We start from the raw sequence: 72,089 nt of genomic DNA, 5'->3' as shown, positions 1-72,089 counted from the left end.
CAGGGGCTTCGGTCTCTACTACACTGAGAGTGCATTCAGGGGCTGCGGTCTCTACTGCACTGAGTGTGCACTCAGGGGGCTGCGGTCTCTACTGCACTGAGCATGCATTCAGGGGCTTCGGTCTCTACTGCACTGAGCGTGCACTCAGGGGGCTGCGGTCTCTACTGCACTGAGCGTGCACTCAGGGGACTGCAGTCTCTACTGCACTGAGCGTGCACTCAGGGGGCTGCGGTCTCTACTGCACTGAGCGTGCACTCAGGGGGCTGCGGTCTCTACTGCACTGAGCATGCACTCAGGGGGCTGCGGTCTCTACAGCACTGAGCGTGCACTCAGGGGCTGCGGTCTCTACTGCACTGAGCATGCATTCAGGGGCTGCGGTCTCTACTGCACTGAGAGTGCATTCAGGGGCTGCGGTCTCTACTGCACTGAGTTTGCACTCAGGGGGCTGCGGTCTCTACTGCACTGAGCGTGCACTCAGGGGGCTGCGGTCTCTACTGCACTGAGTGTGCACTCAGGGGGCTGCGGTCTCTACTGCACTGAGCATGCACTCAGGGGGCTGCGGTCTCTACAGCACTGAGCGTGCACTCAGGGGCTGCGGTCTCTACTGCACTGAGCATGCATTCAGGGGCTGCGGTCTCTACTGCACTGAGAGTGCATTCAGGGGCTGCGGTCTCTACTGCACTGAGTTTGCACTCAGGGGGCTGCGGTCTCTACTGCACTGAGCATGCATTCAGGGGCTTCGGTCTCTACTGCACTGAGCGTGCACTCAGGGGGCTGCGGTCTCTACTGCACTGAGAATGCACTCAGGGGGCTGTGGTCTCTACTGCACTGAGCGTGCACTCAGGGGGGTGCGGTCTCTACTGCACTGAGCATGCATTCAGGGGCTGCAGTCTCTACTGCACTGAGCATGCATACAGGGGCTGCGGTCTCTACGGCACTGAGCGTGCATTCAGGGGCTGCGGTCTCTACTGCACTGAGTGTGCACTCAGGGGGCTGCGGTCTCTACTGCACTGAGCGTGCACTCAGGGGACTGCGGTCTCTACTGCACTGAGCGTGCACTCAGGGGGCTGCGGTCTCTACTACACTGAGCATGCATACAGGGGCTGCGGTCTCTCTGGCACTGAGCGTGCACTCAGGGGCTGCGGTCTCTACTGCACTGAGCATGCATTCAGGGGGCTGCGGTCTCTACTACACTGAGCATGCATACAGGGGCTGCGGTCTCTCTGGCACTGAGCGTGCACTCAGGGGCTGCGGTCTCTACTGCTCTGAGCATGCACTCAGGGGGCTGCGGTCTCTACTGCACTGAGCGTGCCCTCAGGGGCTGCGGTCTCTACTGCACTGAGCGTGCACTCAGGGGGCTGCGGTCTCTACTGCACTGAGCGTGCCCTCAGGGGCTGCGGTCTCTACTGCACTGAGCGTGCACTCAGGGGGCTGCGGCATCCAACCAGCAGCTGGATCCAAAGCACAGCTGTTGCAATCCAGAATGCAGATTTTGGAGGCAATGCCACTCACTGGCATGGCGGTGCCCAACCCCATATTCAGCAACTACATCTTCAAGGAAATCCCAGTCGCCAGTGACCGATAAAAGAGGCCCGAGTGGAGTAGAGGCCACAGCAATCAACCAATATGGACTTGAGATTTTTTTATTTTTATTGTAACACTATGGGTGATTGTTTGGTAGGAAGTGGCAGGACAGAAACTGGTATATCTTGAACGGAACACGTCTATGGAGAATTTAAAATGAAGCCGAAAGTGTCACAATCCACACCTCGGGCAAATAAATGAATATTGTGTTGACCTGGGCTAACTTCCAGTAGTTCACTCAGCGTGGGCTGGAGAGAGCCGCGCCATGAGGCAAGTGCATGAATAAACAGGGCCGGACTGGGAGCCAAAACCAGCCTTGGCAAAGTGCTCGGGCCCCCCTTCCCCGGGAAAGGGGTGGGTGGAGGGGGGGGTGGGGGTTGGAGGTGCCGCTGAGCTCTTTGCCGGGCCGGTTATCTTTTTTTTTTTTAAGTTCAAGTTTATTGATACCAAACAGAAAATACAAAGTGATATGCATTAAGAGAAAAAATAATACAAGAAATACTGTAATACTCAACCGGGGCTGGTTTTCTGACGATTTTGTTACAGGGATGATTTTGAAGCTATGCTGCAAAAACGGCCCTGTAACAAAAACAGTCCCCAGGGGCCCAAAAGCGGCCCCAACCCATGCGGCGCACGGGGGATTGCCAGGTGCCTACTATGGCCAGTCCGGGCCTGTAAATAAATGAAATTGCCACTCCGCTATTAACAAACCGCCTTCCATCATATTCCCGGAGTGAAAACCTGTCAAAGTGCTGCAGCCATGGAGCCCAAGGATGCCCTCTGAGCCACCGGAAGAAGCCTGCACGGTGCACAACAGGGGTAAGTGTCATTCTGGGCCGAAGGTGGGGCTGGGGTGGAGAGAATTAGCGAGACGCTGGCATAGATACAACTCGAAGTGGGTCAGGTGCCAAGGAGCTGCTCGGACCCCTCGCTGCGCGTGGCAGTCTGCGCTCCAGAGGCACCAGCGTCCCTTTCTGAAGACAGCCACGCATCCGACCTTTCATGCAGACCTGCGCCCGATCCCACCCGCTCCACACCGCAACAGCTCGAGCTCAGCATCAGCCAATCTTACAACCTCACTCATAAATGCCTGCTTGAGGACAGGCCGGAGACTCGCCTTTTGTGCCTGCAGCGACTCGAATGCCTCCTCAATGCGGCCTCTGCCCAGCTGCCCAAGAGTCGGAGTTCCCCGTCCAACGGGCCCCAGCAGCAGGTCTTGAAGTTTACCAGCCTGCCTTGCCCCCACCTCACCCCCCAGCTCGCCCTGAGCCGCAATTATTCAAATCCAATGAGCAGACACCTTTTGATGAAAGCAGGCATCAACTGCTGACATCACTAAACGTGATGCAGTCATCCTGCCTGGACGTGGGTGGGCCGTTCTCTGGAGATGAACCAGGCTGGAATCTAAACCGAAGGAGAATAGGACGGGTTCGTATGCATTTCAGTTCTTTATTTATTTTGAAGGTTAAAAACCATCATAAAAATACATATTAATTCATGACCACATAAAAACATACTGAACATCATAATTTTGTAACAAAAAAAGACAAGTTAAAAATAGTTTTTTGTAGTTAATATATACAGAGTGTAGGCCTGACAGGGGGCCGCAAATGTCCTTTAGTTTCATCCACCAATGTCAACCCCTTGTATTTCTTAGTTTCATCACAATTTTTAGAAAACTCATAATAGCAAACAAAGTACGCATTTCAGTTGCTCTTTGCAAGAATAATTATGCAGATTTTGCATGGATAATATTTGAGTCCTTTAAAATGTCCACCAGAAATCTTTGATGCGGTATTTTATAAAAAGGACACAGTAATACAAAATGAAGGGTGTCCTGCGGAGACCTATTGTCGCAGCCGCAGGCACCCTTCTGCTCAATTGTTTGCGTAAATCCAGACGGGTAGGCTAAAATATTATGCAACAGATTGAGCCTAAAACGAGTCATTAAAAACCTCTCATGTTGGCTATACATTAAAAAGAGATACGGTTCCATGCCCACTTCATTACACACAAGCGAATGAGCAATTACCGAGGGTTTAATAGAATCAAGTTCCATCCTCCTACAATCATATTTTTCCAGTAGTTGCTTTTGTACATAATGTCTGCTATAGATGTCCACATTTGAGGGGTTCAAAAATAACCTTTGCTGGTCAATAACCCCTAATGTTTCTTTAATGTATTTCAGCCAGGGGATTTGGAGCCATCTATCTTTCCGCAGACAATCCTGGATGATCTGTCTGGATAATTCCGCATTGGGGTTTGACCAAATTTTAAGCCAGGCCAGTATGGGTCTCAGTCTGATCATGTCGGCTATGTATGGGGTGCCCAGCTCTTTGTGTGTTATTGCTGCTGGGATGCTCAGGGGGAGCTTTAACAGTTTTTTAAAAAAATTGTCTTCCTCTCCTTGTATCTGTTGTGCATCCCTGAAACCCCACACCTCCGCTCCATAGATGGCCTTCGAGATGCTGACCGACCTATACAATGTCATCACCTGCTCAGGGGACCAGCGTCCCATTCGTCGGGCAAAGTTTAATATGGCCCCGTTTGCTGAGACTAGTCTCCTAGACCTCTCCTCAATCAAAGGGGCAAACTTGATCTTTTCGTCAAATAGGAGACCCAAGTACGGGAAAGTGGTGACAGTGTCCAAGACATGTTCCCCTAATTTGAACACAAATTTCTTATGTGGTTTATTCCCAACTACCATAATGAAAGATTTTGTCAGGTTGACGGAGAGGTCCAAATTCCTCATAAAATCAGCAAAACCTTTAATTAGGAGCTGGAGACCGACTGCTGTTCGCGCGAGGAGGACCGCGTCATCTGCGTACAAAAGTACCGGCAGATGACGCGAACCTACCTTTGGGCAGTCAGTCCCCAGTGCTATTAGGGCACTCTCCAGGCCGTTTATGTAGAGGGAGAACAAGAACGGCGCCAGGATACACCCCTGCCTCACCCCGCCAGAGCACGTGAAGGGATCGGTACTCACCCCCCTGCGCTATAGCAGACCTTGGCAGTGGTGTTCCAGTGCAGCTCCCTAAGATGTTAATGAGGTCTGGGTCAATTCCCAAGTTATACATGAGTGTCCATAGTTTGGCTCTATTAACGTTATCGAAAGCGGCTGCTAAGTCCATGGATCCCATGTACATGGTCCCATCCGTCGTCTTGGTGTATTTAGCCGTGAGGAGGTATAGGTTGAGGCATTGGTCACTAGTTGACCTGCCTGTTCTAAACCCGTACTGGGTATCCACCAGGATGTTATGAGGGTCAGTCCATTCTATTAAGCGGTTGAGGAGCGCCCTCCCGAGTACTTTAGCAGAAACATCAATCAGCGAGATTGGTCTATAACACTGCGGGCTGTCCCTACAGCCTTTCCTATATATCGGGACAATTACCGCAGTGGACCACGATCTCGGGAGGCCCGATTTAATTGCTGCATTAAGTACTCTCGTAACTATTGGTGCCCATAAATCAGTGTTACTTAGAAATAGATCTGGCGGGGTACCATCCGGGCCGGGGGCTTTGTTTCGCGTTAGCCCTAGGATTATTTTTAGAACTTCCTCCAAAGATAATTCTAGTTGTTCTGCCCTGGGCCCCGTCCATATTCCATCTCCAAAGTCTACCTCCTGCTGGTTATACAAAGATTTAAAATGGTTAATCCATTGTTCTGGTAGTATGTTGGAGCTAATGACTGGGGAACTTGAGTCATGGAAACATGGTCTATTTATGATTCTCCAAAACTGGGCATAGTCCCTGTTTTCTCCTGCCTCCCTCAGGTCTGCCAAAACTTCTTTTTGAAGAGCACTCTTTCTTCTCTTTACCTGGGTTTTATAGTTATGTCTGCATCGGGCAATTTCAATCCTGTCCCTCGGGGCCTTTTTTAAACTCTGCTTTAGTTCTCTTAGAGCCCTTGAGCAGTTGGTATCGAACCATCTTGGGGAAGATACTTGTTTAACAGGCTTCTTAGTTTTCAATAACCCTTCTACTATTTTAGTTAAAGATTCGAAAGCCACAACCACTCCTCTGCCCTCTGATGAGAGACCTAAGCAGGTCTCTATATGATCTTTCCCCACTAACTTTGAGTAAAAATCTTGCGGGTTGATCATTGTCCACCTTATGCGTCTCCCTTGGTCTCTTGCTTGGATTTGGGTTTCAGTGGCCACCCCTGTGTTTTTCCCTGATAAGTCTTTATAGTTAATTTCTAGTGAAAGGGGATTATGATCACTGAAGGGGCTCCACTCTGTTCTTGTTCTTAGGATCTGCTCTCTAGAGCAGGCAGAGATCATTATAAAATCTATTATAGACCCACCACCTCTCCCTTTAAATGTGGGTATAGGGGTCTCCCCTGCTTTAAGTGCAGCTAAATCCATAACATGGGTGAGCGCAAAGTTATCTAAGAGCTTCATCAGGACTGTGCCCTCTTTATTGTGTACAAAATGGGGACCCTTTTCTAATGGGCAGGCGGACCAGTCAGCAGATATAGGAAATAGCTTAGGGCATAGGTGGCAATTAAAGTCCCCCATCAACAGGACAGTTGGTTCAGGCCCCTTCAACCTTAAATCCAATTCCTCATTTAATCTACTCTCCAGCTCTAATAGTATGGGAAAATTCCCATCAACCGGCCAAGAGTTATAAAAATTTAGAAATAGTAGTCTCTCCCCCTGGTACTGTAATGAAACTGCTTGTAAAGTGTCTGACGCCCAGTCCGACTGTGACCAGGTACCCTTTAGATCTAAATCTACGTATATTGCTAGGCCTCCTTTTGCTCTCCCAGAATTCGTCCCTTGGGCAGGTCTAAAAAAGCACTTATAGCCCTCCAATTGACAAGGGTCCGAATCTCGCGCCCATGTTTCTTGGAGAGCTATAACATGAAAGCGCCTTGTGAATTCTTTCCACTCCTTACTTTTGAGTTTGGCTTCCAGGCCTGCTATATTCCAGGATAACACGGTCAATCCCGCCCTATTCTCTTTCCCTCTCGCTATGATAGATTCATTTACTCTAACCTCACCCACTGTTGGTGGATCTGTGATGTTTTCACTTTTCTCCCCCTGGTTCGAGAGTTCTTCTGACCTCAAGATTTGTATATTCCCAGCACTCCCGCATTTACCCCCTATTTCTGAGCGTGAACATTCACTGGTCACTGTGAATGTTACAAAATTATTTTCTAACGGGATGAGTCAATCATTATCCTCAAGTGACTGTAAGGGGGCAAATCTGTTTCTCCACTGAGAGTAATCTCGTGGAGGAAAGAACTGGTCGGGATGGCCTACAGGTCTTGGTCTTTGTATGCGTTGTGGTCTTCCAGGGGTCCACCCACCATCATCATCAGCACGATTGGTGTTCCAGCTCCTTGGGTAAAAATACCCGTGTGGGAGTGCACAAATTGTGCTAGTTTGATTCCTATTAGGATTCTTCAGGGTATAATCAACCAGTCTAGTGTCCCTAAAATGTGCAACTATACAGTCCCCTCTAATGTCTTTTTTCCTCCCACCAAGCCAATTTACTCGTCTTACGTGCACTATCTCTCCTCTGTCCCCATTATTTAAGGGTCTGTGTATATTCAGCCACTTGGAGATTTTAGCGTGTAGTTGAGAGTGTGATTCTCTCTCTGTAGGCCTAATTTCTGGCACCCCTGCAAAAACTATTACAAATGGGCTGGCCTCTGGAGGGAGATCTATGTGTGGGGCGGGGCTGTTTGTAGTATAGAAGGGATCGGAATCTGTATAACATGGGTCATAATTCCAATCCCTCTGGGGGCGGTCTTCCTGTCTCCATTGCATTAGTGGTTGTAAAGGGGGTTTATCCATATTTTTGGGGTTCGTACTTTGAGTGTGTCCCCCTCTTGATTTGTCATTGGGGCCCCCCTCTTTGGTTTTGGGAAGTTTTTGGTGCCTCGTGGATCTGGGCAATTGTGTGTTGAGTGTGACTAACACAGTTGTTATTTGGTAATCTGTTTTTATTTACATTGTCATTAGTAACCACCTCATTTGGTTGAATTGAATCAGTAGGGGGTTTTGTGAGTGTGTGTTCTAATGCCTTACTTTGTTTGGAGAGCTCACACATAATTTTGTCCACCTTACTTATTATTGGCTTTAGCTGTGCCGCAATAAAGGATTCTAGTTGTTTTTTAAGGTCACCTAAGACTGCCTCAACCCATCCTGGTGGAGTTGTTTCTGTTTGGGTATTATTTTCTACTAATATAAACTCTTGCCTGCTTGTTGAGCGACTGCCTCTTACGGGTGCTTTCCTTTGTCTCTGTGGCCCCTTGGTCCTCCCCTGTCGCTTCATTTTTTTCTGATGGATCGTTTTGTTACACCCAGAGATTTCTGGCCCCGGGGATTGTGCACAAGGGACATCCTCAATATCATTATTTGAGTGGGTCACGTTTCCAATCGTATTTGGGCTATCTGCAATTGGTGCGTCTCTAGAGGGTGTTAGAGTAATTGCATTAAGGTTAGGTGAGGAGGATAAACTCCGTTCCATTCGTTCTAGTTCCCCCGAAACCTTTTTTAACATTAAATCAATTGCGGTAGGTTTGTTCCCTTTTGGAAGGGCACACTCCTTCGTTGCCACTCGCGTTTGCTTAGGGGTCTCTCTATTGTGAGTTATTGTGATTGGACATTTTATCCTTTTGGGTCTCCAGCTTAGTCACTCTTATACCCACAGGAACAGGTTTAGTTATACTGCATTAATTGGTAATCCCACAATTGACCTGTGACAAAACCAACTTAGTTCTCTGGCAACCCTATTCTTCCAGCCATTAAATTAGTCTAGGTGTTTTAAAAAGGGCTTCGACAGGTGTTACTTAGTCCAGAACCTCGATGTGCAATACCTGAGTCAGTTGTTGGAAGTCCGATAGGGCCAAGGGGAGTGGCCCGTCCTGTCCCTCGTCGTCCCCGGACGGCCACAGACGGCCCGCCCTCTGCCCGGGCTCCGCCCGTCGTCGCCCGCGCGCGTCCCGCGAGGCGGGAGGAAGGGCTCGCTGATGTACGCCTCCCGGCGGAAGCGGAAGCCCAGCTGACAGGCGGCGTCCCCGTGAAGCAGGGGACACTGGGGATTGTAGTTTCTCCTCCTGCCCTGCCCCTCTCGGCGGCCGCGAGTGGTCAGCGGCGGCAGGGGCTAGCAGGGGTGAGTTGAAGCCAGGAAATGCAGGAATGGCAAGGTGTTGGCAAGGTGTTGGCCCCAAACGCTGGTAACGGTGGTTCCCGCTCTGCCGAAGGAAGGGCTCGCTGATGTACGCCTCCCGGCGGAAGCGGAAGCCCAGCTGACAGGCGGCGTCCCTGCGAAGCAGGGGACGCTGAGGATTGTAGTTTCTCCTCCTGCCCTGCCCCTCTCGGCGGCCGCGAGTGGTCAGCGGCGGCGGGGGCTAGCAGGGGTGAGTTGAAGCCAGGAAATGCAGGAATGGCAAGGTGTTGGCAAGGTGTTGGCCCCAAACGCTGGTAACGGTGGTACGTGTGCATTTATTCTTAATAATTACTGGGCCCAGGGAAGCAAACTTTAATAGACCCGGCCCTGAAAAATAAGTGCGGGTGCTAAGCATCGGAAAGCACCGCACAAATTAAGCACTGACATGGACTCACCTGTAGATAATGACTATCATGGACTCACCTGTAGATAAAGACCACCACTGACTCACCTGTAGATAAAGACTACCATGGACTCACCTGTAGATAAAGCCCACCATGGACTTACCTGTAAATAAAGACAGCCACGGACTCACTTGTGGATAAAGACCGCCACTGACTCACCTGTGGTTGGACTTGACGTAAAGCCCCCTGAGAACCGACTCCATCTTTTGTAGGCCTGACTCCATCTTAGCTAAGGGAGGTCTCCATCTTCTTATTCTTAAGCACTGGAAGTCGCCATCTTTTACGATTTATGGAAAATCATTGTCATGTCCGCCATTAAACGCAGATTTCATCTGGCATCATCTTACTAAGAACTATGACAGTGTCAAGCCGTCCAATTGATGACATGGATACAACACTTGATGCGACATTCGTCTGGGTCAAATGTCGACATTCCACCAGGTCAAGGTTAAACAAGAACACATACAGATACAGACCCAAAATGATATAGTCTGAAGTGATGTCCTTCTGCCTTATATGTCCATAAGGAAACCTCTGAAAGGCACACCTTGATGCAATGTCAGACATTCCTAAACTTATGTCAGACATTCCAATTTCTGATAAGATTTAGAATATTAGGACGGCCTCTTGACCCCGTGTCAGGAGGGGACCTTCGCCCCGAGTATTGACAGACTCTGCCAGAGACGCTCCCCCCACTGCCAGCGGACTTCACATGTCACAGATGCTTCATCTCGCCTGAAGCCCCGAGTCCGGAGGAAGATCTAATGACTGCTGCCGGGCGTGTTTACCCTTCGCGGGAACAGTCTTCACTCCTCTGCTGATTAAGACAGCCTTTGCTGTCAGTAAGGTGTGCAGTATAAGCATGGGCGAATTTTGCAAATCTCGCGTTCGCGAATTTTGCGGATTTGCGAACTCGCAATCCGCAAAATCCGCGAATTCTTTTTTTTTTGTGTTTGCGCGGGTTTCTGCCAGTTCGCGAGGGTTTTGTACAATGTCGCAAATTGCGAACTTACCTGTCGGGTCGCAAGTTTCGCGAACTTGTTGTTTCTACGTGTCCAGCCTGTTTGGGACACTCTTCTTCATCACTGCCACTCTCTGTCACCACTGCCACTCTATGACTACTCATGCCACCCTCTGGCCCACCCATGCCACCCTCTGTTTCATCACAGCACCCTCTGGTTGTCCAGTCAGTGTACATTATTGTGGCAACGCAAGCACACCTTCCCTGCCTCAAGTGACCTGAATTAATTTGGGGCTGATTAATGTGTCACAGAATATTTTTTTAGCTGGCACCTGCTTCCTTAGTGCTTCCTGATTAGTGATCTTTTGCACTTGCTAAGTGCTTTCATTGTTGCAAAATTAGTTACAACACCTGCCCTGCCCCAACTGATAATAATGAATTAGGGGCTGATTAATGGATTTGAACTTCCAGCCTGGCTCCTGCTTGTCTCCCTTAGCTGTAATTCAGGACCTTTGTGGTATATGTGTAACTATTCTGAGGTTCAGAGCAGGGTCACATAATAGTTGCAACTGGCAACTGAACTCTGGAGGGGCCCCTCAGGAAGCACTATAGGAAATGGCTACTAATGATGAGCCTGAACTTTTGAACCTGGTAAGTAGTTTCAGTTTTGCTAAGATCGTATTTCTGCAATTTTGCACTTATTCGCGGGGCGCGAAGTTGTACTGGGAAGCCGCGAACTCACGCGAACAGTGCGAGCAAAATCCGCTGCTCGCGGATTTGCGGATTTTGCGGGAGATTCGCGAATCTCGCGGATTGCGAATTTACCGAAAATCCGCAAAATCCGCGAGCGAAACGGATTTTCCGCCCATGCTTAGTGCAGTACATCCCTTTCCCCTAGGAACCTCCGTACTGCTAGTTGCTCTGCCTTCCATGCTCTGTTAGTGTAGCGCAGAGAAGTCGGCACCAGGTTGTTAGGTGCTAGATAACATTTTAAAACATGCTAGAAATGTAATTTTTGTCATTTATAACGTGCCTTCTTGCTGATTTCTAATATTCTGTGTAGTTGTTTTAGCTGGACCGAGACACAGGTTGTTCCTGTAGTGATGAATGCTCTCGCTCAAAGGTGCTCGTTCATCTCAGTACAGTGTTTCTGTGATACTGTGAAGAGTGAACGTAAGGTTCGTCGCTATTTCCACGGTGCCCCGATCTCTTCATGGGATCATTCGAAACACATACGCAATGTCTCTATCAATTACACACGGAATTGTGTTTTGGGGGGCTATGATGATTTGTCCTTCACTTTAATCGCTGGCGCATTGAACCAGGTTCACCCATGTCACCTGCAGGTGGGAAAGCACAGTTTATAGAGTTACGCCAAAGTTGTAACTTACGCAGCAGACTCACCTGCATATAAATACCGTCATGGACTCACCTGTACATACAGACCACCACGCACTCATCTGTAGATAAAGCCCACCATGGACTCACTTGGAGATAACGACCACCATGGACTCACCTGTAGATAAAGAATGCCACAGACTCACCTGTAGATACAGACCACCACGCACTCACCTGCAGATACAGACCACCATGGACTCACCTGTAGATACAGACCACCATGGACTCACCTGTAGGTACAGACCACCACACACTCAACTGTAGATAAAGCCCACCATGGACTCAACTGTAGATACAGACCACCATGGACTCACCTGTAGGTACAGACCACCACACACTCATCAGTAGATAAAGCCCACCATGGACTCACTTGGAGATAACGACCACCATGGACTCACCTGTAGATAAAGAACGCCACAGACTCACCTGTAGATACAGATCACCACGCACTCACCTGAAGATACAGACCACCACGCACTCACCTGTAGATACAGACCACCATGCACTCACCTGTAGATACAGACCACCACACACTCAACTGTAGATAAAGCCCACCATGGACTCACCTGTAGATACAGACCACCATGGACTCACCTGTAGGTACAGACCACCACACACTCATCTGTAGATAAAGCCCACCATGGACTCACTTGGAGATAACGACCACCATGGACTCAACTATAGATAAAGAACGCCACAGACTCACCTGTAGATACAGATCACCATGGACTCACCTGTAGATACAGACCACCACGCACTCATCTGTAGATAAAGCCCGCCATGGACTCACTTGGAGATAACGACCACCATGGACTCACTTGTAGATAAAGAACGCCACAGACTCACCTGTAGATACAGACCACCATGCACTCACCTGAAGATACAGACCACCACGCACTCACCTGTAGATACAGACCACCATGGACTCACCTGTAGGTACAGACCACCACACACTCAACTGTAGATAAAGCCCACCAAGGACTCACCTGTAGATACAGACCACCATGGACTCACCTGTAGGTACAGACCACCACGCACTCATCTGTAGATAAAGTCCACCATGGACTCACTTGGAGATAACGACCACCATGGACTCACCTGTAGATAAAGAACGCCACAGACTCACCTGTAGATACAGATCACCACGCACTCACCTGCAGATACAGACCACCACACACTCACCTGTAGATACAGACCACCATGGACTCACCTGTAGATACAGACCACCACACACTCAACTGTAGATAAAGCCCACCATGGACTCACCTGTAGATACAGACCACCATGGACTCACCTGTAGGTACAGACCACCACACACTCATCTGTAGATAAAGCCCACCATGGACTCACTTGGAGATAACGACCACCATGGACTCACCTGTAGATAAAGAACGCCTCAGACTCACCTGTAGATACAGATCACCATGAACTCACCTGTAGATACAGACCACCACACACTCACCTGTAGATACGGACCACCATGGACTCACCTGTAGATACAGACCACCACACACTCAACTGTAGATAAAGCCCACCATGGACTCACCTGTAGATAAAGAACGCCGCAGACTCACCTGTAGATACAGATCACCATAGACTCACCTGCAGATACAGACCACCATGGACTCACCTGTAGGTAAAGCCCACCATGGACTTACCTGTACAAACAGACAACCATTGACTTACCTGTACTTAAAGAAAGCCACAGACTCACCTGTAGATAAAGAACGCCACAGACTCACCTGTAGATACAGATCACCATAGACTCACCTGTAGATACAGACCACCATGGACTCACCTGTAGGTAAAGCCCACCATGGACTTACCTGTAGAAACAGACCACCATTGACTTACCTGTACTTAAAGAACGCCACAGACTCACCTGTAAATATAGATCACCATGGACTTACCTGTAGGTAAAGAATGCCACAGACTCACCTGTAAATATAGACCACCATGGACTCACCTATAGATAAAGAATGCCACAGACTCACCTGTAGATACAGATCACCATGGACTCACCTGTAGATACAGACCACCACGCACTCACCTGTAGATACAGACCACCATGGACTCACCTGTAGATAAAGCCCACCATGGACTTACCTGTAGATAAAGAACGCCACAGACTCACCTGTAAATATAGACCACCGTGGACTCACCTGTAGATAAAGAACGCCACAGACTCACCTGTAAATATAGATCACCATGGACTCACCTATAGATAAAGAACGCCACAGACTCACCTTTAAATATATATCACCATGGACTTACCTGTAGATAAAGAACACCACAGACTCACCTGTAAATATAGATCACCATGGACTTACCTGTAGGTAAAGAATGCCACAGACTCACCTGTAAATATAGATCACCATGGACTCACCTGTAGATAAACCCCACCATGAAATTACCCATAGATAAAGAACGCCACAAACTCACCTGCAAATATAGATCACCATGGACTTACCTGTAGATAAAGAACGCCACAGACTCACCTGTAAATATAGATCACAATGGACTTACCTGTAGGTAAAGAATGCCACAGACTCACTTGTAAATATAGATCACCATGGACTCACCTGTAGATAAACCCCACCATGGAATTACCCATAGATAAAGAACGCCACAGACTCGCCTGCAAATATAGATGACCATGGACTTACCTGTAGATAAAGAACGCCACAGACTCACCTGTAAATATAGATCACTATGGACTTACCTGTAGAAACAGACCACCATGGACTTACCTGTAGATAAAGAATGCCACAGACTCACCTGCAAATATAGATCACCATGGACTTACCTGTAGATAAAGAACGCCACAGACTCACCTGTAAATATAGATCACCATGGACTTACCTGTAGAAACAGACTACCATGGAATTACCTGTAGATAAAGAACGCCATAGACTCACCTGTAAATATAGATCACCATGGACTTACCTGTAGACACAGACCACCAGGGACTCACCTGTAGATAAAGATAGCCACAGATTCACCTGTAGAATCAGACCACCATAGCTCACCTGTAGAGACAGACCACCATGGGCTCACCTGTAGATACAAACCACCATGGGCTCACCTGTAGATACAGACCACCATGGGCTCACCTGTAGATAAGGTGAGAGGGGGATGCTGGGGAAGCCATGGAACAGAGAGCGCTCATGTGTGGCTGAAAGGAGGGGCCATGTTGTGTAGTGAGGACTGAGCCTTGTTTGCGCACATTGCTATGTTAGCAGAGGCTTATTAGAAGTTTAAACACCATTTACCTTTTGCTGCCTTTGCAGACAACACTGCATATAACTGTTGATGTAAGTTAGGCTGCGTGAATACTTCACATGACAAAGGCTTGTTTTCGGCATCCCTAGACTTACATCGCGATCCTAGTCTGCACAGTGAGTGCTAGAGCCTCCAAGGTTATCATAACAAGGTAGCTGTTGTTCGGGCTGATCTGCTCACGTTTTAGCCATAACATACATGCAGCCGCAGCAAACCTGATTCTAGCGCCTTTACTATTGCACTGTAAGCATGATTTCAGGCACTTGGAAGATCCCGTTTTCCAGAGAGACAGAGAGCTTTAGCAGATCCTGATGTGATACATTCCTGCTGATCTTGGAGGTATGGGGTCCCCCGCACAAGCCTAAGAGACCTTCTATATTTTATAAAACATAGGGGCATATTATCAAGAAAGGGCCTTACATTATCGGCGCTTTTATTGGCAGGAAACTGCAGATAAAGCGGAGATAATGGGCTTGATCATATGCTCTATGGAATTCAAATCGAAGCCCATGTTACATGTCTTTACATCTAACATGGGCTTCGATTGGAATTCATAGAGCATATTATCAAGCCCATTATCGCCGCTTTATCGGCAGTTTCCTGCCGTTAAAAGTGGCGATAATGTAAGGCCCTTTCTTGATAATATGCCCCATAGTTCCTAGGTAGAAAAGGGTGATATACTAGGCTCTATAAGTCCTTTTTTCACCATCATTGTAATGTGATTTCTCCTTTTGTGTTTTATGGAATAGTAACAATGCTGTTCATGACTACCTGTGTTAGCAAAGCTACTGCATCTTAGAGCTCGTTGTTAAAATAAATATTTCAACCTTACCGTGTTTCCTTTTTATCTCCTGTTGTGGATTAGTATGAGAGTATAACGAAAGAGTGTTCTTGCTTCCCACCATTCCTGAGCTAGTCCTAAGTCGCATGGTCTGGGTTGTCTAATCATTGGTTCCTTTGCTATAGGACGAAGAGCTAATGTGACACTGATGCTAGCTGGTTAGGGTTTCTAGGCACTGAGGTGAGTTTTCTGGGTCCTGGGTCTCTGTGCACAGTTCTGTGTCTGAGCAGAATCCCTGCGACACTAGCTCAGGTGAGCCGGGAGCGAAGTGAGTTGTAATCTTGAAACAGTGACGTGCCTGCTCTGGTCATGGAAGATCATCCTTGGGGACCCTCGGGACCTCCCAGTTCATGGTCCCAGTCACTGCAGCTCTGTAGGTTCCACAGGCCTGTGCGGAGTAGATTAAGGTGCCAGTACTAGAAGCCAGGGGGCAGAGTAGACACAGGTTCCATTACAAGATGGCAGATACTGGTACGATACAGCAGGTTCCAGAGTAAGCACAGGCACTAGGAGGCAGGTGTCACTACTAGAAGGCCAGCGGCACTACCTTCAGCCCTGTGCTAGAGTAGACACATGTAGACATCAGTAGAACTGTACTAGAAGGCAGGCATCAGTACTAGAAGGCAGATGTCAGTACTCAGTCAGTACCAGTACTTGCAGCCCGGTGCTAAAGCAGATGCAGGTTTCAGAGCACAACAAGGATGCCTTATAAATCGGCCACTGAAGAAACCCCGGAAGAGCACTTCACGCTGCTGGAAGAAGGGATGCACCCAAAGTGATCTACCTTTCATCGTGTGGGACTAGCATCTCATCTCCATCACCAGACCTTGACATCAAACCCAGCAGCTGGCAGCTGATTGATAGTTGTAGGCCACCAGCCTTTTTACGTTGATCCCAGTTTGGGGAGGCAGCAGACTTGCCCCCATCAAAAACAATGACTCCTGTGGCCCTCACTTCCACAAAAGAGTCCAATGGTTGTGCTTAGAGGACTGGATCTTCCTGAGGGTTGGGGTAATGTAGAACCTCAACAAGGAGGGAGGGTCATGTTAGACAGGTGTCAGCACTAGAAGACAGGTGTCAGTACTAAACGGCAGGTGTCAGCATTAGAAGGCAGGTGTCAGCACTAGAAGACAGGTGTCAACACTAGAAGACAGGTGTCAGTACTAAACGGCAGGTGTCAGCATTAGAAGGCAGGTGTCAGCACTAGAAGGCAGGTTTCAGCACTAGGAGGCAGGTGCCAGTGCTAGAAAGCAGGTGTCAGTACTAGAGGGCAGAAGACAGGTGTCAATACAATAAAACAAGTGCTAGTACTAGAAGGAAGGTGTAAGGGCTGGAAGGCAGGTGTCAGCATTAGAAGGGAGAAGGCATGTGTCAGCACTGGAAGGAAGGTGTCAGCACTGGAAGGCAGGAATCAGCACTGGAAGGCAGGTATCAGTGCTGGAAGGCAGGTGTCAGCGCTGGAAGGCAGGTGTCAGCGCTGGAAGGCAGGTGTCAGCACTAGAAGGCAGGTGTCAGCACTGTAAGGCAGGTGTCAGCACTGGAAGGCATATGTCAGTACTAGAAACAGGTGTCAGCACTAGAAGGCAGGTGCCAGCACTGGAAGGCAGGTGTCAGCACTGGAAGGCATGTGTCAGTACTGGAAGGCAGGTGTCTGCACTGGAAGGCAGGTGTCAGCACTGGAAGGCAGGTGTTTGCACTGGAAGGCAGGGACTTTAGAGATGCCTGCCCGCCAGCCCACATCCCTGACTGCACTGCACTTCTCCCACCCAACACCCCCTCCAAAACCAGGCCAAGGCAGCTAGGATCCATCTGCCCCTTAGTGGTACATGAGAGGCCTCTTTGTACTCAGCTCTCGCATGCAGCTAGCCTGAGCCTGAAGATAAGCAGCACCCGGACAAGGCCTTCAGGCAAGGCATGCCAGCTGCCATCACCTGAACAAAGGAGATGTGATGCCCACCCACCTTCACCCCCTGGATAGCTCTGTCAAGGAAGGCCGGTGAATCCGCTGTAAGTCCACCCGCCCTGCACAGATGGGCGAACATATAGCCCTTTTTAGGTTTTGCCTGGCGAAAGATGCGCTCTGCACATCTTTTTCGCGCAGGCGAAAACCTAATGAGAATAATACGGGAGACAGGAACGGCCCCCGTCTTTCATTGGCTAGCTCCATAAATGGAGGCTAGCCATTGGAAGACGGACCTGTCCGTCAATGCCGGACCATATTCGGGGGCGTTCCCGAGAATTTTTGGCTTTTGGCGACGTCACGCTACGTCAGCCAAAAGCCCTCAGGAACGCCCCCGAATCTGGTGCGGCATTGCCGGCACCTGCCTTCCTGCTCATTGGTGGAATTTTGATCCTGGCGTGACGTGCCGGGTCTCCTTCATCCTGGCGTGACGTGTCGGGTCTCCTTCTCCAGTGGCTAAGGACTTTCAGGTAAGCGATTTTGTGTTTTGTTAAAAAAATAATACTTTCTTTGGTTGCCGGCGGCGACCTGGAAGTGACTAGCCGGCCGGCCAATCCTAACGCGGCCGGCCGGAAGTGCCCGCCCCCGCAGCCCGGGGGAAGAAGGAAGACGGCGGCCCAGGAGAAGTCTGGCGGCCCACGAGGGGCTCCCGTGGCCTGGAGGGAGCCCCGGGAGAAGCGGAGGACGTTGCCGGTCTCCCATGCCGAAGAGGGAGACCGGAGAAGTGCCCAAGAGTGGTATCAGTTAAGGGGCCTGAGCTCCGGCGACTACCGGTCGATAGCGCCCCCACCCCCCTCTCAAGTCCTTCATGTCACACTGACTTCAGCAGGTCTAGTTACGCGTTGCAGGAATCACACCAACAACTCACCTGCAGGTCCCAGGTCGGAATCACGGGATGCAGAGTATCCGCGTTTCATCCTTTGCAGAGGATAGCATGAGTACCGCCCGAAGAGCCGTCATTTAGGGTATCGAATGAACCCGCCTGCCTGCGGAACGGCGTGTCTCTTTGATATTATTTGACAAAAATAACCGAGTTACTGACTGGCTAAGTAGTGTTAGTGCAGACGGGTTCAATGCGTTTTCCTCGGTGAAACCAGCAGCGTGTCTGTCATGGGCAGTATACATGTTAGTTTTAAATCCTTGTCGCCACTGTGTCACCGGCGTGGAGCCCCACCGGTTGCTCTCCTTACAACCCCCGGTAATACCTGCCCCCTCTAGTCTGTGAAGACACCCGGGCTTTCTTACTGCATTCCAAATGCTTTACTCCGGGCTGAGCTCCGCTTGTGTCAGTGGCACACTCATTGCGCCTAGAGGCGCACCCTCTCTATCTTGACGCTATATAAAAGACCAACACTGAAGAAGTGACAGGGAATAATGATGGTTCTACGGGAACCCAGGAAATCCGTAAATCGGACATTCCAACGCATCCTCTCACATTTTTTAGGTGTGCGCTGGAAGCAGCAGATTTTGTTTTTTTTGTTTTTAAAGGCTGTCCCGGAAACAACTTAAGTTATTGAAAACTCAATACAATAAACATAATCCTCATAGAAAATAAAATACGTAGAGGGGTTTTAGGTCAGTTCTCTTTAGCCATTGGGTTGTCGAAGTGTCATTCACATTTTGCTTTCGCCCATCACCGCGTACACCATGCGTACATGGGACCCCATCCTCCACCCCAGTCCCTGGCAGTAGTGTACGAAAGTAATGGCATTGTACCTGGATCACAGGTGCATATCCACCTGAGAACAGCGTCCTTCAGCGCAAGGGGTGTTACATCAAACCTGTATGGGAAGCACTGCTTTTAATTATTTTATTTGACAACAGATGCTCGCAACTGTCAGATAGCGGTCTTTCTGCGTATTTGCACGTAATATTTACATTTGTATTGCACATGCGTGCAAACAAATTAAAAACGTAAAAAATGCAAACTTGCCACGACCAGTCCTGTTGGTTTTGCCAATGCTTGTTATTCTTGCTACTAAGTTTTTGTGGCTCTGTAAGACTGCCCACTTTCCCTGATTTGCTAACGTTTTTTGTGTTTTTGCTGTCCGAAAATATCTAACTCCGCCAGCAGGTGTTTATGAGAGAGCTTTAAACAAAATGCTCAAAGTACGAAACCTTTACGTACAACTAGTTTTACCCTGTTGAAAAATAATACTCATTTGATTACAAGTGGACAGAACGTTGACTCATAATAAGATCCTCCCGCAGCAGCTCCCAAATACAAAAGACAGCTCAGGAATTTACAGTTGAACATTGGGGCCCTACTGATATTATCATCTTCCTTAAGGGGTCCACACACCGTTAAATCTGCTGTTCTGAGATTTTTGTTATTTTTTCAAAAACAAAAACCGTCTTTTGGGTTTTGTGTTTGAAAATAATAAAACCTTTGAAACTTTGCCGTACTGCTCCATCGTGTTTGACACAGCCGTACGGCACAATGCCGATAAATTGGTAGGAACTGCGTCGGTGGGAAATGTCTAAATTTGGCAGGCGGGAGCTCCATCAGGACGACAGAGTAATTTATTCAATTGCCATGAAGGACTACACTCTGTCCAACAACATCAACATTGGCCTCAAAGTGCTCTGACCTGAAGAAGGCCGGCGCAGCCTGACCTGCCTGCTGAGAGCCTCTTTACCCTCCTCAAGAAAGAGGCCCAACGGTTGTGAGGTCTGCAGCCTTGGAAAGGAGGCCCTCATTGAAGGGGATCTGCTGTAGGGCAGCACAAGAAGTCACCTCGCTGAGCTGCCCTACGCCAAAGTGAACGGCAGGGATGCACCGTATTTATGCAGTCTGGCGCATTCCTATCCTTTCCTCCTGCGCTGGTGCCGTTTCGGCAGCCTAGCGCCACCACAGGCATCCTTGCGCCATGCAAGGGGGCCTGTCTTGTAGGCAGGATTGTCGTTGTGCAGGAACGGGCACCTTCTTCCCTAGAAACAATCTTAAGAGGTGGTTTTCCTCTTTCTGTTTGCGCTGCAGAATTCAGCGCACACAGAAAGAAAAACAAAATGAGGAGAAATACAGATATTTCTCCTCGTTATGCCGCACCGTGGGAGGCGTAAAGTTTTGGCGTTTCCCCGGGTTTACATTGTCTTGTAAATCTGGGGCAGCGTCAGAATCCATGGTAACATCCACCGCAGCGCCCATGAAACGCCTCCTGAGTGCAGAGTGATGCAACACAGCAATTTTTGCTGCCTTACCGTACTCCATATCTATGAGGCCATCCAAAGCCACGCCTAGCGGCTTCGCGTGGCCTCATAGATAGGATTTTGTTGTCTGCGCCGCAGGAGCGTCACAAAAAGCAACGCTGCAGCTGATCCAGAGGCAATCACTGAAGAGAGCGGCACTTGTGAACCTCTCTCCATGCCTTAACCTATCACAACAAGGGTGCATTTATAAAGCGCACGCTCACTAAGACATGCATTTTGACGCTGGAAAACAGATATTTATTGTTACCCATCTTAATGGTACTCACTTTATCACCATCAGAAGGACGAAAGGCTGAGTAGGCCTAGCAAGATTATAACCTATGGCCATGAGGTTAAACAAGGATCCTTGGAAGGGATATAATGATTCACTGAGCTATACATCAGGCTCCATCTTGAAAGAGAAGGATAAACATTGCGCCTTCACCACAGGTGCTTGCGCAGAGCGGAAGATACCCTCCAGCCGAGAGTGGCGGCTGTCCTTCGTGTGGCGCCTGAGGCTGCGTGTGCTCTTCCTCTCTCCTTCTCAAGGAGTCTGTCTTTCCCAGGCTCCTGAGAGGAGGCACGTGCCCCTCGTCACATCCTCTGCGATGGACAGGGCCCTCAAGATCGCTTTGAAATAAAAGAGTGAAGTTATATTCCGGTTCACAGGGTCAGTGTAGAAGCATCTGGTGGGGGGTACCCAGAGAGCCCCCCGCTGCTACAATGAAGGGTTGAGATTCACAGCAGACACACCTTCACTACAATAGCAGTAGGGTGTGCTGGGAGAGGAGCAGTGCTTAATTTGTGCCTGTGGTTTCTGATGCTCAGCACTTAATTGTCAGCACTGGCTCTTATGAAGTTCTGCCACATGGTGGCGCTGCCAGTCGAATTTAGGGATGAGCACAGCAGAAGCTATTTTGTAATTCAATGTACAATAAAATTAGGAATACTTGTTACTCAGGCCTGAAATAATCTTAATTGTCACACTGGTCGGAGTGTGGCAGTTGGTAGTTCTTTATTTTGTCATTGGCAGCCCGTGTACATTCCCCATGACCATATTTGCTACGTCATGGGTCACATCCACCAACCAGGCAGCATCTAGGTTGTTAAATTTGAGGGACACAATTTTCCCTCCCCTTTCTTTGCTGCTGCACCCTGCATGTTTTTGTATCAGGTGACTTTATTATAAATTCAAGATTTTTGGTAGCCTTTATTTTCTGTATTAAACCCCATGGGTATCGTGTCTGCCCTCCCTTGAAGGGAAACCTGGCTGTCCCTGGTAGGGTTGCACAATTAACTTTACACCTCTAAATCAGCCTGAAGGTTCTCACGACATATCACATTGTCAAAATATACTGAAAGTACTAAGGGGCATATTATCAAGAACCGCGTTAAATTTATTGCCGCTTTAGCGGCAGGAAACTGCAGCTAAAGCGGCAATAATGGGCTTGATAATAGGCCCTTGTGAATTCCCTTCGAAGCCCAGGTTCTGGTGTTAACCTGGGCTTCTATTGCAATTCTCTACGGCATATTATCAAGCCCATTATCGCCGCTTTAGCAGCAGTTTTCTGCCGCTAAAGCGGCGATAATGTTAACTCCATTTCTTAATAATACAGCCCATTGTTCCTCTGAGGACCTGAAAGACCCTGACTCCCAATCGCTGCTCACTGTCAGCTTTTACCTCCGCCCTAAAACAAATAAGAATCTCGAGACCACCAGAACGAAGTGGGCTTCACTTGTGCTCAAAGAATATTGACCTTAAGAATGATGATGGCAGGGTGGGGATTTACGGTCACAAGTCCAAAGTATTCATATATGCTTGGAACCCCATGTGGGTGCACAGAGCCTCACGACTGATCATCAGCAATCAGAACCCTCTATGAAGGCCCTGAGACCACAAGAAAAAGATTTGAAAGAGAAACAGCACCCAACGTGCGGTCAGTGGCAGGGCCCGCAAACTCACGACCAACTCACCAAGCACAGACTCCAAAACAGTGCACACTCTAGATCTGCTCACCTCAAATGTCTGCTTTTCTATCAAAGTCTTTAAGCAGATAGAAAAGCAGACATTTGAGGCGAGCAGATCTAGAGTGTCGCTGGTGTTGAGAGAGCTCCATACAGGAGCTGCTTTCCTCCTAAACTTCAGAACTAGAGTTCTCTGCTTCTTTTTTGCATATATATATATATATATATATATATATATATATATATATATATATATATATATATATATATATATATATATATATATATATATATATATATATATATATATATATATGAACAGAACTCCTTCAGACAAGTGAAGAATGGAGGCCACAACAGGGGAGAACAGTGGAGGCACCTTTATTCAGCAGCAATGCACCCCTTGCGAATGCATTTCGGCGTCTGTGTCGCCTTCTTCAGCGCCGGGGGTAAGTAACAAGATGTCCATCTGGGGATAAATGCCCTGCCCCATCCTGTTAAATAATGCACAGGTCCGCCCCCTCGATAGGTAGTCCAGGCATGCACTTCCTGTTGGTAACCTGTTGTCCGGTTACTACAAGTCCCAGAATGCTGTTGGAAGTGGGCCAGTGCTGCACGGGGTGGATGTTGTGCTTGATGGTATTAGCCCCCAAGTCGAGTGCAGTTGCCGAACATCACCGCCTCCTCAGCTCCCCTTCCGCAGCCACCCCCTCGCCACGGGTCAATTTTCGGCGGGGGCAGGGTCAGAAGTCCGACTAGCCCAGCGTGTCCTCAGTGAGAACAACAGCGCCTCTTCTTTTCCCAGGCACGGAGGCGGGCTTCAGTCATTCCGTTACCACGGATTACAACAAAGTTCCACCGGAGCAGAGACCAGTAGTTTGCTGAAGCCGACTTTGAGCTGCGGGGACCTCCAAAGCGCGACTCTGGAACTCGCGCTGGAAAATGAACAGAACTCCTTCAGACAAGTGAAGAATGGAGGCCACAACAGGGGAGAACAGTGGAGGCACCTTTATTCAGCAGCAATGCACCCCTTGCGAATGCATTTCGGCGTCTGTGTCGCCTTCTTCAGCGCCGGGGGTAAGTAACAAGATGTCCATCTGGGGATAAATGCCCTGCCCCATCCTGTTAAATAATGCACAGGTCCGCCCCCTCGATAGGTAGTCCAGGCATGCACTTCCTGTTGGTAACCTGTTGTCCGGTTACTACAAGTCCCAGAATGCTGTTGGAAGTGGGCCAGTGCTGCACGGGGTGGATGTTGTGCTTGATGGTATTAGCCCCCAAGTCGAGTGCAGTTGCCGAACATCACCGCCTCCTCAGCTCCCCTTCCGCAGCCACCCCCTCGCCACAGGTCAATTTTCGGCGGGGGCAGGGTCAGAAGTCCGACTAGCCCAGCGTGTCCTCAGTGAGAACAACAGCGCCTCTTCTTTTCCCAGGCACGGAGGCGGGCTTCAGTCATTCCGTTACCACGGATTACAACAAAGTTCCACCGGAGCAGAGACCAGTAGTTTGCTGAAGCCGACTTTGAGCTGCGGGGACCTCCAAAGCGCGACTCTGGAACTCGCGCTGGAAAATGAACAGAACTCCTTCAGACAAGTGAAGAATGGAGGCCACAACAGGGGAGAACAGTGGAGGCACCTTTATTCAGCAGCAATGCACCCCTTGCGAATGCATTTCGGCGTCTGTGTCGCCTTCTTCAGCGCCGGGGGTAAGTAACAAGATGTCCATCTGGGGATAAATGCCCTGCCCCATCCTGTTAAATAATGCACAGGTCCGCCCCCTCGATAGGTAGTCCAGGCATGCACTTCCTGTTGGTAACCTGTTGTCCGGTTACTACAAGTCCCAGAATGCTGTTGGAAGTGGGCCAGTGCTGCACGGGGTGGATGTTGTGCTTGATGGTATTAGCCCCCAAGTCGAGTGCAGTTGCCGAACATCACCGCCTCCTCAGCTCCCCTTCCGCAGCCACCCCCTCGCCACGGGTCAATTTTCGGCGGGGGCAGGGTCAGAAGTCCGACTAGCCCAGCGTGTCCTCAGTGAGAACAACAGCGCCTCTTCTTTTCCCAGGCACGGAGGCGGGCTTCAGTCATTCCGTTACCACGGATTACAACAAAGTTCCACCGGAGCAGAGACCAGTAGTTTGCTGAAGCCGACTTTGAGCTGCGGGGACCTCCAAAGCGCGACTCTGGAACTCGCGCTGGAAAATGAACAGAACTCCTTCAGACAAGTGAAGAATGGAGGCCACAACAGGGGAGAACAGTGGAGGCACCTTTATTCAGCAGCAATGCACCCCTTGCGAATGCATTTCGGCGTCTGTGTCGCCTTCTTCAGCGCCGGGGGTAAGTAACAAGATGTCCATCTGGGGATAAATGCCCTGCCCCATCCTGTTAAATAATGCACAGGTCCGCCCCCTCGATAGGTAGTCCAGGCATGCACTTCCTGTTGGTAACCTGTTGTCCGGTTACTACAAGTCCCAGAATGCTGTTGGAAGTGGGCCAGTGCTGCACGGGGTGGATGTTGTGCTTGATGGTATTAGCCCCCAAGTCGAGTGCAGTTGCCGAACATCACCGCCTCCTCAGCTCCCCTTCCGCAGCCACCCCCTCGCCACGGGTCAATTTTCGGCGGGGGCAGGGTCAGAAGTCCGACTAGCCCAGCGTGTCCTCAGTGAGAACAACAGCGCCTCTTCTTTTCCCAGGCACGGAGGCGGGCTTCAGTCATTCCGTTACCACGGATTACAACAAAGTTCCACCGGAGCAGAGACCAGTAGTTTGCTGAAGCCGACTTTGAGCTGCGGGGACCTCCAAAGCGCGACTCTGGAACTCGCGCTGGAAAATGAACAGAACTCCTTCAGACAAGTGAAGAATGGAGGCCACAACAGGGGAGAACAGTGGAGGCACCTTTATTCAGCAGCAATGCACCCCTTGCGAATGCATTTCGGCGTCTGTGTCGCCTTCTTCAGCGCCGGGGGTAAGTAACAAGATGTCCATCTGGGGATAAATGCCCTGCCCCATCCTGTTAAATAATGCACAGGTCCGCCCCCTCGATAGGTAGTCCAGGCATGCACTTCCTGTTGGTAACCTGTTGTCCGGTTACTACAAGTCCCAGAATGCTGTTGGAAGTGGGCCAGTGCTGCACGGGGTGGATGTTGTGCTTGATGGTATTAGCCCCCAAGTCGAGTGCAGTTGCCGAACATCACCGCCTCCTCAGCTCCCCTTCCGCAGCCACCCCCTCGCCACGGGTCAATTTTCGGCGGGGGCAGGGTCAGAAGTCCGACTAGCCCAGCGTGTCCTCAGTGAGAACAACAGCGCCTCTTCTTTTCCCAGGCACGGAGGCGGGCTTCAGTCATTCCGTTACCACGGATTACAACAAAGTTCCACCGGAGCAGAGACCAGTAGTTTGCTGAAGCCGACTTTGAGCTGCGGGGACCTCCAAAGCGCGACTCTGGAACTCGCGCTGGAAAATGAACAGAACTCCTTCAGACAAGTGAAGAATGGAGGCCACAACAGGGGAGAACAGTGGAGGCACCTTTATTCAGCAGCAATGCACCCCTTGCGAATGCATTTCGGCGTCTGTGTCGCCTTCTTCAGCGCCGGGGGTAAGTAACAAGATGTCCATCTGGGGATAAATGCCCTGCCCCATCCTGTTAAATAATGCACAGGTCCGCCCCCTCGATAGGTAGTCCAGGCATGCACTTCCTGTTGGTAACCTGTTGTCCGGTTACTACAAGTCCCAGAATGCTGTTGGAAGTGGGCCAGTGCTGCACGGGGTGGATGTTGTGCTTGATGGTATTAGCCCCCAAGTCGAGTGCAGTTGCCGAACATCACCGCCTCCTCAGCTCCCCTTCCGCAGCCACCCCCTCGCCACGGGTCAATTTTCGGCGGGGGCAGGGTCAGAAGTCCGACTAGCCCAGCGTGTCCTCAGTGAGAACAACAGCGCCTCTTCTTTTCCCAGGCACGGAGGCGGGCTTCAGTCATTCCGTTACCACGGATTACAACAAAGTTCCACCGGAGCAGAGACCAGTAGTTTGCTGAAGCCGACTTTGAGCTGCGGGGACCTCCAAAGCGCGACTCTGGAACTCGCGCTGGAAAATGAACAGAACTCCTTCAGACAAGTGAAGAATGGAGGCCACAACAGGGGAGAACAGTGGAGGCACCTTTATTCAGCAGCAATGCACCCCTTGCGAATGCATTTCGGCGTCTGTGTCGCCTTCTTCAGCGCCGGGGGTAAGTAACAAGATGTCCATCTGGGGATAAATGCCCTGCCCCATCCTGTTAAATAATGCACAGGTCCGCCCCCTCGATAGGTAGTCCAGGCATGCACTTCCTGTTGGTAACCTGTTGTCCGGTTACTACAAGTCCCAGAATGCTGTTGGAAGTGGGCCAGTGCTGCACGGGGTGGATGTTGTGCTTGATGGTATTAGCCCCCAAGTCGAGTGCAGTTGCCGAACATCACCGCCTCCTCAGCTCCCCTTCCGCAGCCACCCCCTCGCCACGGGTCAATTTTCGGCGGGGGCAGGGTCAGAAGTCCGACTAGCCCAGCGTGTCCTCAGTGAGAACAACAGCGCCTCTTCTTTTCCCAGGCACGGAGGCGGGCTTCAGTCATTCCGTTACCACGGATTACAACAAAGTTCCACCGGAGCAGAGACCAGTAGTTTGCTGAAGCCGACTTTGAGCTGCGGGGACCTCCAAAGCGCGACTCTGGAACTCGCGCTGGAAAATGAACAGAACTCCTTCAGACAAGTGAAGAATGGAGGCCACAACAGGGGAGAACAGTGGAGGCACCTTTATTCAGCAGCAATGCACCCCTTGCGAATGCATTTCGGCGTCTGTGTCGCCTTCTTCAGCGCCGGGGGTAAGTAACAAGATGTCCATCTGGGGATAAATGCCCTGCCCCATCCTGTTAAATAATGCACAGGTCCGCCCCCTCGATAGGTAGTCCAGGCATGCACTTCCTGTTGGTAACCTGTTGTCCGGTTACTACAAGTCCCAGAATGCTGTTGGAAGTGGGCCAGTGCTGCACGGGGTGGATGTTGTGCTTGATGGTATTAGCCCCCAAGTCGAGTGCAGTTGCCGAACATCACCGCCTCCTCAGCTCCCCTTCCGCAGCCACCCCCTCGCCACGGGTCAATTTTCGGCGGGGGCAGGGTCAGAAGTCCGACTAGCCCAGCGTGTCCTCAGTGAGAACAACAGCGCCTCTTCTTTTCCCAGGCACGGAGGCGGGCTTCAGTCATTCCGTTACCACGGATTACAACAAAGTTCCACCGGAGCAGAGACCAGTAGTTTGCTGAAGCCGACTTTGAGCTGCGGGGACCTCCAAAGCGCGACTCTGGAACTCGCGCTGGAAAATGAACAGAACTCCTTCAGACAAGTGAAGAATGGAGGCCACAACAGGGGAGAACAGTGGAGGCACCTTTATTCAGCAGCAATGCACCCCTTGCGAATGCATTTCGGCGTCTGTGTCGCCTTCTTCAGCGCCGGGGGTAAGTAACAAGATGTCCATCTGGGGATAAATGCCCTGCCCCATCCTGTTAAATAATGCACAGGTCCGCCCCCTCGATAGGTAGTCCAGGCATGCACTTCCTGTTGGTAACCTGTTGTCCGGTTACTACAAGTCCCAGAATGCTGTTGGAAGTGGGCCAGTGCTGCACGGGGTGGATGTTGTGCTTGATGGTATTAGCCCCCAAGTCGAGTGCAGTTGCCGAACATCACCGCCTCCTCAGCTCCCCTTCCGCAGCCACCCCCTCGCCACGGGTCAATTTTCGGCGGGGGCAGGGTCAGAAGTCCGACTAGCCCAGCGTGTCCTCAGTGAGAACAACAGCGCCTCTTCTTTTCCCAGGCACGGAGGCGGGCTTCAGTCATTCCGTTACCACGGATTACAACAAAGTTCCACCGGAGCAGAGACCAGTAGTTTGCTGAAGCCGACTTTGAGCTGCGGGGACCTCCAAAGCGCGACTCTGGAACTCGCGCTGGAAAATGAACAGAACTCCTTCAGACAAGTGAAGAATGGAGGCCACAACAGGGGAGAACAGTGGAGGCACCTTTATTCAGCAGCAATGCACCCCTTGCGAATGCATTTCGGCGTCTGTGTCGCCTTCTTCAGCGCCGGGGGTAAGTAACAAGATGTCCATCTGGGGATAAATGCCCTGCCCCATCCTGTTAAATAATGCACAGGTCCGCCCCCTCGATAGGTAGTCCAGGCATGCACTTCCTGTTGGTAACCTGTTGTCCGGTTACTACAAGTCCCAGAATGCTGTTGGAAGTGGGCCAGTGCTGCACGGGGTGGATGTTGTGCTTGATGGTATTAGCCCCCAAGTCGAGTGCAGTTGCCGAACATCACCGCCTCCTCAGCTCCCCTTCCGCAGCCACCCCCTCGCCACGGGTCAATTTTCGGCGGGGGCAGGGTCAGAAGTCCGACTAGCCCAGCGTGTCCTCAGTGAGAACAACAGCGCCTCTTCTTTTCCCAGGCACGGAGGCGGGCTTCAGTCATTCCGTTACCACGGATTACAACAAAGTTCCACCGGAGCAGAGACCAGTAGTTTGCTGAAGCCGACTTTGAGCTGCGGGGACCTCCAAAGCGCGACTCTGGAACTCGCGCTGGAAAATGAACAGAACTCCTTCAGACAAGTGAAGAATGGAGGCCACAACAGGGGAGAACAGTGGAGGCACCTTTATTCAGCAGCAATGCACCCCTTGCGAATGCATTTCGGCGTCTGTGTCGCCTTCTTCAGCGCCGGGGGTAAGTAACAAGATGTCCATCTGGGGATAAATGCCCTGCCCCATCCTGTTAAATAATGCACAGGTCCGCCCCCTCGATAGGTAGTCCAGGCATGCACTTCCTGTTGGTAACCTGTTGTCCGGTTACTACAAGTCCCAGAATGCTGTTGGAAGTGGGCCAGTGCTGCACGGGGTGGATGTTGTGCTTGATGGTATTAGCCCCCAAGTCGAGTGCAGTTGCCGAACATCACCGCCTCCTCAGCTCCCCTTCCGCAGCCACCCCCTCGCCACGGGTCAATTTTCGGCGGGGGCAGGGTCAGAAGTCCGACTAGCCCAGCGTGTCCTCAGTGAGAACAACAGCGCCTCTTCTTTTCCCAGGCACGGAGGCGGGCTTCAGTCATTCCGTTACCACGGATTACAACAAAGTTCCACCGGAGCAGAGACCAGTAGTTTGCTGAAGCCGACTTTGAGCTGCGGGGACCTCCAAAGCGCGACTCTGGAACTCGCGCTGGAAAATGAACAGAACTCCTGCAGCACTGGCCCACTTCCAACAGCATTCTGGGACTTGTAGTAACCGGACAACAGGTTACCAACAGGAAGTGCATGCCTGGACTACCTATCGAGGGGGCGGACCTGTGCATTATTTAACAGGATGGGGCAGGGCATTTATCCCCAGATGGACATCTTGTTACTTACCCCCGGCGCTGAAGAAGGCGACACAGACGCCGAAATGCATTCGCAAGGGGTGCATTGCTGCTGAATAAAGGTGCCTCCACTGTTCTCCCCTGTTGTGGCCTCCATTCTTCACTTGTCTGAAGGAGTTCTGTTCATATATATATATATATATATATATATATATATATATATATTTAATTTATGGAACCAGTTTAAAACTAGCAGCTACTACGACACAATTCCAGCCTTATGAAGGAGAACATGCTGAGTACAGCGAGGAGTTGTAGCCGGGGCTTGAGGAGATGTTGGTGGAGCCCTGGACAGAAGTGTCCAGCTATCTGTGAATAAGTCCATCGCTGTAGCCTTACAGCCCTTCACTAACAGCCCCAGCAGACGCCCAGAGCCAGGAGACAACTTAAGCCATCAAACCCCCTCCTACCAAAGGCACCAGAAATGCCAAGTCCTCAAAAAGCAAAGCAACATTGGAAAAATGGCCATCACGGACGCCTTTGAAGAACTGTCATCGGCTACTGTTCCCAGTCTATCGAGACAAGCTGCTGAGGCTTTGCACGGAAGCATCTGTTCTGTGCTTTAGCAACAACTCCGCTCAAGTTCTTGCAAGGGCTGGGAAGTTTATTAACATTATTTTAACTACATTGCACAACGCTCAGCAGTAAGACACAGCTAAAGAACACGAGACGGCGTCCAGGGGGTCAAATTGGATCACCTTGCTGGGCCCAACCACACATTTACAGAGATACCCCACTAAGAGCTGTTGACCCATCTCAAGGCCCTTCCGATATTGCCGCTGTACAAAGGGCTTTGCTGAAAGCTAGGCACTGCCGCTGTAACAAACCCTGGGATAGGCACTGCAGCTGTAACAAACCCTGGGATAGGCACTGCAGCTGTAACAAGCCCTGGGATAGGCACTGCAGCTGTAACAAGCCCTTGGATAGGCACTGCCGCTGTAACAAACCCTGGGATAGGCACTGCAGCTGTAACAAGCCCTGGGATAGGCACTGCCGCTGTAACAAACCCTGGGATAGGCACTGCAGCTGTATCAATCCCTGGGATAGGCACTGCAGCTGTAACAAACCCTGGGACATTCGGATATTGCCTTTTGCACCTCACACTCCTCTTCTGGCTTTAAATGGTCACGTTTAACATTCTTGCCGTTCACCAGAAATGCTGCTTGGGAATTGTCATTAATCTTGACTGCTTGCTTTTACAATGTGCTTTTAATTTTTTTTTATTGATGAGATGTTTGTATGTTACGGTTTTAATTAACTGTATAATAAAGAGAGCATTGTCAAGTGCGTTCCTACGTACCTGGGAGATCAGGTGCCAGGAATACCAGGCGTCTCCGGGTCTAAATCTCATGACAAAGTTGATGATCTTGATTACACTGACACATCCTCGCACTCGGATTACACTCATGAGGACAATGAACCAGCTTTGTGTAATATGAAATGCAAAACTCAGAATGCCTTCGAAGAGATGTCTAAAACGCTATGAGGGTGCTGGGTTTCAATCCGGATGAGATGCCTAAGATGCTGGGTCTCAATCCGGGTGAGCTGCCTAAGATGCTGGGTTTCAATCCGGGTGAGATGCCTAAGATGCTGGGTTTCAATCCGGGTGAGATGCCTAAAATGCTGGGTTTCAATCCGGATGAAATGCCTAAAATGCTGGGTTTCAATCCGGATGAGATGCCTAAGATGCTGGGTCTCAATCCGGGTGAGATGCCTAAGATGCTGGGTTTCAATCCGGGTGAGATGCCTAAGATGCTGGGTTTCAATCCGGGTGAGATGCCTAAGATGCTGGGTTTCAATCCGGATGAGATGCCTAAGATGCTGGGTTTCAATCCGGATGAGATGCCTAAGATGCTGGGTCTCAATCCGGATGAGATGCCTAAGATGCTGGGTCTCAATCCAAGTGAGATGCCTAAGATGCTGGGTTTCAAACCGGATGAGATGCCTAAGATGCTGGGTTTCATTCCGGGTGAGATGCCTAAGATGCTGGGTTTCAATCCGGGTGAGATGCCTAAGATGCTGGGTTTCAATCCGGGTGAGATGCCTAAGATGCTGGGTTTCAATCCAAGTGAGATGCCTAAGATGCTGGGTTTCAATCCGGGTGAGATGCCTAAGATGCTGGGTTTCAATCCAAGTGAGATGCCTAAGATGCTGGGTTTCAATCCGGGTGAGATGCCTAAGATGCTGGGTCTCAATCCAAGTGAGATGCCTAAGATGCTGGGTTTCAATCCGGGTGAGATGCCTAAGATGCTGGGTTTCAATCCGGGTGAGATGCCTAAGATGCTGGGTCTCAATCCAAGTGAGATGCCTAAGATGCTGGGTTTCAATCCGGGTGAGATGCCTAAAATGCTGGGTTTCAATCCAGGTGAGATGCCTAAAATGCTGGGTCTCAATCCAAGTGAGATGCCTAAGATGCTGGGTTTCAATCCGGGTGAGATGCCTAAGATGCTGGGTTTCAATCCGGGTGAGATGCCTAAGATGCTGGGTTTCAATCCGGGTGAGATGCCTAAGATGCTGGGTTTCAATCCGGGTGAGATGCCTAAGATGCTGGGTTTCAATCCGGGTGAGATGCCTAAGATGCTGGGTTTCAATCCGGATGAGGTGCCTAAGATGCTGGGTCTCAATCCAAGTGAGATGCCTAAGATGCTGGGTTTCAATCCGGGTGAGATGCCTAAGATGCTGGGTTTCAATCCGGATGAGGTGCCTAAGATGCTGGGTCTCAATCCAAGTGAGATGCCTAAGATGCTGGGTTTCAATCCGGGTGAGATGCCTAAGATGCTGGGTTTCAATCCGGGTGAGATGCCTAAGATGCTGGGTCTCAATCCAAGTGAGATGCCTAAGATGCTGGGTTTCAATCCGGGTGAGATGCCTAAGATGCTGGGTTTCAATCCGGATGAGGTACCTAAGATGCTGGGTCTCAATCCAAGTGAGATGCCTAAGATGCTGGGTTTCAATCCGGATGAGATGCCTAAGATGCTGGGTCTCAATCCAAGTGAGATGCCTAAGATGCTGGGTTTCAATCTGGATGAGATGCCTAAGATGCTGGGTTTCAATCCGGATGAGATGCCTAAGATGCTGGGTTTCAATCCGGATGAGATGCCTAAGATGCTGGGTTTCAATCCGGATGAGATGCCTAAGAAGCTGGGTCTCAATCCGGATGAGATGCCTAAGATGCTGGGTCTCAATCCGGATGAGATGCCTAAAATGCTGGGTCTCAATCCAAGTGAGATGCCTAAGATGCTGGGTTTCAATCCGGATGAGATGCCTAAGATGCTGGGTTTCAATCCGGATGAGATGCCTAAGATGCTGGGTCTCAATCCGGATGAGATGCCTAAAATGCTGGGTTTCAATCCGGATGAGATGCCTAAGATGCTGGGTCTCAATCCGGATGAGATGCCTAAGATGCTGGGTCTCAAACCAAGTGGGATGCCTAAGATGCTGGGTTTCAATCCGGATGAGATGCCTAAGATGCTGGGTTTCAATCCGGATGAGATGCCTAAGATGCTGGGTTTCAATCCGGATGAGATGCCTAAAATGCTGGGTTTCAATCCGTGTGAGATGCCTAAGATGCTGGGTTTCAATCCGGGTGAGATGCCTAAGATGCTGGGTTTCAATCCGGATGAGATGCCTAAGATGCTGGGTTTCAATCCGGATGAGATGCCTAAAATGCTGGGTTTCAATCCGGGTGAGATGCCTAAAATGCTGGGTTTCAATCCGGGTGAGATGCCTAAGATGCTGGGTCTCAATCCAAGTGAGATGCCTAAGATGCTGGCTTTCAATCCGGGTGAGATGCCTAAGATGCTGGGTTTCAATCCGGATGAGATGCCTAAGATGCTGGGTCTCAATCCGGATGAGATGCCTAAAATGCTGGGTTTCAATCCGGATGAGATGCCTAAGATGCTGGGTTTCAATCCGGGTGAGATGCCTAAGATGCTGGGTTTCAATCCGGATGAGATGCCTAAGATGCTGGGTTTCAATCCGGGTGAGATGCCTAAGATGCTGGGTTTCAATCCGGGTGAGATGCCTAAGATGCTGGGTCTCAATCCAAGTGAGATGCCTAAGATGCTGGGGTTCAATCCGGGTGAGATGCCTAACATGCTGGGTCTCAATCCAAGTGAGATGCCTAAGATGCTGGGTTTCAATCCGGGTGAGATGCCTAAGCTGCTGGTTTCAATCCGGATGAGATGCCTAAAATGCTGGGTTTCAATCCGGATGAGATGCCTAAGATGCTGGGTCTCAATCCGGATGAGATGCCTAAGATGCTGGCTTTCAATCCGGATGAGATGCCTAAAATGCTGGGTTTCAATCCGGGTGAGATGCCTAAGATGCTGGGTTTCAATCCGGGTGAGATGCCTAAAATTCTGGGTTTCAATCCGGATGAGATGCCTAAAATGCTGGGTCTCAATCCGGATGACATGCCTAAGATGCTGGGTTTCAATCCGGATGAGACGCCTAAGATGCTGGGTTTCAATCCGGATGAGATGCCTAAGATGCTGGGTTTCAATCCGGATGAGATGCCTAAGATGCTGGGTTTCAATCCGGATGAGATGCCTAAGATGCTGGGTCTCAATCCGGATGAGATGCCTAAGATGCTGGGTCTCAATCCGGATGAGATGCCTAAAATGCTGGGTCTCAATCCAAGTGAGATGCCTAAAATGCTGGGTTTCAATCCACATGAGATGCCTAAGATGCTGGGTTTCAATCCGGATGAGATGCCTAAGATGCTGGGTTTCAATCCGGATGAGATGCCTAAGATGCTGGGTTTCAATCCGGATGAGATGCCTAAGATGCTGGGTTTCAATCCGGGTGAGATGCCTAAGATGCTGGGTCTCAATCCAAGTGAGATGCCTAAGATGCTGTGTTTCAATCCGGGTGAGATGCCTAAGATGCTGGGTTTCAATCCGGGTGAGATGCCTAACATGCTGAGTTTCAATCCGGGTGATATGCCTAAAATGCTGGGTTTCAATCCGGATGAGATGCCTAAGATGCTGGGTTTCAATCCGGATGAGCTGCCTAAGATGCTGGGTTTCAATCCGGGTGAGATGCCTAAGATGCTGGGTCTCAATCCAAGTGAGATGCCTAAGATGCTGGGTTTCAATCCGGGTGAGATGCCTAACATGCTGGGTCTCAATCCAAGTGAGATGCCTAAGATGCTGGGTTTCCATCCGGGTGAGATGCCTAAGATGCTGGGTTTCAATCCGGGTGAGATGCCTAAGATGCTGGGTTTCAATCCGGGTGAGATGCCTAAGATGCTGGGTTTCAATCCGGGTGAGATGCCTAAGATGCTGGGTTTCAATCCGGGTGAGATGCCTAAGATGCTGGGTTTCAATCCGGATGAGATGCCTAAAATGCTGGGTTTCAATCCGGGTGAGATGCCTAAGACGCTGGGTTTCAATCCGGGTGAGATGCCTAAGATGCTGGGTTTCAATCCGGGTGAGATGCCTAAAATGCTGGGTTTCAATCCGGATGAGATGCCTAAGATGCTGGGTTTCAATCCGGATGAGATGCCTAAGATGCTGGGTCTCAATCCGGATGAGATGCCTAAGATGCTGGGTTTCAAACCGGATGAGATGCCTAAGATGCTGGGTTTCAATCCAGGTGAGATGCCTAAGATGCTGGGTTTCAATCCAAGTGAGATGCCTAAGATGTTGGGTCTCAATCCAAGTGAGATGCCTAAGATGCTGGGTTTCAATCCGGATGAGATGCCTAAGATGCTGGGTCTCAATCCAAGTGAGATGCCTAAGATGCTGGGTTTCAATCCGGGTGAGATGCCTAAAATGCTGGGTTTCAATCCAGGTGAGATGCCTAAGATGCTGGGTTTCAATCCGGATGAGATGCCTAAATGCTGGGTCTCAATCCAAGTGAGATGCCTACGATGCTGGGTTTCAATCCGGGTGAGATGCCTAAGATGCTGGGTTTCAATCCGGATGAGATGCCTAAGATGCTGGGTTTCAATCCGGATGAGATGCCTAAGATGCTGGGTCTCAATCCAAGTGAGATGCCTAAGGTGCTGGGTTTCAATCTGGATGAGATGCCTAAGATGCTGGGTTTCAATCCGGATGAGATGTCTAAGATGCTGGGTTTCAATCCGGATGAGATGCCTAAAATGCTGGGTCTCAATCCAAGTGAGATGCCTAAAATGCTGGGTTTCAATCCGGATGAGATGCCTAAGATGCTGGGTTTCAATCCGGATGACATGCCTAAGATGCTGGGTTTCAATCCGGATGAGATGCCTAAAATGCTGGGTTTCAATCCGGATGAGATGCCTAAGATGCTGGGTTTCAATCCGGATGAGATGCCTAAGATGCTGGGTTTCAATCCGGATGAGATGCCTAAAATGCTGGGTTTCAATCCGGGTGAGATGCCTAAAATGCTGGGTTTCAATCCGGGTGAGATGCCTAAGATGCTGGGTCTCAATCCAAGTGAGATGCCTAAGATGCTGGGTTTCAATCCGGGTGAGATGCCTAAGATGCTGGGTTTCAATCCGGATGAGATGCCTAAGATGCTGGGTCTCAATCCAGATGAGATGCCTAAAATGCTGGGTTTCAATCCGGATGAGATGCCTAAGATGCTGGGTTTCAATCCGGGTGAGATGCCTAAGATGCTGGGTTTCAATCCGGATGAGATGCCTAAGATGCTGGGTCTCAATCCAGATGAGATGCCTAAAATGCTGGGTTTCAATCCGGATGAGATGACTAAGATGCTGGGTTTCAATCCGGGTGAGATGCCTAAGATGCTGGGTTTCAATCCGGATGAGATGCCTAAGATGCTGGGTCTCAATCCAGATGAGATGCCTAAAATGCTGGGTTTCAATCCGGATGAGATGCCTAAGATGCTGGGTTTCAATCCGGATGAGATGCCTAAGATGCTGGGTTTCAATCCGGGTGAGATGCCTAAGATGCTGGGTCTCAATCCAAGTGAGATGCCTAAGATGCTGGGTTTCAATCCGGGTGAGATGCCTAGGATGCTGGAATTCAATCCGGATGAGATGCCTAAGATGCTGGGTTTCAATCCGGATGAGATGCCTAAAATGCTGGGTCTCAATCCAAGTGAGATGCCTAAGATGCCGGGTTTCAATCCGGGTGAGATGCCTAAGATGCTGGGTTTCAATCCGGATGAGATGCCTAAAATGCTGGGTCTCAATCCAAGTTAGATGCCTAAGATGCTGGGTTTCAATCCGGGTGAGATGCCTAAGATGCTGGGTTTCAATCCGGATGAGGTGCCTAAGATGCTGGGTTTCAATCCGGATGAGATGCCTAAGATGCTGGGTCTCAATCCAAGTGAGATGCCTAAGATGCTGGGTTTCAATCCGGATGAGGTGCCTAAGATGCTGGGTTTCAATCCGGGTGAGATGCCTAAAATTCTGGGTTTCAATCCGGATGAGATGCCTAAAATGCTGGGTCTCAATCCGGATGACATGCCTAAGATGCTGGGTTTCAATCCGGATGAGACGCCTAAGATGCTGGGTTTCAATCCGGATGAGATGCCTAAGATGCTGGGTTTCAATCCGGATGAGATGCCTAAGATGCTGGGTTTCAATCCGGATGAGATGCCTAAGATGCTGGGTCTCAATCCGGATGAGATGCCTAAGATGCTGGGTCTCAATCCGGATGAGATGCCTAAAATGCTGGGTCTCAATCCAAGTGAGATGCCTAAAATGCTGGGTTTCAATCCACATGAGATGCCTAAGATGCTGGGTTTCAATCCGGATGAGATGCCTAAGATGCTGGGTTTCAATCCGGATGAGATGCCTAAGATGCTGGGTTTCAATCCGGATGAGATGCCTAAGATGCTGGGTTTCAATCCGGGTGAGATGCCTAAGATGCTGGGTCTCAATCCAAGTGAGATGGCTAAGATGCTGGGTTTCAATCCGGGTGAGATGCCTAAGATGCTGGGTTTCAATCCGGGTGAGATGCCTAACATGCTGAGTTTCAATCCGGGTGATATGCCTAAAATGCTGGGTTTCAATCCGGATGAGATGCCTAAGATGCTGGGTTTCAATCCGGATGAGCTGCCTAAGATGCTGGGTTTCAATCCGGGTGAGATGCCTAAGATGCTGGGTCTCAATCCAAGTGAGATGCCTAAGATGCTGGGTTTCAATCCGGGTGAGATGCCTAACATGCTGGGTCTCAATCCAAGTGAGATGCCTAAGATGCTGGGTTTCCATCCGGGTGAGATGCCTAAGATGCTGGGTTTCAATCCGGGTGAGATGCCTAAGATGCTGGGTTTCAATCCGGGTGAGATGCCTAAGATGCTGGGTTTCAATCCGGGTGAGATGCCTAAGATGCTGGGTTTCAATCCGGGTGAGATGCCTAAGATGCTGGGTTTCAATCCGGATGAGATGCCTAAAATGCTGGGTTTCAATCCGGGTGAGATGCCTAAGACGCTGGGTTTCAATCCGGGTGAGATGCCTAAGATGCTGGGTTTCAATCCGGGTGAGATGCCTAAAATGCTGGGTTTCAATCCGGATGAGATGCCTAAGATGCTGGGTTTCAATCCGGATGAGATGCCTAAGATGCTGGGTCTCAATCCGGATGAGATGCCTAAGATGCTGGGTTTCAAACCGGATGAGATGCCTAAGATGCTGGGTTTCAATCCAGGTGAGATGCCTAAGATGCTGGGTTTCAATCCAAGTGAGATGCCTAAGATGTTGGGTCTCAATCCAAGTGAGATGCCTAAGATGCTGGGTTTCAATCCGGATGAGATGCCTAAGATGCTGGGTCTCAATCCAAGTGAGATGCCTAAGATGCTGGGTTTCAATCCGGGTGAGATGCCTAAAATGCTGGGTTTCAATCCAGGTGAGATGCCTAAGATGCTGGGTTTCTATCCGGATGAGATGCCTAAATGCTGGGTCTCAATCCAAGTGAGATGCCTAAGATGCTGGGTTTCAATCCGGGTGAGATGCCTAAGATGCTGGGTTTCAATCCGGATGAGATGCCTAAGATGCTGGGTTTCAATCCGGATGAGATGCCTAAGATGCTGGGTCTCAATCCAAGTGAGATGCCTAAGGTGCTGGGTTTCAATCTGGATGAGATGCCTAAGATGCTGGGTTTCAATCCGGATGAGATGTCTAAGATGCTGGGTTTCAATCCGGATGAGATGCCTAAAATGCTGGGTCTCAATCCAAGTGAGATGCCTAAGATGCTGGGTTTCAATCCGGATGAGATGCCTAAGATGCTGGGTTTCAATCCGGATGACATGCCTAAGATGCTGGGTTTCAATCCGGATGAGATGCCTAAAATGCTGGGTTTCAATCCGGATGAGATGCCTAAGATGCTGGGTTTCAATCCGGATGAGATGCCTAAGATGCTGGGTTTCAATCCGGATGAGATGCCTAAAATGCTGGGTTTCAATCCGGGTGAGATGCCTAAAATGCTGGGTTTCAATCCGGGTGAGATGCCTAAGATGCTGGGTCTCAATCCAAGTGAGATGCCTAAGATGCTGGGTTTCAATCCGGGTGAGATGCCTAAGATGCTGGGTTTCAATCCGGATGAGATGCCTAAGATGCTGGGTCTCAATCCAGATGAGATGCCTAAAATGCTGGGTTTCAATCCGGATGAGATGCCTAAGATGCTGGGTTTCAATCCGGGTGAGATGCCTAAGATGCTGGGTTTCAATCCGGATGAGATGCCTAAGATGCTGGGTCTCAATCCAGATGAGATGCCTAAAATGCTGGGTTTCAATCCGGATGAGATGACTAAGATGCTGGGTTTCAATCCGGGTGAGATGCCTAAGATGCTGGGTTTCAATCCGGATGAGATGCCTAAGATGCTGGGTCTCAATCCAGATGAGATGCCTAAAATGCTGGGTTTCAATCCGGATGAGATGCCTAAGATGCTGGGTTTCAATCCGGATGAGATGCCTAAGATGCTGGGTTTCAATCCGGGTGAGATGCCTAAGATGCTGGGTCTCAATCCAAGTGAGATGCCTAAGATGCTGGGTTTCAATCCGGGTGAGATGCCTAGGATGCTGGAATTCAATCCGGATGAGATGCCTAAGATGCTGGGTTTCAATCCGGATGAGATGCCTAAAATGCTGGGTCTCAATCCAAGTGAGATGCCTAAGATGCCGGGTTTCAATCCGGGTGAGATGCCTAAGATGCTGGGTTTCAATCCGGATGAGATGCCTAAAATGCTGGGTCTCAATCCAAGTTAGATGCCTAAGATGCTGGGTTTCAATCCGGGTGAGATGCCTAAGATGCTGGGTTTCAATCCGGATGAGGTGCCTAAGATGCTGGGTTTCAATCCGGATGAGATGCCTAAGATGCTGGGTCTCAATCCAAGTGAGATGCCTAAGATGCTGGGTTTCAATCTGGATGAGATGCCTAAGATGCTGGGTTTCAATCCGGATGAGATGCCTAAGATGCTGGGTTTCAATCCGGATGAGATGCCTAAGATGCTGGGTCTCAAACCAAGTGGGATGCCTAAGATGCTGGGTTTCAATCCGGATGAGATGCCTAAGATGCTGGGTTTCAATCCGGATGAGATGCCTAAGATGCTGGGTTTCAATCCGGATGAGATGCCTAAAATGCTGGGTTTCAATCCGGATGAGATGCCTAAGATGCTGGGTTTCAATCCGGATGAGATGCCTAAGATGCTGGGTTTCAATCCGGATGAGATGCCTAAAATGCTGGGTTTCAATCCGGGTGAGATGCCTAAGATGCTGGGTTTCAATCCGGGTGAGATGCCTAAGATGCTGGGTCTCAATCCAAGTGAGATGCCTAAGATGCTGGCTTTCAATCCGGGTGAGATGCCTAAGATGCTGGGTTTCAATCCGGATGAGATGCCTAAGATGCTGGGTCTCAATCCGGATGAGATGCCTAAAATGCTGGGTTTCAATCCGGATGAGATGCCTAAGATGCTGGGTTTCAATCCGGGTGAGATGCCTAAGATGCTGGGTTTCAATCCGGGTGAGATGCCTAAGATGCTGGGTCTCAATCCAAGTGAGATGCCTAAGATGCTGGGTTTCAATCCGGGTGAGATACCTAACATGCTGGGTCTCAATCCAAGTGAGATGCCTAAGATGCTGGGTTTCAATCCGGGTGAGATGCCTAAGCTGCTGGTTTCAATCCGGATGAGATGCCTAAGATGCTGGGTCTCAATCCGGATGAGATGCCTAAGATACTGGCTTTCAATCCGGATGAGATGCCTAAGATGCTGGGTTTCAATCCGGGTGAGATGCCTAAAATGCTGGGTTTCAATCCGGGTGAGATGCCTAAAATGCTGGGTTTCAATCCGGATGAGATGCCTAAGATGCTGGGTCTCAATCCGGATGAGATGCCTAAGATGCTGGGTTTCAATCCGGATGAGATGCCTAAGATGCTGAGTTTCAATCCGGATGAGATGCCTAAGATGCTGGGTTTCAATCCGGGTGAGATGCCTAAACTGCTGGTTTCAATCCGGATGAGATGCCTAAGATGCTGGGTCTCAATCCGGATGAGATGCCTAAAATGCTGGGTCTCAATCCGGATGAGATGCCTAAAATGCTGGGTCTCAATCCACATGAGATGCCTAAGATGCTGGGTTTCAATCCGGATGAGATGCCTAAGATGCTGGGTTTCAATCCGGATGAGATGCCTAAGATGCTGGGTTTCAATCCGGATGAGATGCCTAAGATGCTGGGTTTCAATCCGGGTGAGATGCCTAAGATGCTGGGTCTCAATCCAAGTGAGATGCCTAAGATGCTGGGTTTCAATCCGGGTGAGATGCCTAAGATGCTGGGTTTCAATCCGGGTGAGATGCCTAACATGCTGGGTTTCAATCCGGGTGATATGCCTAAAATGCTGGGTTTCAATCCGGATGAGATGCCTAAGATGCTGGGTTTCAATCCCGGTGAGATGCCTAAAATGCTGGGTTTCAATCCGGGTGAGATGCCTAACATGCTGGGTCTCAATCCAAGTGAGATGCCTAAGATGCTGGTTTTCCATCCGGGTGAGATGCCTAAGATGCTGGGTTTCAATCCGGGTGAGATGCCTAAAATGCTGGGTTTCAATCCGGATGAGATGCCTAAGATGCTGGGTTTCAATCCGGATGAGATGCCTAAAATGCTGGGTCTCAATCCAAGTGAGATGCCTAAGATGCTGGGTTTCAATCTGGATGAGATGCCTAAGATGCTGGGTTTCAATCCGGATGAGATGCCTAAGATGCTGGGTCTCAATCCAAGTGAGATGCCTAAGATGCTGGGTTTCAATCTGGATGAGATGCCTAAGATGCTGGGTTTCAATCCGGATGAGATGCCTAAGATGCTGGGTTTCAATCCGGATGAGATGCCTAAAATGCTGGGTCTCAATCCAAGTGAGATGCCTAAGATGCTGGGTTTCAATCCGGATGAGATGCCTAAGATGCTGGGTTTCAATCCGGATGACATGCCTAAGATGCTGGGTTTCAATCCGGATGAGATGCCTAAAATGCTGGGTTTCAATCCGGATGAGATGCCTAAGATGCTGGGTTTCAATCCGGATGAGATGCCTAAGATGCTGGGTTTCAATCCGGATGAGATGCCTAAAATGCTGGGTTTCAATCCGGGTGAGATGCCTAAAATGCTGGGTTTCAATCCGGGTGAGATGCCTAAAATGCTGGGTCTCAATCCAAGTGAGATGCCTAAGATGCTGGGTTTCAATCCGGGTGAGATGCCTAAGATGCTGGGTTTCAATCCGGATGAGATGCCTAAGATGCTGGGTCTCAATCCAGATGAGATGCCTAAAATGCTGGGTTTCAATCCGGATGAGATGCCTAAGATGCTGGGTTTCAATCCGGGTGAGATGCCTAAGATGCTGGGTTTCAATCCGGATGAGATGCCTAAGATGCTGGGTCTCAATCCAAGTGAGATGCCTAAGATGCTGGGTCTCAATCCAGATGAGATGCCTAAAATTCTGGGTTTCAATCCGGATGAGATGCCTAAGATGCTGGGTTTCAATCCGGATGAGATGCCTAAGATGCTGGGTTTCAATCCGGATGAGATGCCTAAGATGCTGGGTTCCAATCCGGATGAGATGCCTAAGATGCTGGGTTCCAATCCGGGTGAGATGCCTAGGATGCTGGATTTCAATCCGGATGAGATGCCTAAGATGCTGGGTTTCAATCCGGATGAGATGCCTAAGATGCTGGGTTTCAATCCGGATGAGATGTGTAAGATGCTGGGTTTCAATCCGGATGAGATGCCTAAGATGCTGGGTTTCAATCCGGATGAGATGCCTAAGATGCTGGGTTCCAATCCGGATGAGATGCCTAAGATGCTGGGTTTCAATCCGGATGAGATGCCTAAGATGCTGGGTTCCAATCCGGATGAGATGCCTAAAATGCTGGGTTTCAATCGGGATGCGATGTGTAAGATGCTGGGTTCCAATCCGGATGAGATGCCTAAGATGCTGGGTTTCAATCCGGATGAGATGCCTAAAATGCTGGGTTTCAATCCGGAGGAGATTGTCCATCCCTGAGCCTTGGACTGGGTCCCTCTGCCAGAAGTAGTGAAGTATATTCAGAAAAATATTCAAAAGGGCCTCGAGTTAGCGGTTTGGACCTGCGTCAGGGCCGAATGCCCTAGGACAGCTCTCCTAGGCAGAGTGACTGAGAGCCGTGGCCGTATTTATAAAGAAACACTCCAAAGACCCGAAGAAAGGGCTGGACCATCCTTGGCACAATTGCCAGCGCAAAATATTAGACTTGCGGGCCCCTCACAATGATCATAGAGATGGCTTCAAGCCAAGGATGCTGCGGAACCCGTAGATCCTAGCATTCTTGCGGGTTGGGTGCAGAGAGCGATTTGCCAGTTGGGAAAAGTCAATTATGCAATTTCGACAGAAAAACATTGATCAGTTTCTGATGAGGGTAGATCCCTCAAAAATGACCTTACAAGTTCAGAGACTCGCCAGATAGCAGAGGGGCTTCTTTTTGGTAGTCCTTTTCTTAAAGGCTTGAGTAAACTTGTGTCTACTTTCAGCACTTTTGACAATGCCCAATGGTGCCTAAAAAGGTCCTCCATGTGGGCCTTTTTGGCAAGGCCAGGCAATTTAGCGGTCGTTCACCAGGATATGGCCTCATTCAAGTACCTCTGAGAAGTTATGCTCATCAAGGGTTGGGGGGGTTGTACAATACCTCTAGAGAAGGCACCTTTTCCCATCCAAGTCAAGAGGTGGCAGAGGAAAGTTCAACAAACATGGCTGCCAAGGAGCACCCTCAACAAGAGTGGACTCCATCTTTACCGGTGGGAATTGTCCCGGTGACCAACGTGGTATTGGGGGCAGGATGCAACATTTCTTAAACAACTGAGGGTCAATATCTCAGGGTGCTTGGATTCTAGAGACTGTTTAGGGTTGCAAAATAGAGTTTTGCAACACCCCACACCAGCAGCAAATGCCAAGGCAGGTATATTGTTTCCCGCGTGAGCAGACTTTTATAAAGTCCGAGATTTGGGGACTTCAAGGGAAAGGGATGTTCCCCGTCCCATGTGCTTATCAGCACAATGTTTAAAAGAAAGGTTGGGGTTTCAGATTGGTTTTGAACGTGATGTAATTCTTCGCATGGATAACGTCCAGGCACTTCAAGATGGAGGGCATCCATCTTCTACGAGATCTCCTTTGGGAGCGGGATTGGTTAGTGCGCCTGGACCTCAAGGGCTCAAGCTCAACAATGCCAATCTTCACACCTCACAGATGTTTTCTACAATTCCTTTGGCAAGATGCATTTGATGAGTTCGAAGTCCTCCACTTCAGCCTTTCATCTGCACCATGGTGCTTCAATAAGTTGATGAGTTGAAACTTTCAGAACGAGGGGAGTGTGCCGGATCTTTTACACAGCGGTGGCTATGGCGGAGGAGCGTCGCCCCTTCTTCCAGCCGCCTCAAAAGGGCAGGAATGGAAAAATAAAACGATAATAAACAGGTTTTATAATCGTTTTAATTTTCCTTTCCTGATGACTCTTTGGGGGCGGGGCCATGATGCTGACAGGCTGCAGGAGGAGTGTTAGGTGCACCGTGATCAGTGCGTGTGATGGTTTGGCCGGCCGTCTTAGGGAACTGAAGCTGACTCCAACCCGAGTTGCAATGCCGGGTTGGAGACAGCAGGCACAGGCTCCCAGTCTCACTCGGAGCGCAAATTCAGACTACTCAGGCCAATCCTGATGCTTCTCTCATACGGCTTGAAAGCAGCGACAGGATTGGCCTCAGTGGAGTCTGGAAGCCTGTGCCTGCAGAGGAGAGGAGCAGACGAGCGCGACACGGCAGGCTGCAGGTCAATCTTTTATTTTTTGTTTTGCCGTTTGTCATTCGTCATCCCCTGACCCCTTCCCCCACCACTTTTCGACAACAAAAGCCCCCGCTCCATTGACCTGGGCAATCTGATCACTATGGCCCAGATCAGCAGACGGTGGTTCCTTCCTGACCTGACCTGGGCGGTGCAACTGCTGCTAGACCTGGGTTTCAGAATAAGCGCCCAGCAGTCTGTGTTGACTCTCAGTCAATAGATGCATTTCCTACGATTCCAAGTGGGCTCGGGGAAACAGACCTTTGGCTGCCACTTCAGAAAGAAAAGACAATGAAGAGAGAATTGAGGTTAATGTTGTCCAACCAGAATGTGCCATTGAGAACCTTGGCTAGGATAGTGGGTCTGTTGGCATTGTCTGTACAGGTGATCTTTCTGTGCCCTCCAGCATCTGAAACATTGAACACTTATGAATTGGCCTGCCTTGTACAGATCAAGTGTCTTTGTCAGTGGATGCCAGGACTGAGCTGTCTCGATTACATGAAAGCATTGAACGGAAGAAGCATATTTGGCTGCTCGACGGAAGAGGTGACAGAGTCTAATGCCAGCAGATGGGGCTTGGTAGTGAGACGCAGCCCAGTGTCCACTGGAGGCAGCTAGTCACTGAGTCTCTCCCCTAAAATATGAACTCTTGTATCTTACTTTGGATAAATGCAAAAAAGAACAATTGATGGACAGAATGCAGAACAATGTCATACATTCACCCCAGTACAGAGATCGGGGCCTAAATCCATAGTTTTTTGCTCACCATGCCATTCCAGTTTGGACCCAGCCATTTGCAAATCAGTCTTGACTCCGCCCAATGGGAACAGTCCAGCCCGAACTGCCCGGCCAGGTCCTCCCTGGACTGGAAACAAGCGTCCTAGGACCGGTTTCAGGGTTTCACCCCTCATCAGCCAGGATAGCTTGACTCCAGTGGCATGGAGAGCACAGAACCCACGTCTGGGCATATCTGTCCCACTTGGGGTGATAAATGCAAAAAGAACAATTGATGGACAGAATGCAGAACAATGTCATACATTCACCCTAGTACAGAGATCTGGGTCTAAATCCATAGTTTTTTTGCTCACCATGCCATTCCAGTTTGGACCCAGTTATATTCAAATCAGTCTTGACCCTGTGCCCCATGGGAACAGTCCAGCCCGAACTGCCAGGCTAGGTCCTCCCGGGCCAGGAAACAAGCATCCTAGGACCGGTTTCAGGGTTTCACCCCTCATCAGATGAAATAGCTACATAAATTGATGAAAGAGGCAAGGAGGGACTATGTGGTGAAGTGTATCAACAAAGCTGACAACTCAAGTAAAGAAATATTTAGGGCTGTTAGTGCCTTCACCAACCCAAGGGAGCTGGAGATTGAAATTCAGCCATCCCTTTCTCTTTGTGCAAGACTTTCAGATTTTTTCGACAGTAGAATTCGGAAAGTTCATGACACCTTTACAGCTGTAGCAGAGACGGAAAAAGCAGAAGACAACGAGAGCTATCAGCTACAAGCTATAAGCTCCCTTCAGGAATGTATCCCCATCTCTCAGCAGGAAGCTGTGGCAGAGCTCCAGAGATGCAAGTTTGGATCCCCAGAGGACCCTTGTCCCCCAAAATTGTGGGAAAAGCTGGTTCATTCATTTATCCATGTGCTGGATTATATTTGGAACACATCTCTTGCCTCTGGCATTTTCCCAGAGACATGGAATCACGCCATACTTCTCCCCCTTAGGAAATAACCCAATGGGGATCCAGGGGATTTAAATAATTATAGGCCTATTTCACTACTACCAGTACTGGAAAAAATGCCGGTAAAAATGGTCCAGCGACAATTGGCTAATTCTATTGAGAGTCATGAGATTCTGCACGATACTCAATCCGGCTTGCGGTCTGGTTTCAGTACTGAGACAGCTCTATTGAGGGCAGCAGAATCAGTGCCAATGGGGTGGATACAGGGGCATCAGCTATGCTGGTGCTCCAGGATTTATCTGCAGCAACCATGGTAAATAATTTGTGGGTTAAGTGGGAAGGAGAACTTTCGTTCGTTTGGCAGGTTACAGCCTCTTGTTTTAGCAAGTTGAGAAATCTGGGAAAATGTTTACACCTGCCACCAGAGGAGTGTCGCAGAACCATAGTCCATGCCACAGTGACATCTAGGCTGGACCATGCTAATGCCCTCTACCTCAGCCTGCCTGCGTATCTAGTCGGAAGACTGAGATGGTACAAAATGCGGCTGCGAGATTGATTAGATGGGCACAATTTCTTCATCATAACTCTCCAAATATTAAACAGTTACATTGGCTCCCGATAGCTAGAAGGACCGAGTTTAAGGTGTTTACCTTGGCTTTTGGGAGAATTTATTATAATTGTCCTAGTTACCTTAAGTCACAGCTACGCCGATATAAACAGAATTGTGCATTGAGGTCCAATGCTTTAAATCTGCTATGTACTCCTTGATATGTGAAAGCTCCATTAGGAGGTAGATCCTTCACTGTGGCAGTTGTCAATCAATCAATCAATCAATCAATCAATTAATCAATCAAAGTACTTGTAAAGCGCGCTACTTACCCGTGAGGGTCTCAAGGCGCTGAGATGAGGGGGTGCCGCTACTGCTCGAAGAGCCAGGTCTTGAGAAGTCTTCTGAAGGCGAGTAGGTCTTGGGTCTGCCTTAGGTGAGTCGGGAGGATGTTCCAGGTCTTTGCGGTGAGGTAGGAGAAGGATCTGCCACCGGAGGTCGTTCGTTGGATGCGGCGGACAGCGGCGAGGGCGAGGCTGGTGGAGCAGAGCTGGCGGATGGGGGTGTAGAAGCTGAGTCGTCTGTACAGGTAGGCTGGTCCGGCGTTGTGGTTCACTTTGTGTGCGTGGGTGAGGAGCTTGAAGGTGATCTTCTTGTCGACAGGGAGCCAGTGTAGGTCTCTCAGGTGGGGGGTAATGTGACTGCGGCGGGGGACGTTGACGATCAGTCGGGCGTAGGCGTTTTGGATGCATTGTAGTCATCGTAGGTGTTTGGCTGGGATTCCTGCATAGAGTGCGTTGCTGTAGTCCAGTCTGCTGCTGACAAGGGCCTGTGTCACCGTTCTTCTTGTTTCGGTCGGGACCCACTTATAGATACTGCGGAGCATGCGGAGGTTGTTGTAGCAGGAGGAGGAGACGGCGTTGACCTGTTTACACATGGAGAGGGAGGAGTCGTAAATGAATCCCAGGTTGTGTGCATGGTCGGTCGGTGTAGGTGCTGTTCCCAGTGTGGTCGGCCACCAGGAGTCGTCCCTGGCTGAGGGGGTGGGTCCGAGGATGAGTACTTCCGTATTGTCCGAGTTCAGCTTCAGACGGCTGTTCCTCATCCAGTCGGCGACGGCCTTCATTACCTCGTGGTGTTTGGTTTTGGCGGTGTGCGGGTCCTTGGTGAGGGAGAGGATGAGCTGGGTGTCGTTGGTGTAGGAGATGATGTTGAGGTCGTGTTGGTCGGCCGCTTGTGCGAAGGGGGCCATGTAGACATTGAACAGCGTTGAGCTGAGGGATGATCCCTGGGGGATGCCGCAGATGATGTCAGTGGTCTCGAATCGGAAGGGCGGGAGGCAGATGCTCTGGGTTCTGCCGGAGAGGTAGAACGTGGTCCAGTCAAGGGTCTTCTCTTGGGTTCCGGCTTCTAGGAGGCATGTCTTTAGAGTGCGATGGCGGACCGTGTCGAAGGCTGCCGACAGGTCCAGGAGGATGAGCGCTGATGTTTCGCCATTGTCTAGTTGGCGCCTGATGTCGTCTGTGGCGTCTCGTTGCTGGGGTTTCGTCTGAACCCGGACTGGGACGGGTCCAAGATGTTGTTGTCTTCCAGGTGGTGGGCCAGTTGCATGTTGACGATTTTCTCGATGACCTTCACCGGGAACGGGAGCAGGGAGGTGGGCCAGAAGTTCCTGAGGACCTTGGGGTATGCCTTGGGCTTCTTGAGGAGGGTGTTGATTTCGGCGTGTTTCCAGCTTTCCGGGAATGTCGCTGTTTTGAAGGAGATGTTGATGACCTTCCATAGTTGGGGTGCGATGGCAGCATCTGCTTTGTTGAATACGTGGTGTGGGCAGGGGTCTGACGGAGATCCTGAGTGGATGGAGTTCATGACCTTGCGTGTCTCGTCGTCGTTGACGTTGGACCAGGAGGTCAGGCGGTTGGCGCTGGTGGTGTTCACAGGGGAGGTGGGGTCTGGCGTAGTCTGGCGGTCATGGTGTTGAAGCTGTCATGGATGTCAGCGATCTTGCGGTGGAATAAGATGGCTAGTGAGTTGCACAGTTCTTGTGAGGACGGTATGTCGTTAGCGTTGGCGCTGGGGTTGGAGAGTTCCTTTACGATGCTGAAGAGCTCTTTTCTGTCGTGTGCGTTGTTATCCAGGCGGGCTTTGAAGGAGGATTTCTTGGCTAAACTGATGAGTTGGTGATGTCTGCGGGTGGCGTTCTAGTGGGCTGCGTGGTTGTCCGGAGTGCGTTCATGGAGCCATATCTTCTCCAGTTTCCGGCATGCGCGTTTGGAGGTCTGCAGCTCGTCGGTGAACCAGGTGGCTCTTTTGCTGGCGTGGTTGTTTGAGGGTTTTTGGAGTGGGGCGAGGGTGTTGACGTAGTTGTCGATCCACTGTCTGAGGTTGCGGGCTGTGGTGTCTGGGTTGGTGGGGTCGGTGGGTGGGTATTGGGCGAGGGTGGTGATCAGCTGATCTCCGGTGACTTTGCTCCAGCAGCGGCGAGGTAGCTGTTGGGTGCGGTGGTCCTTGGTTGGTTTATTGAAGGTAAAATTAATGCAGCGGTGGTTGGTCCAATGGAGTTCGGTGGTATGGTCGAAGGTGACGTGGGTACCTGTGGAGAAGACGGGGTCCAGCGTGTGGCAGGCGGCGGGGTGGGTGTGATGACGAGTTGTCTGAGTCCCAGGTTGGCGAGGTTGTCGATCAGGGTGGCGGAGTTGGCGTCATTGTTGTTCTCGAGGTGGAAATTTAGGTCCCCGAGGAGGATGTAGTCCATGTAGGCGAGTGCGTGGGTGCAGGCGAGGTCGGCGATGGAGTCGCTGAACTGACTCAGGATCCGGGTGTCTGTAGATGAGTGTTCCTCTGAGGGTGGTGGTGGGGTCAGTGTGAATCCGGAAGTGCAGGTGTTCGGCAGTGTTGAGGGTGTCGTCTGCGTGAGTGGGGACCTTAAGGGTAGACTTGTGCACAATGGCTATTCCTCCTCCAATTCCGTTGGCGCGATCCCTGCGGGTGATCTTGTAGCCGTGGCTATGGCGATGTCGGGCGCCGAGGAGTCGTTCCACCAGGTCTCGGTCAGGAAGGACACACCTGGGGCGGAGGTGTTGAGCAGATCCCATAGCTCGACGGCGTGTTTGCATGTGGAGCGGGTGTTGAGGAGTATGCAGCGGAGGTGGTTTGGTCCGGTCCTTGGAGGTGTGGTGGATCTGTCGCAGGTGAAGCTGCAAGTGTGGCAGGAGAAAGGTACGTGAGTCAGTTTTGGGGTGGCTTGGAAGCAGGTGTGGTTTCTGCCGGCATTGAGTGCGTAGAGGGTGCTGGCATCGTAGCAGAGTTTGGTGTTGTGGTGTTTGCGGGGTCCAGGGGTTCTGGCGCTAGGCGTGGTCCAGGCGCGGATGGGCGCAGACGGGCTTGCTTTGGTTCGCCAGCAGCTGCCTGCTGCGTGCGGCCGCTGCGCGACTGATGCGCAGCCTCCAGAAGAGGGGGAGAGGGAGGGAGGAGCAGCTTGGAGGCAGGAGCGGGGAGGCCAATGAAGAGCAGGGGGGTGGGGCCGCAGGGACGCAGCGGCGGGAAGAGGCGGGAAACGGCGGGACATCAGGCAGGCGGCAGGGAGCAGACCCGAGGCAGCTGGCGGCCATGTGGTGGCTTGGGGAGCAACCTGCCTGCGAGCAGGGTCAGAGGTCGCTCCTCCGCCACTGCGCTGCCTCCTTAAGAGGGGAAGAGGGAGGGAGGAACAGCTGGGAGGCGGGAGCGGGGTGGCCAATGGGGAGCAGGGGGTGGGGCCGCAGGGAAGGAGTGGCGGGAAGGAGCGGGAAACAGCGAGAAAACAGGCGGGCTGCAGGGAGCAGGCCCGAGGAAGCTATTGGCCGTGTGGTGGCGTGGGGAGCGACCTGCTTGCGAGCAGGGTCAGAGGTCGCTCCTCCGCCACTGCGCTGCCTCCTTAAGAGGGGAAGAGGGAGGGAGGAGCAGCTGGGAGGCGGGAGCGGGCGGCCAATGGGGAGCAGGGGGGCGGGGCCGCAGGGACGCAGCTCCCGGAAGGAGCGGGAAACAGCGGGAAAACAGGCGGGGGGCAGGGAGCTGGCCCGAGGCAGCTGGTGGCCGTGTGGTGGCATGGGGAGCGACCTGCCTGCGAGCAGGGTAAGCTCTGGAACTCATTGTTTAACAATACCCGCCAAATTCAATCAGAGCCATGTTTCAGGAAATCTCTAGAAACCTGGCTTTTCAATCGTGTTTAGTATTCTTGGGATTGGTTTTTTCTCTTGTGCCTCCCCTGCATGCCGCCTACTGCTATAGCGCCGGGAAACCTCTGGTTGAGGTAGCTGTTTGCGCTTTATAAATGTCGGTATTATTATTATTATTATTATTATTATTATTATTATCAGCAGTGCAATATATCAACAACCTGCGAGGAACAAAATCCCTCTTGTTACTGGAAACAGCAAAGAATTTGTGAAGTTTCTGTCTTCAGCAGCAGATCTCTGTGGTGGCGGAGGGTGTTTTCAAAACTTTGGAGGGTGTCGCCCCTGGGTCAGCTCTACTGTCCTCTCAGGGTGCGTGTAGTACTTTGGTGTGTGCCCCCCCTCCGGGATCAACTCTCTGAGGTGTTTGTGGTACTTCGGTGGGTGTCCCCCCTGGGTCAGCTCTCCAAGGTGTTTGCGGTACTTCGGTGGGTGTCCCCCCTGGGTCAGTTCTCTGAGGGTGTTTGCAGTACTTCGGTAGGTGTCCCTCTGGGTCAGCTCTCCGAGGTGTTTGTGGTACTTCGGTGGATGTCCCCCCGGGTCAGCTCTCCGAGGTGTTTGCAGTACTTCGGTGGGTGTCCCCCCTAGGTCAGCTCTCCGAGGTGTTTGCAGTACTTCGGTGGGTGTCCCCCCTAGGTCAGCTCTCCGAGGTGTTTGCAGTACTTCGGTGGGTGTCCCCCCTAGGTCATCTATCCGAGGTGTTTGTAGTACTTCGGTGGGTGTCCCCCCTGGGTCAGCTCTCCGAGTTGTTTGCAGTACTTCGGTGGGTGTCCTCCCTGGGTCAGCTCTCTGAGGTGTTTGTGGTACTTCTGTAGGTGTCCCCCCAGGTCAGCTCTCTGAGGTGTTTGCAGTACTTCGGGGGGTGTCCCCTCCGGGTCAGCTCTCCGAGGTGTTTGTAGTACTTTGGTAGGTATCCCCCCTGGGTCAGCTCTCCGAGGTGTTTGCAGTACTTCGGTGGGTGTCCTCCCAAGGTCAGCTCTCTGAGGGTGTTTGCAGTACTTCGGTGGGTGTCCCTGGGGGTCAGTCCTCTTCAAGGGTGTTTACTTCGGTGGGTGTCCTCCCTGGGTCAGCTCTCTGAGGTGTTTGTGGTACTTCGGTAGGTGTCCCCCCAGATCAGCTCTCCGAGGTGTTTGCAGTACTTTGGTGGGTGTCCCCCTGGGTCAGCCCTCTGAGGGTGTGTCCAGTACCTCGGTCGGTGTCCCTCCGGGTCAGCTCTCTGAGGTGTTTGCAGTACTTCGGTGGGTGTCCCCCCTGGATCAGTCTTCTAGGGGTGTTTGCAGTACTTCGGTGGGTGTCCCCCCTGGGTCAGTCTTCTAGGGGTGTTTGCAGTACTTTGGTGGGTGTCCCCCCTGGGTCAGCTCTCTGAGGGTGTTTGCAGTACTTCGGTGGGTGTCCCCCCTGGGTCAGCTCTCTGAGGATGTTTGCAGTACTTCGGTGGGTGCCCCCCAGGTCAACTCTCTGAGGTGTTTGCAGTACTTGGGTGGGTGTCCCCCCTGGGTCAGCTCTCTGAGGTGTTTGCAGTACTTCAGTAGGTGTCCCCCCAGGTCAACTCTCTGAGGTGTTTCAGTACTTCGGTGGGTGTCCCTCCTGGGTCAGCTCTCTGAGGTGTTTGCAGTACTTCGGTGGGTGTCCCCCCTGGGTCAGCCCTCTGAGGGTGTGTCCAGTACCTCGGTCGGTGTCCCTCCGGGTCAGCTCTCTGAGGTGTTTGCAGTACTTCGGTGGGTATCCCCCCTTGATCAGTCTTTTAGGGGTGTTTGCAGTACTTCGGTGGGTGTCCCCCCTGGGTCAGCCTTCTGAGGGTGTTTACAGTACTTCGGCGGGTGTCCCCCCTGGGTCAGTCCTCTGAGGGTGTGTGCAGTACTTCGGGGGGTGTCCCCCCTGGGTCAGCTGTCCGAGGTGTTTGCAGTACTTTGGTGGGTGTCCCCCTGGGTCAGCTCTCTGAGGTGTTTGCAGTACTTCGGTGGGTGTCCCCCCTGGATCCGTCTTCTAGGGGTGTTTGCAGTACTTCGGTGGGTGTCCCCCCTGGGTCAGCTCTCTGAGGGTGTTTGCAGTACTTCGGTGGGTGTCCCCCCTGGGTCAGCTCTCTGAGGGTTTTTGCAGTACTTCGGTGGGTGTCCCCCCTGCGTCAGCTCTCTGAGGTGTTTGCAGTACTTCGGTGGGTGTCCCCCCTGGGTCAGTCTTCTAGGGGTGTTTGCAGTACTTCAGTGAGTGTCCCTGGGGGTCATTCCTTCAAGAGTGTCCCAGGGGGTCAGTCCTCTTCGAAGGTGTTTACTTCAGTGGGTATCCTCCCTGGGTCAGCCATCTGAGGGTGTGTCCAGTACCTCGGTCTGTGTCCCTCCGGGTCAGCTCTCTGAGGGTGTTTGCAGTACTTCGGTGGGTGTCCTCCCTAGGTCAGCTCTCCGTTGTCTTTGTTTGCAGTACTTCGGTGGGTGTCCCCCCTGGGTCAGTCTTCTAGGGGTGTTTGCAGTACTTCGGTGGGTGTCCCCCCTGGGTCAGCTCTCTGAGGGTGTTTGCAGTACTTCGGTGGGTGTCCCCCCTGGTTCAGTCTTCTAGGGGTGTTTGCAGTACTTCGGTGGGTGTCCCCCCTGGGTCAGCTCTCTGAGGTGTTTGCAGTACTTCGGGGGGTGTCCCCCCAGGTCAGCTCTCTGCGGTGTTTGCAGTACTTCGGGGGGTGTCCCCCCTGGGTCAGCTCTCTGAGGTGTTTGCAGTACTTCGGGGGGTGTCCCCCCAGGTCAGCTCTCTGAGGTGTTTGCAGTACTTCGGGGGGTGTCCCCCCTGGGTCAGCTCTCTGAGGTGTTTGCAGTACTTCGGGGGGTGTCCCCCCTGGGTCAGCTCTCTGAGGTGTTTGCAGTACTTTGGTGGGTGTCCCCCCTGGGTCAGTCTTCTAGGGGTGTTTGCAGTACTTCAGTGGGTGTCCCTGGGAGTCATTCCTTCGAGAGTGTCCCAGTGGGTCAGTCCTCTTCGAAGGTGTTTACTTCGGTGGGTATCCTCCCTGGGTCAGCCCTCTGAGGGTGTTTGCAGTACTTCGGTGGGTGTCCCTGGGGGTCATTCCTTCGAGAGTGTCCCAGGGGGTCAGTCCTCTTCGAAGGTGTTTACTTCGGTGGTGTCCTCCCTGGGTAAGCTCTCTGAGGTGTTTGCAGCACTTCGCAGGTTACTCAGTCTCTCCACTGGGGTATTTTCGGTTCCCATTTGTGGATCCAACTGTCGGATTTAGGCCTGACCATCAGAGATGCTCTCTAGCGGCCACGCATACTGGAATTATGGGTTTTGTGGTATGCAACGCACTTCACAATTTTCCACAGGTAGATACTGACGGATAAAATATGAATATTTACCTGGGCAAATAATACCAGGACCTGCCTCGTGATTATTAAAGAGGCAGCGTATCTGCGAGTGCTTGTGAATGGCTCCTGTGCACTGTGCTGGATAATAATAATAATAATCCACATTTGTATAGCGCGAACAATCACCCGTAAGAGTCTCCAGGCACTGGGGGCCGTCGGGAAGATTAAGCAAGCTATTGCCCAGAGTCACATGGTGCTGGGCTAACCTGCTGCCGGCGATCGAGTGATCCCCATATTCGAGCGTCAGTCGCCCTGGCCGCAGCGCCACACAAACTCCACCAGTACTCTATGCAGGCAATGAACACCCAAAGGGGCATATTTACAAAGAATTGGCGCGGGCAGCACCACAAGTCCTTTTGCTGCGCTGCCCTTCGCCAATCCAAAAGGCCAGGAATGCACCGTATTTACAAGATTGTGCACACTCAGAGCTGTGCAGCAGCACAGGCACCCTTGCACTATGGTGCAAGGCTGTCTGTGGTATGACACCATTGTTTTTGTGCAGGAAGGGGCACCTTACAAATTCTGAGAGGCTTTTTGCTCATTCTATGTGTGCTGAAGAATGCAGCACACAAGGAAAGAGGAAAAAACGAGAAGAAAGGTAAACATATCTCCTTGTTACGCCTGCTCTAGGGAGGGGCAGGGTTTTGGCACTGCCCCAGGTTTAGGTGTTAAATTCCGCGTGTGTTGAGTGGGAACACCCACTGCAACATCCGTGGAACGCCTCTTTCACGCAGAGCAAGGCAAGGGAGCGGCTTACGCTGCATTGTCCTGCTCCTTATCTACAAGGCCACGAAGACCCACACAGGCTGGCTTTACGTGGCCTTGTAGATATGGCTAAGCCCTGTGCGTCACTGGTGCCACCGGTGCATCTTTTTTAGTTTGGAAAAGAGTGACATACAAGCGCTGCAATGGGTTTGTAAACAAACCTGAGGCTACTTATTGTGTCAAATGCGCGTTGTTTGCTTTCTCTGAATGGAGTATCTAGCGGACGTTACCGTCACTGCTTGTACCCTAAGCCTACCTTATGTTTGCATTGTCAGCATTCCGTCCATCATTTGTTTGCTGTAATAACTTATGTGCTCAGCACAGACTGTTTAAGAACGGTGCATGAGTCAGTCATTCTCTGTTAGCGCCCGACAAATCTGGATCTCCTCAGCTCCCTCACTTCATCCTGCCTCGTCACCTTCAACAAGGACCTCAGGCTCCTCCTGTTTGACAGACACCTGGGCTAATAATCCTCAGCCATACCCAAGTACTCTACCCAGGAAACGAATCACCCTCGATCATACCCAAGTACTCTACCAAAGAAACGATTCACCCTCGACCATACCCAAGTACTCTACCCAGGAGATGAATCACTCTCGGCTATACCCAAGTACTCTCTCTAGGAGATGAATCACCCTCGGCCATGTCCAAGTACTCTACCCAGGAGACAAATCACCCTCTGCCATACCCAAGTACTTTACCCAGGAGGCGAATTACCCTTGGCCATACCCACGTACTCTACCCATATCCATGTACTCTACCGAGGAGGCAAATCACCCAAGTACTCTGCCCAGGAGACTAATCAAACTCGGGCATACCCAAGAACTCTACCCAGGAGCCGAATCAGCCTTGGTCATACCCAAGTACTCTACGCATGAGATGAATCACCCTCAGCCATACCCAAGTACTCTATCCAGGAGACAAATCACCCTCGGCCATTTCCAAGTACTCTGCCAAGGAAACAAATCAAACTCGGCCATACCCAAGTACTCTACCCAGGAGCCGAATCACCCTTGGTCATACCCAAGTACTCTACCCAGGAGACGAATTACCCTCAGCCATACCCAAGTACTCTGCCCAGGAGACGAATCAAACTCGGGCATACCCAAGAACTCTACCCAGGAACCGAATCAGCCTTGGTCATACCCAAGTACTCTACGCAGGAGATGAATCACCCTCAGCCATACCCAAGTACTCTATCCAGGAGACAAATCACCCTCGGCCATTTCCAAGTACTCTGCCAAGGAAACAAATCAAACTCGGCCATACCCAAGTACTCTACCCAGGAGCCGAATCACCCTTGGTCATACCCAAGTACTCTACCCAGGAGACGAATTACCCTCAGCCAAACCCAAGTACTCTCTGAAGAAGAAGAGTCACCCTCAGCCATACCCAAGTACTCTGCCCAGGAGACGAATCACCCTCGGCCATACCCAAGTACTCACTCCAGGAGGCAAATCACCCTTGGCCATACCCAAGTACTCTGCTCACGAAACGAATCATACTCGGCCATACTCAAGTACTCTACCCAGGAGCCGAATGACCCTTGCTCATACCCAAGTACTGTACCCAGGAAACAAATCACCCTCAGCCATACTCAAGTACTCTCTGCAGAAGAAGAATCACCCTCAGCAATACCCAAGTACTCTGACCAGGAAATGAATCACCCACGGCCATGCCCAAGTACACTACCCAGGAGACGAGTCACCCTCGGCCATACCCAAGTACTCTCTCCAGGAGATGAATCACCCTCGACCATAACCAAGTACTCTACACAGGAGATGAATCACCCTCGGCCATACCCAAGTACTTTACCCAGGAGACGAATTACCCTTGGCCATACCCACATACTCTATCCATACCCATGTACTCTAACGAGGAGGCAAATCACCCTCGGCCATACCCAAGTACTCTGCCCAGGAGACGAATCACCCTCGGCCATACCGAAGTACTTTACCCAGGAGACAAATACCCCTCGGCCATATCCAAGTACTCTCTTCAGAAGAAGAATCACCCTCAGCCATACCCAAGTACTCTACCCAGGAGACGAATCACCCTTGACCATACCAAAGTACTCTGCCCATGAGACAAATCACCGTCAGCCATACCCAAGTACTCTGCCCAGGAGATGAATCAGCCTCGGCCATACCCAAGTACTCTGCCCAGGAGATGAATCAGCCTCGGCCATACCCAAGTACTCTGCCCAGGAGATGAATCACCCTCAGCCATATCCAAGTACTCTACCCAGGAGATGAATCACCCTCAGCCATATCCAAGTACACTACCCAGGAGACGAATCACCCTTGGCCATACCCAAGTACTCTCTCCAGGAGACGAATCACCCTTGGCCATACCCAAGTACTCTCTCCAGGAGACGAATCACCCTTGGCCATACCCAAGTACTCTACCCAGGAGACGAATCACCCTCATCCATACCCAAGTACTCTCTCCAGGAGACAAATCACCCTCGGCCATACCCAAGTACTCTGCCCAGGAGATGAATCACCCTCAGCCATATCCAAGTACTCTGCCCAGGAGATGAATCAGCCTCGGCCATACCCAAGTACTCTACCCAGGAGACGAATTACCCTCAGCCATGTACAAGTACTCTCCCCAGGAGACGAATCACCCTCATCCATACCCAAGTACTCTCTCCAGGAGACAAATCACCCTCGGCCAAACCCAAGTACTCTGCCCAGGAGATGAATCACCCTCAGCCATATCCAAGTACTCTGCCCAGGAGATGAATCACCCTCAGCCATAACCAAGTACTCTGCCCAGGAGATGAATCAGCCTCGGCCATACCCAAGTACTCTTCCCAGGAGACAAATCACCCTTGGCCATACCCAAGTACTCTACCCAGGAAACAAATCACCCTCAGCCATACTCAAGTACTCTCTGCAGAAGAAGAATCACCCTCAGCAAAACCCAAGTACTCTGACCAGGAAATGAATCACCCACGGCCATGCCCAAGTACACTACCCAGGAGACGAATCACCCTCGGCCATACCCAAGTACTCCCTCCAGGAGACGAATCACCCTCGACCATAACCAAGTACTCTGCCCAGGAGATGAATCACCCTCGGCCATACCCAAGTACTTTACCCAGGAGACGAATTACCCTTGGCCATACCCACATACTCTATCCATACCCATGTACTCTAACGAGGAGGCAAATCACCCTCGGCCATACCCAAGTACTCTGCCCAGGAGACGAATCACCCTCGGCCATACCCAAGTACTTTACCCAGGAGACGAATTACCCTCGGCCATACCCACATACTCTATCCATACCCATGTACTCTAACGAGGAGGCAAATCACCCTCAGGCATACCCAAGTACTCTGCCCAGCAGATGAATCAACCTCGGCCATACCCAAGTACACTACCCAGGAGACGTATCACCCCCGGCCATACCGAAGTACTCTACACAGGAGACGAATCACCCTCGGCCATATCCAAGTACTCTCTGCAGAAGAAGAATCACCCTCAGCCATACCCAAGTACTCCACCCTGGAGACGAATCACCCTCTGCCATACCTAAGTACTCTACCCAGGAGACAAATACCCCTCGGCCATATCCAAGTACTCTCTTCAGAAGAAGAATCACCCTCAGCCATACCCAAGTACTCTACCCAGAAGACGAATCACCCTTGACCATACCAAAGTACTCTGCCCAGGAGACAAATCACCGTCAGCCATACCCAAGTACTCTGCCCAGGAGATGAATCAGCCTCGGCCATACCCAAGTACTCTGCCCAGGAGATGAACCAGCCTCGGCCATACCCAAGTACTCTGCCCAGGAGATGAATCACCCTCAGCCATATCCAAGTACTCTACCCAGGAGATGAATCACCCTCAGCCATATCCAAGTACACTACCCAGGAGACGAATCACCCTTGGCCATACCCAAGTACTCTCTCCAGGAGACGAATCACCCTTGGCCATACCCAAGTACTCTCTCCAGGAGACGAATCACCCTTGGCCATACCCAAGTACTCTACCCAGGAGACAAATCACCCTCAGCCATATCCAAGTATTCTGCCCAGGAGACAAATCACCCTTTGCCATACCCAAGTACTCTCTCCAGGAGACGAATCACCCTTGGCCATACCCAAGTACTCTACCCAGGAGACAAATCACCCTCAGCCATATCCAAGTATTCTGCCCAGGAGACAAATCACCCTTGGCCATATCCAAGTACTCTCCCCAGGAGACGAATCACCCTCATCCATACCCAAGTACTCTCTCCAGGAGACAAATCACCCTCGGCCATACCCAAGTACTCTGCCCAGGAGATGAATCACCCTCAGCCATATCCAAGTACTCTGCCCAGGAGATGAATCACCCTCAGCCATAACCAAGTACTCTGCCCAGGAGATGAATCAGCCTCGGCCATACCCAAGTACTCTTCCCAGGAGACAAATCACCCTTGGCCATACCCAAGTACTCTACCCAGGAGACAAATCACCCTCAGCCATACCCAAGTACTCTCTCTAGGCGACGAATCACCCTCGGCCATACCGAAGTACTCTACCCAGGAGACAAATCAGCCTTGGCCATACCCAAGTACTCCCTCCAGGAGACGAATCACCCAAGTACTCTACCCAGGAGACAAATCACCCTCAGCCATATCCAAGTATTCTGCCCAGGAGACAAATCACCCTTGGCCATACCCAAGTACTCTACCCAGGAGACGAATCACCCTCAGCCATAGCCAAGTACTCTCTCCAGGAGACAAATCACCCTCAGCCATACCCAAGCACTCCCCCCAGGAGATAAATCACCCTCAGCCATATCCAAGTACTCTGCCCAGGAGACGAATCACCCTCGACCATAACCAAGTACTCTGCCCAGGAGATGAATCACCCTCGGCCATACCCAAGTACTTTACCCAGGAGACGAATTACCCTTGGCCATACCCACATACTCTATCCATACCCATGTACTCTAACGAGGAGGCAAATCACCCTCGGCCATACCCAAGTACTCTGCCCAGGAGACGAATCACCCTCGGCCATACCCAAGTACTTTACCCAGGAGACGAATTACCCTCGGCCATACCCACATACTCTATCCATACCCATGTACTCTAACGAGGAGGCAAATCACCCTCAGGCATACCCAAGTACTCTGCCCAGCAGATGAATCAACCTCAGCCATACCCAAGTACACTACCCAGGAGACGTATCACCCCCGGCCATACCGAAGTACTCTACACAGGAGACGAATCACCCTCGGCCATATCCAAGTACTCTCTGCAGAAGAAGAATCACCCTCAGCCATACCCAAGTACTCCACCCTGGAGACGAATCACCCTCTGCCATACCTAAGTACTCTACCCAGGAGACAAATACCCCTCGGCCATATCCAAGTACTCTCTTCAGAAGAAGAATCACCCTCAGCCATACCCAAGTACTCTACCCAGAAGACGAATCACCCTTGACCATACCAAAGTACTCTGCCCAGGAGACAAATCACCGTCAGCCATACCCAAGTACTCTGCCCAGGAGATGAATCAGCCTCGGCCATACCCAAGTACTCTGCCCAGGAGATGAATCAGCCTCGGCCATACCCAAGTACTCTGCCCAGGAGATGAATCACCCTCAGCCATATCCAAGTACTCTACCCAGGAGATGAAGCACCCTCAGCCATATCCAAGTACACTACCCAGGAGACGAATCACCCTTGGCCATACCCAAGTACTCTCTCCAGGAGACGAATCACCCTTGGCCATACCCAAGTACTCTACCCAGGAGACAAGTCACCCTCAGCCATATCCAAGTATTCTGCCCAGGAGACAAATCACCCTTTGCCATACCCAAGTACTCTCTCCAGGAGACGAATCACCCTTGGCCATACCCAAGTACTCTACCCAGGAGACAAATCACCCTCAGCCATATCCAAGTATTCTGCCCAGGAGACAAATCACCCTTGGCCATACCCAAGTACTCTCCCCAGGAGACGAATCACCCTCTGCCATACCTAAGTACTCTACCCAGGAGACAAATACCCCTCGGCCATATCCAAGTACTCTCTTCAGAAGAAGAATCACCCTCAGCCATACCCAAGTACTCTACCCAGAAGACGAATCACCCTTGACCATACCAAAGTACTCTGCCCAGGAGACAAATCACCCTCGGCCATACCCAAGTACTCTGCCCAGGAGACGAATCACCCTTGGCCATACCCAAGTACTTTACCCAGGAGACGAATTACCCTAGGCCATACCCACATACTCTATCCATACCCATGTACTCTAACGAGGAGGCAAATCACCCTCAGGCATACCCAAGTACTCTGCCCAGCAGATGAATCAACCTCGGCCATACCCAAGTACACTACCCAGGAGACGTATCACCCCCGGCCATACCGAAGTACTCTACACAGGAGACGAATCACCCTCGGCCATATCCAAGTACTCTCTGCAGAAGAAGAATCACCCTCAGCCATACCCAAGTACTCCACCCTGGAGACGAATCACCCTCTGCCATACCTAAGTACTCTACCCAGGAGACAAATACCCCTCGGCCATATCCAAGTACTCTCTTCAGAAGAAGAATCACCCTCAGCCATACCCAAGTACTCTACCCAGAAGACGAATCACCCTTGACCATACCAAAGTACTCTGCCCAGGAGACAAATCACCGTCAGCCATACCCAAGTACTCTGCCCAGGAGATGAATCAGCCTCGGCCATACCCAAGTACTCTGCCCAGGAGATGAATCAGCCTCGGCCATACCCAAGTACTCTGCCCAGGAGATGAATCACCCTCAGCCATATCCAAGTACTCTACCCAGGAGATGAATCACCCTCAGCCATATCCAAGTACACTACCCAGGAGACGAATCACCCTTGGCCATACCCAAGTACTCTCTCCAGGAGACGAATCACCCTTGGCCATACCCAAGTACTCTACCCAGGAGACAAATCACCCTCAGCCATATCCAAGTATTCTGCCCAGGAGACAAATCACCCTTTGCCATACCCAAGTACTTTACCCAGGAGACGAATTACCCTCGGCCATACCCACATACTCTATCCATACCCATGTACTCTAACGAGGAGGCAAATCACCCTCAGGCATACCCAAGTACTCTGCCCAGCAGATGAATCAACCTCAGCCATACCCAAGTACACTACCCAGGAGACGTATCACCCCCGGCCATACCGAAGTACTCTACACAGGAGACGAATCACCCTCGGCCATATCCAAGTACTCTCTGCAGAAGAAGAATCACCCTCAGCCATACCCAAGTACTCCACCCTGGAGACGAATCACCCTCTGCCATACCTAAGTACTCTACCCAGGAGACAAAATCCCCTCGGCCATATCCAAGTACTCTCTTCAGAAGAAGAATCACCCTCAGCCATACCCAAGTACTCTACCCAGAAGACGAATCACCCTTGACCATACCAAAGTACTCTGCCCAGGAGACAAATCACCGTCAGCCATACCCAAGTACTCTGCCCAGGAGATGAATCAGCCTCGGCCATACCCAAGTACTCTGCCCAGGAGATGAATCAGCCTCGGCCATACCCAAGTACTCTGCCCAGGAGATGAATCACCCTCAGCCATATCCAAGTACTCTACCCAGGAGATGAATCACCCTCAGCCATATCCAAGTACACTACCCAGGAGACGAATCACCCTTGGCCATACCCAAGTACTCTCTCCAGGAGACGAATCACCCTTGGCCATACCCAAGTACTCTACCCAGGAGACAAATCACCCTCAGCCATATCCAAGTATTCTGCCCAGGAGACAAATCACCCTTTGCCATACCCAAGTACTCTCTCCAGGAGACGAATCACCCTTGGCCATACCCAAGTACTCTACCCAGGAGACAAATCACCCTCAGCCATATCCAAGTATTCTGCCCAGGAGACAAATCACCCTTGGCCATACCCAAGTACTCTCCCCAGGAGACGAATCACCCTCTGCCATACCTAAGTACTCTACCCAGGAGACAAATACCCCTCGGCCATATCCAAGTACTCTCTTCAGAAGAAGAATCACCCTCAGCCATACCCAAGTACTCTACCCAGAAGACGAATCACCCTTGACCATACCAAAGTACTCTGCCCAGGAGACAAATCACCCTCGGCCATACCCAAGTACTCTGCCCAGGAGACGAATCACCCTCGGCCATACCCAAGTACTTTACCCAGGAGACGAATTACCCTCGGCCATACCCACATACTCTATCCATACCCATGTACTCTAACGAGGAGGCAAATCACCCTCAGGCATACCCAAGTACTCTGCCCAGCAGATGAATCAACCTCGGCCATACCCAAGTACACTACCCAGGAGACGTATCACCCCCGGCCATACCGAAGTACTCTACACAGGAGACGAATCACCCTCGGCCATATCCAAGTACTCTCTGCAGAAGAAGAATCACCCTCAGCCATACCCAAGTACTCCACCCTGGAGACGAATCACCCTCTGCCATACCTAAGTACTCTACCCAGGAGACAAATACCCCTCGGCCATATCCAAGTACTCTCTTCAGAAGAAGAATCACCCTCAGCCATACCCAAGTACTCTACCCAGAAGACGAATCACCCTTGACCATACCAAAGTACTCTGCCCAGGAGACAAATCACCGTCAGCCATACCCAAGTACTCTGCCCAGGAGATGAATCAGCCTCGGCCATACCCAAGTACTCTGCCCAGGAGATGAATCAGCCTCGGCCATACCCAAGTACTCTGCCCAGGAGATGAATCACCCTCAGCCATATCCAAGTACTCTACCCAGGAGATGAATCACCCTCAGCCATATCCAAGTACACTACCCAGGAGACGAATCACCCTTGGCCATACCCAAGTACTCTCTCCAGGAGACGAATCACCCTTGGCCATACCCAAGTACTCTACCCAGGAGACAAATCACCCTCAGCCATATCCAAGTATTCTGCCCAGGAGACAAATCACCCTTTGCCATACCCAAGTACTCTCTCCAGGAGACGAATCACCCTTGGCCATACCCAAGTACTCTACCCAGGAGACAAATCACCCTCAGCCATATCCAAGTATTCTGCCCAGGAGACAAATCACCCTTGGCCATACCCAAGTACTCTCATCAGGAGACGAATCACCCTCATCCATACCCAAGTACTCTCTCCAGGAGACAAATCACCCTCGGCCATACCCAAGTACTCTGCCCAGGAGATGAATCACCCTCAGCCATATCCAAGTACTCTGCCCAGGAGATGAATCACCCTCAGCCATAACCAAGTACTCTGCCCAGGAGATGAATCAGCCTCGGCCATACCCAAGTGTGAGAAGTTGGCCCGATATGCAACGTTCGCTATTCTAGCGACCGCTATGTATCGTTCCAACGACCCTTATGGTGTTTGGTTGTAAGTCAACCTATAGACCAGCTATCCTAGTAGCGTGGATACGAGCAGTCTAAGGCTAAAGACTCGAGAGGGCGTGTTAAGCCAGCTGTTTACCACACATGTACCCCTTGAACACCAAGTGAAAGGACACCACACAAGTGTTATGAAAATAAACAGGATATTTATTAAGAATCACAACAGCCCTGTACTCTTTATGAGGACAGGGTACTAAGCACAAACCAAATCTCTTAGGAAAATACTTCAAGTGCACAATTAAAACAAGTGTCCGAGGACACGGAAAGTTTAAGGTCTCGGGCGGACCCGATAAGGCAAGTCGGAAGCGAGAGACTCGGGACCCTAGAGTAAAGAGGCTATGCAGGCACCGAAATGCCGAGTTACCTAGCCACGAGGGCTGCGGCTGCACAAGTCTTACAGGCGTCGGGGTCTTCGCTGACGAGCCAGGAGCCGGAAGAAAAGGAGTTGCTGGCCGGCGACCAGTGATGAATAGTTCGTAGAGATCCAAGCCTGGATCAGAGATTGATGATACCTGAAAGCAGAGGGGACCAAGTTCGTACTACTAGCCAGTAGTCAGAGGGTACCAGGAGGGCACCGGTTGGCCGTCACCTCGACCAGGTGAGTGGGCGACGCTAGGCTCCGCAGCCTCACGGACCAGGAGGCGTTGTCGGCGACCACGGTGGAGGTGCGAGCTGTCCCACGAAGGATGATGCTGTCGGCGTCGCTGGGCCCAGGATGGGGCAACAAGCCTTGGCAGATCTCAGGGCCACGCGGTGGGCCTAAGATGGCGTCTTGAGCGGACCAGGAGGGTCCGGGGTGCTTCTCGCAAAGATGGAAGCAAGGGCCGGTCTGGAGCAACCAGACCAGCAGTGTTGATTGTCGGATGTCGTCACAGAAGGGCACAAGCCAGCGGCTAGTGACCAGACAACGTGCTGAGCAGCGAGCAGAAGGGCACCACACAGATCGTGGAGATGCTGGGAGACTGCACTTCGGTGCTGGAGCGGCTCAGGGTCGGGGCTTCCCGGACCCCAGAGCACCCACCAGAGAATTGCTTTGATGGTCGTGCTGGTTAAGAGCGTGCAGGTTCTGATGATGGCCGGTCCCTCGAGGTCTCGTCGCACCCACAGATCACAGCTGAGCTGATGACGTGGGTAGAGGTCAGAGTTGCCAGGGAAGCCGGTTCTCGTCGAGCTGGGCCGTCGGATTCCTTGAGGAAGGACTTACAGCAAACCGCAGCGTTCTTAGATGGTGCCCGCTGATGCAGGGTGACTACTCCTTAGTCACAAGGGAGAAATCTTGAGAAGAGTCTTGAATGTCCTTTCGTAGAAAGTAGTTCTTGATTCAAAGATGATCTAATTTGGAAGGGTCCCCGCTCCGGCCTTTATCCTAAAGAAAGGGGTGGGTACATGACTAGGTCCTGCCCTAAGGGTGGGACCAGGAAGGGGGGTAGTTACACCCCTCTCCCCTGCCAGACTTTCCCCAGGCCAGGGCTGGCGCCCCTGGAACTGGTTCTGACCGGCAGATGCGTAGTGAGCACCGGGGTGCCACTCCGCAGTCACCTTCTCGCAAAAGCCCTACCTCCCCAGAATACACAAACCCTGTCTGGGACGGTGCGAACACCGCCCTCGACAGGAAACCCTTTGTCCAAGCGCTCCTCGCTGGAAGGACTCCCAGCAGCAGGAGGTCAGACTCGTGTCTGTGGTGGCAGCATCCATTTTGTGGAGCTGAGGCTTTAGTTAACTTTAACCGGGGTTCACAGTTACGTACATGTCGTGTCCCTCTAGAAGGGCGGAATGCTAACCTCGTCGCCAGAGTTGGTGAGAGGGCAGCATCCCGATTCGTATGACACCTTACTCGACATGTCTTGATAACGCGACACCGGAGTTACCGATATGGTACGCGTTATCATGGAACAGCCATTGGGTCTTGATTCCGCAAGCTGCAACCGGGCTCGGCTCGGGCCAGAACACAGTTCACACGAGCCCACGCACTCTGCCTTCAGGATTGTCAAGGCCTGCCATAGGAGTGACTGATAGGAACTCGGGTGTCCATTGTATGGTTAGATATAGGGCTACTATATCTAAAGGGTGATTACACGACTTCGCCCCAGCTGTCATGCAGCCAGTTGTGTCAAATTTAGGAGGCCAGCCAGGGGTGGCATAATACATGCTGCAGCCCCTGGCGGCCCTGGGTACACCTATGCCCTGCGTTACGGGGTCTGATAAGGTGGCCCAGTACCAATTGGAAATGCACCTAGGGTACATGGAATCCATTTTAAAGAGAGAGCAGTAGGCCTGGGGTCCTGATTGGCAGGGTCCCAGGTCGACTATGTCCAAAACCAGCTAAAACACAGGGCAAAAAGTTGGGGGCAACCAGAGTCAGGATGTACCTTCCTACACCAAGTACTCTTCCCAGGAGACAAATCACCCTTGGCCATACCCAAGTACTCTACCAGGGAGACAAATCACCCTCAGCCATACCCAAGTACTCTCTCTAGGCGACAAATCACCCTCGGCCATACCAAAGTACTCTACCCAGGAGACAAATCACCCTTGGCCATACCCAAGTACTCTCTCCAGGAGACGAATCACCCAAGTACTCTACCCAGGAGACAAATCACCCTCAGCCATATCCAAGTATTCTGCCCAGGAGACAAATCACCCTTGGCCATACCCAAGTACTCTACCCAGGAGACGAATCACCCTCAGCCATAGCCAAGTACTCTCTCCAGGAAACAAATCACCCTCAGCCATACCCAAGCACTCCCCCCAGGAGATAAATCACCCTCAGCCATATCCAAGTACTCTGCCCAGGAGATGAATCACCCTCAGCCATACCCAAATACTCTGCCCAGGAGATGAATCAGCCTCGGCCATACCCAAGTACTCTGTCCAGGAGACAAATCACCCTTGGCCATACCCAAGTACTCTACCCAGGAGACGAATCACCCTCAGCCATACCCAAGTACACTGCCCAGGAGATGAATCACCCTCGGCCATACTGAAGTACTCTCTGCAGAAGAAGAATCACCCTCAGCAAAACCCAAGTACTCTGACCAGGAAATGAATCACCCACGGCCATGCCCAAGTACACTACCCAGGAGACAATTCACCCTCGGCCATACCCAAGTATTCCCTCCAGGAGACGAATCACCCTCAACCATAACCAAGTACTCTGCCCAGGAGATGAATCACCCTCGGCCATACCCAAGTACTTTACCCAGGAGACGAATTACCCTTGGCCATACCCACATACTCTATCCATACCCATGTACTCTAACGAGGAGGCAAATCACCCTCGGCCATACCCAAGTACTCTGCCCAGGAGACGAATCACCCTCGGCCATACCCAAGTACTTTACCCAGGAGACGAATTACCCTTGGCCATACCCACATACTCTATCCATACCCATGTACTCTAACGAGGAGGCAAATCACCCTCAGGCATACCCAAGTACTCTGCCCAACAGATGAATCAACCTCGGCCATACCCAAGTACACTACCCAGGAGACGTATCACCCCCCGCCATACCGAAGTACTCTACCCAGGAGACGAATCACCCTCGGCCATATCCAAGTACTCTCTGCAGAAGAAGAATCACACTCGGCCATACCCAAGTACTCCACCCTGGAGACGAATCACCCTCTGCCATACCTAAGTACTCTACCCAGGAGACAAATACCCCTCGGCCATATCCAAGTACTCTCTTCAGAAGAAGAATCACCCTCAGCCATACCCAAGTACTCTACCCAGAAGACGAATCACCCTTGACCATACCAAAGTACTCTGCCCAGGAGACAAATCACCGTCAGCCATACCCAAGTACTCTGCCCAGGAGATGAATCAGCCTCGGCCATACCCAAGTACTCTGCCCAGGAGATGAATCAGCCTCGGCCATACCCAAGTACTCTGCCCAGGAGATGAATCACCCTCAGCCATATCCAAGTACACTACCCAGGAGACGAATCACCCTTGGCCATACCCAAGTACTCTCTCCAGGAGACGAATCACCCTTGGCCATACCCAAGTACTCTCTCCAGGAGACGAATCACCCTTGGCCATACCCAAGTACTCTACCCAGGAGACAAATCACCCTCAGCCATATCCAAGTATTCTGCCCAGGAGACAAATCACCCTTGGCCATACCCAAGTACTCTCTCCAGGAGACGAATCACCCTTGGCCATACCCAAGTACTCTACCCAGGAGACAAATCACCCTCAGCCATATCCAAGTATTCTGCCCAGGAGACAAATCACCCTTGGCCATACCCAAGTACTCTCCCCAGGAGACGAATCACCCTCATCCATACCCAAGTACTCTCTCCAGGAGACAAATCACCCTCGGCCATACCCAAGTACTCTGCCCAGGAGATGAATCACCCTCAGCCATATCCGAGTACTCTGCCCAGGAGATGAATCAGCCTCGGCCATACCCAAGTACTCTTCCCAGGAGACAAATCACCCTTGGCCATACCCAAGTACTCTACCCAGGAGACAAATCACCCTCAGCCATACCCAAGTACTCTCTCTAGGCGACGAATCACCCTCGGCCATACCGAAGTACTCTACCCAGGAGACAAATCACCCTTGGCCATACCCAAGTACTCTCTCCAGGAGACGAATCACCCAAGTACTCTACCCAGGAGACAAATCACCCTCAGCCATATCCAAGTACTCTGCCCAGGAGACGAATCAAACTCGGGCATACCCAAGAACTCTACCCAGGAACCGAATCAGCCTTGGTCATACCCAAGTACTCTACGCAGGAGATGAATCACCCTCAGCCATACCCAAGTACTCTATCCAGGAGACAAATCACCCTCGGCCATTTCCAAGTATTCTGCCAAGGAAACAAATCAAACTCGGCCATACCCAAGTACTCTACCCAGGAGCCGAATCACCCTTGGTCATACCCAAGTACTCTACCCAGGAGACGAATTACCCTCAGCCAAACCCAAGTACTCTCTGAAGAAGAAGAGTCACCCTCAGCCATACCCAAGTACTCTGCCCAGGAGACGAATCACCCTCGGCCATACCCAAGTACTCACTCCAGGAGGCAAATCACCCTTGGCCATACCCAAGTACTCTGCTCAGGAAACGAATCATACTCGGCCATACTCAAGTACTCTACCCAGGAGCCGAATCACCCTTGCTCATACCCAAGTACTGTACCCAGGAAACAAATCACCCTCAGCCATACTCAAGTACTCTCTGCAGAAGAAGAATCACCCTCAGCAATACCCAAGTACTCTGACCAGGAAATGAATCACCCACGGCCATGCCCAAGTACACTACCCAGGAGACGTGTCACCCTCGGCCATACCCAAGTACTCTCTCCAGGAGATGAATCACCCTCGACCATAACCAAGTACTCTACCCAGGAGATGAATCACCCTCGGCCATACCCAAGTACTTTACCCAGGAGACGAATTACCCTTGGCCATACCCACATACTCTATCCATACCCATGTACTCTAACGAGGAGGCAAATCACCCTCGGCCATACCCAAGTACTCTGCCCAGGAGACGAATCACCCTCGGCCATACCCAAGTACTTTACCCAGGAGACAAATACCCCTCGGCCATATCCAAGTACTCTCTTCAGAAGAAGAATCACCCTCAGCCATACCCAAGTACTCTACCCAGGAGACGAATCACCCTTGACCATACCAAAGTACTCTGCCCAGGAGACAAATCACCGTCAGCCATACCCAAGTACTCTGCCCAGGAGATGAATCAGCCTCGGCCATACCCAAGTACTCTGCCCAGGAGATGAATCAGCCTCGGCCATACCCAAGTACTCTGCCCAGGAGATGAATCACCCTCAGCCATATCCAAGTACTCTACCCAGGAGATGAATCACCCTCAGCCATATCCAAGTACACTACCCAGGAGACGAATCACCCTTGGCCATACCCAAGTACTCTCTCCAGGAGACGAATCACCCTTGGCCATACCCAAGTACTCTCTCCAGGAGACGAATCACCCTTGGCCATACCCAAGTACTCTACCCAGGAGACAAATCACCCTCAGCCATATCCAAGTATTCTGCCCAGGAGACAAATCACCCTTGGCCATACCCAAGTACTCTACCCAGGAGACGAATTACCCTCAGCCATGTACAAGTACTCTCCCCAGGAGACGAATCACCCTCATCCATACCCAAGTACTCTCTCCAGGAGACAAATCACCCTTGGCCATACCCAAGTACTCTGCCCAGGAGATGAATCACCCTCAGCCATATCCAAGTACTCTGCCCAGGAGATGAATCACCCTCAGCCATAACCAAGTACTCTGCCCAGGAGATGAATCAGCCTCGGCCATACCCAAGTACTCTTCCCAGGAGACAAATCACCCTTGGCCATACCCAAGTACTCTACCCAGGAAACAAATCACCCTCAGCCATACTCAAGTACTCTCTGCAGAAGAAGAATCACCCTCAGCAAAACCCAAGTACTCTGACCAGGAAATGAATCACCCACGGCCATGCCCAAGTACACTACCCAGGAGACGAATCACCCTCGGCCATACCCAAGTACTCCCTCCAGGAGACGAATCACCCTCGACCATAACCAAGTACTCTGCCCAGGAGATGAATCACCCTCGGCCATACCCAAGTACTTTACCCAGGAGACGAATTACCCTTGGCCATACCCACATACTCTATCCATACCCATGTACTCTAACGAGGAGGCAAATCACCCTCGGCCATACCCAAGTACTCTGCCCAGGAGACGAATCACCCTCGGCCATACCCA

This window comes from Lissotriton vulgaris, chromosome 8 (assembly GCF_964263255.1).
Source record: "Lissotriton vulgaris chromosome 8, aLisVul1.2, whole genome shotgun sequence".
Classification (NCBI taxonomy): Eukaryota; Metazoa; Chordata; class Amphibia; order Caudata; family Salamandridae; genus Lissotriton; species Lissotriton vulgaris.
This window is presented reverse-complemented; position numbering follows the sequence as displayed.